The sequence below is a fragment of the Camelus ferus genome, chromosome 4 (genome assembly GCF_009834535.1).
Source record: "Camelus ferus isolate YT-003-E chromosome 4, BCGSAC_Cfer_1.0, whole genome shotgun sequence".
Taxonomy (NCBI): domain Eukaryota; kingdom Metazoa; phylum Chordata; class Mammalia; order Artiodactyla; family Camelidae; genus Camelus; species Camelus ferus.
In genome coordinates this window covers 42,617,213-42,681,798 of record NC_045699.1, presented here as the reverse complement: position 1 = coordinate 42,681,798, position 64,586 = coordinate 42,617,213, and the positions used below count along the sequence as shown (strand labels likewise).

Genomic DNA, 64,586 nt, shown 5'->3' with positions numbered 1-64,586 from the left:
AGTACTTTGCTAAGTTAAAAAAGATACTATATGCAGGTACATAATAACAATACTAACCTCTATAAAATTAAGCTTCCTCCAGGTTTTTAAAAAATAACAGTAGTGTCTGTATCATATTTTTACATATCAAGTGCTTAGCATAGTACCTAGCATATTTACCTAATAAGTGCTAAAAAGCACTACCCATTATCAGTACCGTAACAAGATCCATGTAACATATGCATTCTTACTGCTTCTACTTGATTGCTTTAGTATTCCTGTCTTTGGGTAAAGATGCATGCAGATGAATTCACTAATTCAGCAATATTTATCGAGTGACTACTATTTATCAGGCATTGTTCTTGGAGCTAGGGATACAGTGGTGAACAGAAAAGGAGTGCCTGCTCACACGAAGCTTATATTCTGGCAGGAGGGGGACGACTCACATTATCGTGGTGGAGGGGTTTACATCCTAGTGGGAGTTAGGCTGGGATAGACAGGCTAGAAGCATGACTAGGGTATATTTAGAATATGAATGGAAAAACTTCCTGAATTTTTACATAAAAATAGTGTCTTTTTTACTGCAGTAGTTTAAGTATGTATTTATTGATAAGCCATTCATTTTCATAAAAGTATTTAAATATATACTAGTATATTCTATTTTAAGAACAGATATACTTATGAATTTATAAAATAGTTAAAGAAAATGTTATTTTATTTATTATAATATAAATAATAATACCACTATACTGAAATTTTTTTAAATAGAAAAAATATCCATAATTTCATTACAATATTACTCCTTTTAAATTGCCTGCTTCAGTATGGGGAAAATGGACTCAGTTTTCTGACGTTTGAGCATGGCTTGGAGTTGGAGGCAGCTCAGTCAGATGGCAGGCTTGGGAGAGAATATCACATAAAGAAAGGCATTCTGAACGCCTAACTTAGCCCAGGGCCTGCCTTAAAGGGATGGCATAAAGGGAGAGGAATATTGGCCATGCTGAAAAAGAGCCAGTAAAGATGAGTAAACTGAATCAGGATTAAATCCCTGGGACATGCCAGGCTCCAGAAGACCAAAGAGAAGGTTCTGGAGGCAGAGAGGAGCCCCAGGGTCTCACTGTTGCCTTTTCAACCTCAGGTGACTTTTGGGGAATCAGATGATTTTTGCCCCTACTCTCACAACATACAGAGATACACTTCTCTTTCTGTTAGGGTATTAGGGCTATGGGCTGAAATGCAAGCCAGAGTCCCTGCCAAGATAACCTTGAAACAAGTTAATTTTGAGTTCTACAGGCTGTGAGTTTGGCCTCTTGCCCTCTTTTCCAGCTGCCACCAATGTCTTCTCAGTCTGGGTTCTTGCCTGGATACATCTAAATTGGGATACAGTTTCCCAATTTATTCCTCATTCTTCAGACACAGAAATGAGTTTATGAACATTGTGTAGATTTTTAAGTTTAGAATTAGAGTTATAAAATTGAAAAAGGTGTCAAAAAGTTCATCTGGGAAATTTCTCTCCATGTCCCCAACCCTGTCTGAGAAGTTTGTTGGTTTCTTTGTCCTGCTTTAAAATGTTAGTTTTCTGATAGCAGGGTTACATAAAATAAGACCAACAGTCACAGAATTACTAGAAATCTCTATGAATACCAGGAGCAAATGTCCCTGATCTTGATGGAAGTGTGTTGGGGGCTCTTCTGCCTTCTTCTAGGTCCCTTCCTGAGACACTCCCTTGATTATGCTCTGAATGTGAGCACTAGCCACAGAGCCCTTAAGCTTTCTTTATTCTGGACACTAAGCCCTCTGGATTCCTATTTCCTCCTTTAATGTTGAGGCCTCCATGCTGTGCCCCTCGGGGAAAATCCTGTAAGGGTAAAGTACAGAGATGTTAAATAATTTCAGGAGAAAACTCCTCTCTGATCTCAGGTTCCTTGTGTTTTACCAAAGGAAAAAGTCAGCCAGGTCACCCTCTGACATGAAGGGACTGAGGCATGAGTCCACAGCAGCACTTCAGTGCACCGAGAAACCTTCACAAATGGCTCATCTCAGGTGCTGAGAATTTAAACTTCAGGCTTGGATGAAGCCCCTAGACACATTAGGGAGACAACCAACAGTTTTTCTATTTCACATGAAATGTTAATTTCACTTTCAAAAGAGAAGTACTAAAATAGTATTATGATTTTAACAGTAGAAATGTAGGAGTATGGAATTTGTAATGTTATAGACAAATTAAGCATGAAATGCAAATACCACACTGGAGTGGGCTGGGTATCCAGATCTCAGCTGAAATTCTCTGAAGGGGTTACAATGGCTAGCTATTGCAGCTGGCTGAAGGGCCCCAGTGTGAGGAGATGGAGGAGGTGAAAATAGAGGATGCAGAGAGAGGAGGAGGCAGTCTTAGGTTTGTGACGTCTCCTTAGCTCTTCTTAGGAAGTTGTTCATAGATCTGAATATTTACAGTAATGAACTCTCCCATAGAAATATATATACTTGAGAGTTAATTTAGTAACTGTTGCTTGGGGTGATAATATAGATTGCTGCCTATGATGACGTGACAGCTTGAAGACTGTCTTAGTACGTTTGAGCTTCTATAACAATACCATAGACCAGGTGGCTTATAAACAACAGAAATTATTTCTCATGGCTCTAGAGGCTGGGAATTCCAAGATCAAGGTTCTAGTCAGTAGATTTAGTGTCTGGTGAGGACCTGCTTCCAGGTTAATAGATGGCCATCCTTTTTTTTTTTTTTTTTTGTAACCTCAGTTGGTGGAAAATAGAGAGGGGAAGCAAGCTCTACTGTGATCCTTATAAGGGCACAAATCCCATTCATGAGGACTCCACCCTCATGACCTCATCTAATCCTAATGACCTCCCAAAAGCCATACTTCCTGACACCATCACATTGGGGTTAGGGCTTCAACATATGAATTTGTGGGGGAACACAGACATTCAGTCCATACAAAGGCATTTGATAACCTGCAAATTTGATTGCTTCAAATCATCTGCTCAGAATCTACCAGTGGATCCCAGTGCCAGTAGCACAAATCACTCATTATTTATTGGCTTGCTTATATTATTTTTTCATTCTTTCCACAAATACTTATTGAGTAGCAGGATTTGTGCTGGGGCTGGAGATGTTGCAGTATAGAAGACAGACAAGGGAGACCACCCCTCTTGGAGCTTGTATCTAGTGGTAGACACAGATAATAAACAAATTTAAATGGAGGTGATATTTTGACAATACACTAACATGGATTTGTTTCATAGACATCCTAACCACAGTCATGTTTCCAAATCCAATTCTATTCCCTTGCACCCATTCCACCAATATGGTCCCCACCTAAAGAAGAAACATATGATAGAGGGGAAACTCCCTCCAGAGAAGCAGATAAAGTAAAAGGAAGCATTTTTGTTGAGAGTAGGGATGTGGAGGTGGGAGGATGTAACAGAAATATTCAGATAGAGAGGATGGTGGCCTGAGACCTTTTGAGCCTGGTGGGCAGGCACAAGCCTTAGAGAAGCTCTATGTTTGACATGGAGGTGGGGAAGGGAGAGTAGGCAATGAGGGAACATCTGTGAAGTCTAGTGTCTGTGTAGAACTCCGCAAATAATGCTGCTGGTTCCCAGTGGTCTGTATTTAGGATGCAGAGATTCAACAGTCCTGTGTGGCCCTAAAGTACTGTGAGGACAGCAAGACCAAGGGACTCCTGAGCCACTGAGATGATGGCAACAATGAAGGTTGGTGGCCCCGGAGTTTTGATGGTAGTGTTTGTTCATCCCAAGTGGATTCCGGAAGGACAGAAGCCACCAGTCAGGGGTGGATTAGAGATAAGTGGGGTGAAACAGCTCAGTTGAAGACCAGCAGAAAAAGAGCACAGAGATCAGCTGTATTTCCTGGTTTCCAGGGAAGAGTAGTAAACTCTCCCTTACCCTGGGACACCGCTTGAGAAGCAGGAGGGGGAAAGGCAGAACACTCCTATCAGGGCTGCACTTTGAATTGACTTAATACTTACCAGAAAGTGACTGTCTGATGAAAAGATCAAGGGGCAAAGGAGAGACTGAAAAGAAGCCTGACTGATAGGAAAAGTTTAGTTCACAAGAGTCATTTTTGCCACAAAACAGAAGTATAATATTTTAATCAATCGATGAATTTTTTAAAACGCAAATTTCATGATGTCACATCTCTACTTAAAATCCTTCAATAGCTTTCCATTCCATTTAGAATGAATCCTGAATCTTTAATAAAGCCTAAAAACCTCTATGATACTGTGGCCCTGCCTACCTCTTCAACATCTTGTAGCACTACTTCATTCTAATCTCACCACTCACAATAATAATAAGCTAATATTTATTAAACAATCACAATACCCCATCAGGTAGGTGTAAATGAGGAAACCAAGGTCCAGAGAGGTTATGTAACTTTTCCAAGGTCACAAAGCAAGTCAGGGCATAGCTGGGATTCAAACCCAGGCCATTTGACTTTGGAACCTGGGCGCTTCTCCAGCACACTGTAATGCCTGTTTCAGTTCCTCATAGTGCAGGCTCTTTCCCACTTCAGCACCCTTGTGTACATTATTCCCTCAAATAAACTCATTCTTTCAGTCTCAGCCTAAATATCACTTCCTCTGCAAAGCTTTCCCTGACAGCCATATCCCCAAGGTTAGACTATATTCCAGTCCTATACATAATCAGAATACTCTTTAACCTAAGTAGCACTTTTTGTGATCTTATGTTTATTTGTGTGATAATACAGTGCTGGTGGAAGGTCAGGTCAAAATTTTTAAACTTGAACACATATACCAAAAAAAGTAGCTTTAAAAAACAGCTGATCGAATCTTGCTTTTGAATCCCTGCCCCCTTGTTTGTATTTCTGACTTGTTTTAAACAGCATTGGGAAAGTTGTTATACATACAGATAAGTGGTTATAAAATGTAACAATTTATTTTTATGAACTGTCTTGCAATCTCAGGATTTTCTTTAGTTAGAGCCATTAAAGGAGAAATTTTTTTACAATTTTTGTGGAAATTCATAGTTTGTTAGTTTCCATTGTGTTAAAAATTAGTAGAGGGCCCAGTTAGAGAGTATGTGCTATTGTGTATTCATTTAAAAAAAATAGTTACTATGAGATGAAAATGTCACTTTATCTGTGTAATATTCCTCCCCAAACCCTATAATCCCAGTCTAATTATTAGGAAAACAATGGACAAATTCCAATAGAGGGACATCTTACAGTATACCAGACCCGTCATCCTCAAAACTGTCAAAGTCCTCAAAAACAGGGGAGGTCTTGTGACAGCCAAGAGGAGCCTAAGGAGACATGACAAGTAAATGTAACATGGTATCTTGGGTGGGATCCAGAAACAGAAAAGGAGCATTAGGTAAAAGCAATGAAAATTGAATACAATGTGGATTTTAATAATAATAATAATAATAATAATAATAATATAATTATTATTATTTAATATTGGTTAATTAATTATAACAAATATGCCACACTATTCTTATAATAATAATTAATGATAAGGGAAACTGACTAGGGGAGGGAAGGAAAGTAAATGGGAACTTTTAGCACTGTCTGCTCAATTTTTCAGTAAATCTAAAACTTCTAAAAAATAGTATATTAATTAACAAATAAACTACATTTAAAAAATGAAATTAAACCCAAACACTTTTGAAAGATTTGGAAGCCCTGAAACACTTTGCTGGAACCCAGGATTTTGCCTAGCACAACATGAAAACTACTGGTCTAATCAATAGAAATGATTCTTAAGGTAGTTCAGTTTCCAGCACAGGCAGTTCTTACTTTGCACGGTTGTGTGGCACCAAAAAAGGACTATGCAAGCTGAAACTGTGCAAAGCAATCTTAATAATCAATGGGAAAAATTATGATTGTTTAGTGACCTTTAAATTTTTTTGTCAAAACATTAAAAAAAATCTATTATTGTTAGTAGTAATGAATAAGGAAGTGAAAAAAGTAGTAAAACTAATATTTAGTACACTGTAATTAGAAATATTGAGACTAAGTTTTGTGTTTTTTTGTAAGAAAACTTACCAAGATACTACTCCTAAGACTTTTCCCTTCCTCTGTCTCTAAATTCTTAACTAAAATCTTGAGGCATACAGATTGACCTTTCCTACTTAAGAGATTTTTTGGAGGGTGTATTTTATATCTTTTTCCCCAACACTGTAGACTTTTGTAAGTGTGAATACTTCAATGAGTTCATTAAATTAACCCCCCCACTATGATTTTTGTTCATAAATGCTCTAGTATTCAAAAGCTTCTGAGTTTTAAAGTCAAACCACTCAGTGATATTTTCAAGTTTTCTAAGTTATGGGAGTAATTTATATAAGAAAGGATGTCTCTTTTTACAAGTTATTGTCCATATACATGGAAAGTTTGTGTTTCTCTTTGAAAAACTATTCTTTTAAGAAGGATGCTTGGTGTAACAGTGGAGATAATGCTCTCACACAGTCTCTGAACTGTCTTGCTAAGATATGATAAAACACTTTCTACCAAAAGAAAAAAAAATTGTCAAGAATGGTTTGAATAGCGCTTGCCTTCTTGTAACATAACTCAGGGTATGGAGTGAGCATCTCTTCTATGCCTTTGCAATTTATCATACTCCTTTCTAAGTCTGGATCAACTTCCAACATTTTGTCCTTTTCGTTTTCAACATTATGAAATATCTGAGAGTTACTTTAATAAGGTACTTCCTCTGGGACATGATCATCCTTCCCTCATTTTTGTTAAAAAGTTCACTGCTTTTCCTCTTTCTGCATTTCTAGGGTCTTTCAAACCGTGGCAGTGTCACCCATGGTCAGCTGTCTCTTCTATAACTTCATTTATGTTTGATTCAGATTTCATCTACAGCATTATCACTTTTTGTTTCTCTGTTGTACTTTCACCGTTGTTGGCTAATTCTCTCTTTTGAGTATCTGTTTTCGTAAAGAGCTGCATGGTTTGTCACCTGGAGATACGGAGATGACACATCTGTATTCTCTTTGTTGTCTGTGTGTGGACTGAATAACTCATGTACAGTGATTGATCACTGACAGACTTTGAAAGAAGTGATGCATTGGGCACTGACCATAATGCTCATCTGTTATTTATGTAGTGATTTGTGTACTACAAGGTTAGCAGTGAAGTTTGTACTTCATGCAGTTACTCACAGTTAATATACTATGGTAACTGAAATTTGTTTGTGAACTGTTATTATTTGTTCTTCCTTTTTAAATGGAGGTACTGGGGATTGAACCCAAGACCTCATGGATGCTAAGCGTGCACTCTACCACTGAGCTATACCCTCCCTTCCTGAACTGGTATTATTTAACTAAACTGTGGTAACTGTAATTTATGCATATTGGAACTATGCCAAGTGAGGACTGCCTATATCCTATATGTCTATGAAATTAGTCCTGATCCTTTTACTGTTTATAATTTGATTAGCTATTATAAAAATACTATGACTAATTGAGAGGATATATACTCATTTTGAAGGGATGCTGGAAAATGAGAGGGTTCACTTGGTGTCATACTTTTTTTTTTTGGTGTCATACTTGTATTCATTGCTAACACTTAAAAATTCAGAGCACAAGTACAGGACAGTGAAAGTTATCATCAAATAAATTTATCTTAAGAGCTAGCGCTACATGATGCTGTGGTGGACATAGAAGATGAAAGGTCAGGAAATGGAAACTTTTAGATCATAAGAGCTTGAACTGTGTGTAAACCAAGATGCCTCCCTGCACTTACCATACCATCTTCTGGTTCTTGTAGAGGCTGAACCCTGTTCAAAGAGGGACTGGGCTAAGTAACCTTTTGTAATTTGAGAGAATCCCTATTACTCTTAACTAGGAAAAAACTAGGGAAAAAAAAAGAATCTATTATTTTAACATGTAGGTCTAATATATTTAAGTTTTTTTCCTAGTTTGTGAGGTCCAAGCTGGTACAGTAAACAACCATTTCCTTCTCTCTGAAGCGTCAACTCTTTTTTCCCCCCTTTTTCAGTTTTATTAGGTAGAATTATTGCAGTTCGACTGCACATACACACTGAAGCATGAACTCTTAGCTAAGATTGTCACTGACAAGTTGGGCCCACACCCACTCACCTGTGTTGTAAGTGCTTTCACTTGTGTACATACAAAATCATGCAACTTGCCAAGAAAACCCAGTCACAAGGCAGGATACCCCTTCTGGCTGCAAAACCAGGTCCATTTGTAAATACTCCACCCCAGAGAATATTTTAGGTTAAGAGATGTTTGCCAGGCAGGGAGTTCACCCATAAAGGCTGCTCTGTTGCTGACTTAAGTGCAGAAAAGACAATTGTCAAATCTACTAATTGCTGGCTTCTTGGAGGGAGTGTAAAAAAGTTCTGAGAGTTTTTTTTTTTAATGTATTTTGGGTACAAGTCCTTTATCAAATATCTGATTTGGAAATATTTTCTCCCAATTTGTGGCTTGTCTTTTCATTCTCTTAACAATATTTCTCAAAGAGCAGAAGCTTAGAATGTTGATGAAGTACAGTTTATCAGTGTGTTCTTTTATACATCTTGCTTGAATGGTATATCCAAAAACTCTACCTAGCTCAAAGTCATAAAGATTTTCTTGTGTTTTCTTCTGAGTTGTAGTTTTATACTTTGCATTTAGATCTCTGACCAATCTTGAGTTAATTTGGAGTGTGTGGGATGTAAGTCAAGATTCAGGAAGTCAAGATTCTTTTTTTGGAGGTGCATGCAAATGGATGCTGAATTATTCTGGCTCCATTTATTAAAAAGATTATCATTTCTCCATTGATTTGACTTTTCACTTCAATCAAAAATCTCTTGGCCATTTATGTGTTGAGTCTGTTTCTGGACTCTTTATTTCAGGAGTTAACTCTTTTATTTTCTTTAAAGGGCCAAATATTAAATAGTTTAGATTTTGTAGGTCACATGGTCTCTGTACCAACTACTCAACTTAGCTTTTGTAGCATAAAAGTAGCCATAGACAATATGTAAACAAATGAGCATGACTCATGTTCCAAAAAACTTTACTTACAAAAATAGGCAGTGGGTCAGATTTGACCCACAGGCTTCAGTTGGCAACCCCTGCTCTATTGTGTTCCATTGAGTTTTGTGTCTCTCTCTTCTCCAGTACCACACTGTGTTGATTATTGTTGTAAGCCTTGAAATTGGGTAACATGAGTCCTCCACTTTACTCTTCTTTTCTTCAGTTGTTTTGGGCATTCTGCTTTCTTTGCCTTTCCATATAAACCTGCAAGAAATCCTGCTGGAAATAAGCAGACCAATTTGGAGAACATTGAAACATTAACTAAATTAATTTTTCCAGTCTTTGTACTTAATGTATCTCTTTGTTTATTCAGGTCTTCTATGATTTTGTTCATCAGCATTTTTTTTTTCATCAGCGGTTTTTTCATTGGCATTTTGTAATTTCCAAATATTGGGGGATTTTCCAGAAAAATGCCTAGTCATTAAGTTATGGCCTGTAGTTTAATTCTGTTATGATCAGACAATATACTTTGTACAATTTCAATTTTTTAAAAAAATTGTTGAGGTTTGTTTTATGGCCCAGAATATGGTCTGTCTTAATGAATATTCCATGTTGCACTTGAAATGAATGTGTATTCTGCTCTTGTTGGGTGGAATGCTCTATAAATGTCAATGTGATCAAGTTGGTTGATAGTATTGTTCAGGTCTTCTATATCCTTGCTAATTTTTTGTCTAACTATTACAGAGAGAGGGGTGTTGAAGTGTCCAGGTGTACTTGAGAATTTGTCTCTATCTCTCTCTTTTTTTTTAAATCAGTTTTTGCTTCATGTATTCTGGACCTCTGTTCTTAGGAGCATATACATTTAAAATTGTTATATCTTCTTGGGTAGTTGCTCCACCCATCACTATATAAATTTCCTCTTTACTGCTGGTAATTTTCCTTGTTCTGAAGTCTGGTTTTTCTGACATTGAAATAGCCAATCCAGCTTTTTTCTGATTAGCATTTGCATTATCTATCTATCTATCATCTATCTATCTATCTATCTATCTATCTATCTATCTATCTATCTTTAAAGAAGGTTTCTTGAAAGCAGCATATTGTTATATAGTTTGGTTTTTTAAAAATTGAATGTGAGAATTTCTGTGTTTTAATGGACCATTTGGATTTAGTTGTACATTATATTATTTTCCTGTTTGTCTTCTCTGTTTCTTATTCCTCTTTCTCTCTTACTGTCTTCTTTTGGAATTTTTGTGTATTTATTAATATTTCATTTTAACTTATATATTGGCTTTTGTCCATATAGCTTTGCATCATTTTTTAGTGGTTGCTCCAGTGATTATAATATACATACCTAGCTCTCACAGTCTATTTAGATTTAATATTTTATCATTTCAAGTGAAACACAGAAGACTTAGAACCACAAAGTTCTCTTTATCATCTCCTTTTATAAGTGTCTCATGTATTACATATATAAATGCAATGTTATAATTGTTGCTTTCAACATTCATACATATTTAAAAGTTCTTAAGAGTAGAAAAATAGTCTATTTATCCTGATGTTTACCCTTTCTGCTATTCTTCCTTAATTCCTGAAGTTCCATGTTTCCTTCTGGGATCATGTCCCTTCAGCCCAAAGAACTTCCTTTAGCATTTCTTTTAGTGCAGGTCTTCTGGTAACAAATTTTCTTAGTTATCTATCAAATGAGAGTATTTTTAGTTCATCTTTTTTCGCCTATTTTTTAATTGAGGTGTAATCGATGTACAATGTTGTATAAGTTACAGGTGTACAACAGCGATTTACAATTTTTTTAGAGTTATACTCCATTTATAGTTATTGTAAAATATTGGCTATATTCCCGGTGTTATACAATATATACTTGTAGCTTATTTAGTTTGTACATGATAGTTTTTACCTATTAATCCCCTATCCCTATCTTTTCCCTGCTCCCTTCCCTCTCCCCACTGGTAACCACTAGTTTGTTCTCTATATCGGTGAGTCTGTTTCCTTTTTGTTACATTCACTAGTTTATTTTTTATATTCCCATGTAAGTAACATCATACAGTATTTATCTTTTTCTGTCTGATTTATTTCACTTAGCATAAATACTCTCCAAATCCATCCATTTTGCAAATGGCAAAATTTCATTCTTCTTGTTTTTGTCCCAGCAGAGGCCAAAAACATTTATTATTTTTTTGTTGTTTAACCACTTTTATTGTGGTATAATTACTGTACAGTAGACTACACATATTTCAGATGTACAATTTGATGAATTTTGATAGATGTATACACCTATGGAATCACCACCACAATCAAGCTAACATTTCCATTACTCCCCAAGAGATGCAATTTTGATTTCCCAATTTATCCCATCCTACCCCCTTTACCGCCTGGTAACCATAAGTTTATTCTCTATGCTGTGAGTCTGTTTCTGTTTTGTAGAAAACTTCATTTGTGTCTTTTTTTTTTTAGATTCCGCATATAAGTGTTATCATATGGTACTTTTCTTTCTCTTTTTGGCTTACTTCACTTAGAATGACATTCTCCAGGTCCATCCATTTTGCTGCAAATGGCATTATTTTATTCTTTTTTATGGCTGAGCAGTGTTCCGTTGTATATGTGTGTGTGTGTGTTTGTGTGTGTGTGTATATATATATACACACACACATATATATATATGTATATATATATACCACATCTTCTGTATCCATTCATCTGTTGATGGACACTTAGGTTCCTTCCATATCTTGGCAATTATAAAATAATGCTCCTGTGAACCTTGTGCATGTTAGTTCATCTTCATTTTTGAAGGACTTTTTAGCTGGCCATAACATTGTGGATTTTTAACATTTTAAAGATGTTACACTGTTTTCTGGACTATAGGTTTTTGATGAGAAATCCACAGTGATTTTAACTGTAACATTGTATTTTTCTTTTGTTGTTTTCAAGATTTCTTTATTTTTGGTTTTAAGAAGCTTGGTTATGGTGTGTCTTGCAATTGTTTTCTTTTTAATTTTTGAGCATTTTGAATTTTTAAATTTATGATTTTCATTAAATTTGGGCAATTTCAAGTCATTATGTCCGAAATTATTACGAAATCGTTACAATTCTAGAACTCATAAGGATATATTAGCTAAAATTATATTTCTAGATCCTTAACTAACCTTGAGAGCTTAGTCATTAAACAAGTGATTAAGTTAATTAATAAAGCATCTTTGGATACCTGAATTATTTCTAAGAAACAGATGCAAAAGTACTGCTCACTAAACATAATTTTGATTTACCCCTATTTCTTAGAATAGCACTATATTAAAAAATGTGAAAAGTATGCAAATTCACTGGATAATTATTTGCTACCTCAATTTTCTTAAGATAATATGTAATGCCCATGAAAAAACTAGCTAAATCACTCTTGCTTTTCTGTCTTCTAATTTTCTCCTATGTCTGGAGAAAAGAAAAGCTGATTACTTTAGTTAAAGATGATCATTAATATAATCAGGTGACTATGCTAGGCATTTTTTCCTGTTTCTTCAGTAACTGGAACAGTACACCAAAGCACCCAATTAAAATTTGTTGAATTGACAGTGGCAGTGAAGAGAAAAGCCCAAGATTGGGCCTAAAATATCTTTACAACAAGAAGTACCACCTCTCCCAACTTAAAAAATTTGTTTTCTGCATTATGGGTAGGTTATGGTATTAGCTCCAAAAGTTAGAAGACAAAGGAAAAACTTTGTTACAGAAAGACAAAATTCTAATAAAGAAATGGGAGGAAAAGAAAAGAAGACACCAAAAGAAAAAAAAAAATCCAGAAAGAGGGTTAAATTGGATGAAAGGAAGGACAAGTGAAGAGAAAAGACATAGAATGTGACGGATAAAAGATAGCATTTTGAAACACTAGCCTTTTACCAATAAATGTTTTATTATTAGAAAAAGAACTTCTGAGGTCAGTGGGACAACCAATTGTCAAATACTTAAAATACTAACGATGTGTGGGAAGTTCACATTTGGCTTCAGACAGAGGTTTACCTCAACAGCTTCTCACTCCCATTCCCTTCATTCTTCTCCTCCTCACCTCTAATCCTTTCTCTCTCTCCTTCTCATTCCCTCAGGACTGCATGTGCGCACACCCACAAAGACCAAAAAATCTGTGGAGAAGTGCACCCACGCAGATGTTTATACCTGGAAACACATATGGTCAGATTCAGGAGACCCATCTCCACAGTGCATATCCATGTGATACAAAAAATATACCCTCAAGGAGATATCCACAACCTCAGTTTCCATATGAAGACATAATGAAATCTAAACCTCACTCACTTAGATTGAATATATACAAAATAAAATGTACCCAGAGTAAAATAAGTATTTCAAGAATCCTCCTGTTATTTCTGCATACCTTTACACAGAAGCACCAGCAGCTTTATGCATGCTGACTTCTGCATGTGGATCACTCTCTCTTCCAGTTCCACATGTTAAAATCCTTTCTCTGCTTTGAGCACCAGTTTAAATGCCATTTTCTACATAAAGCTTTCCCAGCTCTCTTCAACCAAAAATAATCTCTCTCTTTTTTACAGGAGATTTATATAGCAGTTTATCTGTACCAAGTACACTGAGTATTTTTGTATAACTCACTGTTAGTTCCTACTTTTAAGTTACCAGCATTCACTTCTAGATAACATTTGTCTCTCCCTAACCAAGTGCTTTATTCAATAAGTAGCCTTTAATAGATACTACTCTAAACTAATGGGAGAAAACTGAGGCACACAAGAGGAAAACAGCTTAGATTAAAAAATAGAGGTACTATTCTCCTCTATGAGGAGGCTGGAGATTGTGGTCATGGCAGGAGCCTGGTGTTTAGAATTGCCCTCCCTGCCTCTGCAAGCTGGTTAGGAGGGTGGAGACCAACTAGGAGAAACAGAAAGGAGGGAAAACTTGGAGTCTGTGTTCCTCAGCTTTATAGGTAGAAAGACTCCATCTTGTCAAGGTTCTCCGAGCCAATTAGTTTCTTTAGGAAACCAACTGTATTGTACTGAATTACCAACTGAAAAGAGTCTGAGGCATAAATCATCATGCTAATTTACTAATTTATACTAAGAAATATAATCCTAAGAGACCTGGCATACTCCCATCTGCTAGTTATGGCATTCTCTTTATATAGGTCTGTTTACATTGAAAGTTACATGCTTGATGAGTCTGTAATCAAGCCAAGAGTGTGAATGGGACAATCTCAGATGCTAATGTCTCTGGACTGTGACAGCCTGATGCCTGCTGCCCCTGGGGGACCTTCCTGATGAGAAGAAGTAGGTATGTACCTGGATGACGCTGGACACCTTTGGACCCAGCCTTGCTCTTTGGCTTATATTTTAGATTCCTTTTATTACTATGGCCCTTCTTTTAAAAAACAACTGGGCATGCAAGTACTCTGCAATTTCAGACATCTTATAATCATACAATGTGTGTATATCCTCTCAACTTGATTGAAATGGAGGTTTCAAGGCTTAGAAACAAACTTATCCATCATTAAGTTGCTGTGTGACATCATGCTACTTACTTTATTTGTAGGTGATTCAGTTTCCTCATATATAACATGGAATAAGGATACCTGGTTATGGTTGATAGATAAGGACTGATTGAGGTGATGGGTGTAAAAGGCCTGGCACATAGTAATTTTTCTCAGGGTTAATTCCCCGTTCTTCCTTGTGTTCCTGAATTCTTATCCTCCATTTATAGATCACTGTCTAAGTTAGGTCATTGCTGGAGATGGCCAAACTCACCTGCTGTGGGAGGGCTTTTCATATGTCATCCACAGAGAGTTGCTTTAAATTTTATGGCTCTTTTGCTGTCACCTCTGTTCACCATCCTCCCTTGAGAGCACTTTTCCTTTTCTTAACTGAAATCTGTCATAAATAGGAATTATATGTCAGAACATTTAGAAGCATTTCTTTAAATGGGAAAAAACGATGTAGATCCTGAAACATTTTTGACAACACGACTGAAATTTCATTTTTGCAGAAGTTTCTCTTAGATGAATTATTAAAGGCAGATGGAAATGTAATTATTTTTGTTGGTTGAATGGGTAACTTTCATTAATGTTTAATAGAATAATGCATTTTTAATAAGAATAAAAGTTCATTTTTGTAATCAGAGTAACATAACATATGCTGTTTGTAAGACATGAATAAACTAGTCATTTCAATAGAAAAGCTTTATAAGTATATAAATTCAAAAGCATTTTTACTTGTGTTTATGTTTATTTATTTACATATCTCCTTGTGACAGTTTTCAGTTGTTAGTAAGTTATTTTAAGACATTTTATTTTGGAAGATTCTGTTTTTAATTATCTTTTATTAAGAAAAATTTCAAATATATTTACAATTGTTGAAAGAATGACATTCCTTCATGTGTCTATCACCCCACTTCAACAGTTAACATTTATGGGGGATATGAGTTGTTTCTTCTGTACCCTCACACTATTCCAATCTCATTATTTTGAAGTAAACCCCAGACATCAGGCAGTTATTTCAGTTTGTATCTAAAAACACACAAACTTAGAAAACTACTGCACTACCATTATCAAACCTAGACGTTTACAATAATTTTTTTTTTTTAGTTGAAGTAAAGTCAGTTTACAATGTGTCAGTTTCTGACATACAACATAATGTTTTAGTCAGACATATGCATACATACATTTGTTTTCATATTCTTTTTTATTATGCAGTACTTTCTCAATATCATCAAATATCCAATCAGTGTTTAAATTCCCTTCGTTGACTCATAAGTGTTATTTTTATTTTTCAGTTTACTTGTTGGAATTAGAATACAAATACAATTCCATAAATGGCAATTTATTGAAATGTCCCTTAAGCCTCTTTCAGTACATAGATTGTGCCTCATTGCTCTCACTTTTTTTCCTTATAATTTTTTGGTTGAAGAAATTAGATCAATTTACTATAGTCTTGATTCTGGTGATTGTATCCCTACGGTTTAGCATGTTTCTTTGTCCTCTATATTTCCTCTTAATTGGTAGTTAGATTCAGAGTTTTGATCAAATTTAAGTTCCATTGTTTTAGGCAAGAACACTTCATAAGTGGTGTTGTGAACTTCCTTTAGAAAACACATAATATTTGGTTACCTGCTTATGCTGTCAGTAGTGTTTGATGATTAATGACTAGAACCATTAATTCATTAGAGTTTTTAAAATGTTGATTGTGAAGCTTTTAGTTTTGATGAAGACCAATTTGTCAACTTACTCTTTTATAGATCATATGTTCGATGTAATATCTGAGAAATCTTTGCCTAACCCGAGGTTACAAAGAGTTTCTCATATATTTTCTTCTGGATGATTTAATAGATTTAGGTTTTATTTTAGTTCTTTAATTCTTTAAAAAAATTTTTTTTGCAAACACTTATTTGAAGGGCTGCATCCAATTGAATTTTCTATTCTGACAAAATGCTAATTTACCTCTGTTAATACAACATCTCAGCAAATGCAAATGGCATTATATGAATAATTCTATAAAAAATTGGAACTAAACTAAATGTTTCAATTCTAAGTGACATTTGCAGAGACCCCTTCATTCATATATTTAATCTTGATTTTTTAAAAGAGTATATCCTGTATTTCCTAACGAAAAACTGTGTAGATTCTAAAAAAACAATGAAGATAATATTAAAAATGAATTGTAAATACTGTCTCTTATTCTGCTATACTGTGCAAGTAAGTCTTAGCACAAGAATAGCCACAAATCATGTATATTTGTAAAGACTTTTTCCACCATCAAATGCCTTCTTTTAATTATGGTAAAATATGCATAACACAAAACTTATCATTTTAATCATTTTAAGTGTACAGTTCAATGGTATTAAGTACATTCATATTGTTGTGTCCCTAATCGATTTAAAATTAATGTTTCTTTGTGTTCAGAGTAATGGACTGAAATGAATTACTTTTGCATATTGATATCAATTGTTCCAAAATCATTTGTTGAAAAAACTGTTCTTTCCCCACTGAGTTGCTTTTGTACCTTTATCAAAAATCACTTGTCCACATATGTATGGGTATATTTATGGCCTCTGTTCTGTTCCACTGATTTATTTATCAATGTTTATTTATGCCAGTACCACATTGTGTTGATTACTATAGCTTTATAATAAAAGAAGTCTTCAAATCAGGTAGTGTTAGCCTTCTGTATTAGTCAAGGTTCTCCAGAAAAAAGAACTAATCATGGATATATATAAAAGAGACTATAAGAAATTGCCTCTTGTGATAATGAGGGCTGAGAAGTCCCACAACCTGCTGTCTACAAGCTGGAGACCCAGGAGAGCAGGTGGTGTTGTTCCAGTCTCAGTGCAGGAGAAGACTGATTTCCCAGCTCAAAAGTGATCTGGAAGAGAGCAAATTCACCCTCACCTCACCTTTTATTTCTATTCAGGCCTCGAACAGATTGGATGAGGCTCGCCCATAATGGGGAGGGCAATCTGCTTTACTCAGTCTACCAATTCAAATGTTAATCTTACCAGAAACACTCTCATAAACATACCCAGAATAACATTTAACCAATTATTTCGGGCACACCATGTCCTAGTCAAGTTAACACATAAAATTAACAGTCACACCTTCTAAACTGTATTCTTTATCAAAGTTGATTTTCTAATCAAGGGCCTCTGTACTACTATATAAATTTTGGAGTCAGATTATCAGTTTCCACAAAAGAGCCCACCAGGATGGCATTGAATTTGTAGATTAATTTGGGGAGAAATGACATCTTAACAATATTAAGCCTTCTGACCCATGAAAGAAGCATCTCTCTCTGTTTATGGGCTCTCTAAATTGTCTCAGAAGTATTTTGTAGTTTAAAGTGTATGTCTCTTACATCTTCTGATTGACTTATTCCTAAATTTATTAGATTTTTTGGTATTTAAAATTTTTTCAATTTCTGATTGTTGCAAGTACATAAAAATCCAGTTGAGTTTTGTACATTGATCTTGTATCTGTCAGCCTTGCTTAACTCGCTTATTAGTTCTAGTAGCTTTTAAAATAGATTCCATAACATTTTCTAAATAAACAATCATGCTATTTGCAAATTGGGGCAGTTTCATGTCTTCCTTTTCAGTACGGATGATTTTATTTTCTGTCTTTCCTTATGAAACTGGCAAGAACCTCCAGTGCAATGTTGAAAAGAATTATTGAGAGCAAGCCTCTTTGTCTTGTTCCTGATCTTGAAGTGGAAAGCATTCAATCTTTCACCATTAGCTATATATATATTTTTGTAGATGCTCTTTATCAGTCTCTGGAATTTTGCTTCTGTTTAAAGCTTGCTAACAGTTTTTATGAGGAATGGATGTTGGATTTTGTCAGATACTTTTTCTGCATTGATTGAGCTAATCATGTGGTTTTTCGTTTTTAGTTTGTTAACATGGAGAATGTCAGTGATCAATTTTTGAGTTTTAAACCAACCCTGCATTCCTGGGATCAAGTCCCCTGGTCATGACGTATTATACATTTTATATATTGTTGGATTCAATTTGCTAAAATATTGATAAGAATTTTGACACATGTTCACGAAAAATATTGATCTGTAGTTTTCTATTCTTATAATAATGTCTTTGGATTTGATATCAAGGCGATTTGGCGTCAATGAATTGAAAAGTATTCCCTTCTCTTCACATTTTTGGAAGAATTTGTATATAATTTCTATTATTTCTTCCTTAAATACTTGGTAGAATTCACCAATGAAGAAATATGGGCTTGGAGTTTTCTTTGTGACAAGAGTTATTTGTGGTAAAATTGTAACCACAAATCCTCTTTAAATATATATAAGTCTATTCAGGTTATCTATTTCTTATTGAGTAGATTTTGATAGCGTGTGTCTTTCAAAGAATTTGTCTATTTTATCTGAGTTGTCAATTTGTAGACATTAAATTTTTCATATACTAATTTATTATCCTTTTAATATCTGTAGAATTCATATTGAATCACTTCTATCATTCATAATATTGGTAATTTTTATCATCTCTTGTTTTCCCTTATTTTCCTATAACTTCTCAGAGTATGGAGGACTCTGACGTTGTTGGAGACCCCCAACTCTGAACTATGGTCTTTGGCTTGACACAAACCACAGCCAAGTTTCTTAACCAGTCTCCTTGGGATCCACAGAGTGTCCATAAATGAAGTTCATAAATCCTGAAACTTTATCAAATTTTGAGTGTAAGAAAAGGGGCATAGTTTCATCAGAGTCTCACCAAGTTCTATTAGAATATAAGAACAATTGCTCTGGGATAAAAACAGACACACATAGATCAATGGAACAGAATAAAAAGTGCAGACATAAACCCATGCATATACGATCAATTAATTTATGATGGAGGAGCCAAGAATATACAATAGGGAAAGAATAGTCTCTTTAATAAATGGTATTGGGAAAACTGGACAATGACATGCAAAAGGAAACTGGAACCCTATCTTACACGAAATACAAAAATCAACTCAAAATGGATTAAAGACTTGAATGTAAGACCTGAAACCATGAAAATCCTAGAAGAAAACATAGTGGGTAAGCTTCTTGATATCAATCGTGGTAATGAATTTTTTGCATTTGATACCTGAAGCAAAGGAAACAAAAGCAAAAATAAACAAGAAGGACTATATAAAAGTACAAAGGCTTCTGCATAGCAAAGGAAACCATTAACAAGATGAAAAGGCAACGAGAGAAAAGTATTTGTAAATCATATATCTGATAAGGTGTTAATATCCAAAAGTATTTAAAGAACTCATATAACTAAATAGCAAAACCAAACAACTCAATTGAAAAATGGGCAGATGACCTGAATAGGTATTTTTCCAAAGAAGACATACAAATATACAAATGACTAACAGGTATATGAAAGGTGCTCAACATCACCAATCACTGGAGAACGCAAATCAAACCCACGATGAGACAGCAGCTCAAGCCTGTTGGAATGGCTTTCATCAAAAAGACAAGAGGTAACAAATGCTCATGAGGATACGGGCAAAAGGGAGCCCTTGTGCCCTGTTGGGGATGTAAATTGATGCAGCCACTATGGAAAACAGTATGGAGGCTCCTCAAAAAGTTAAAAATAGAACTCCTGTATGATCCAGCAATCCCATTTCTGGGTATTTATCTGAAGGAAATGAAATCATTGTCTCCAAGAGATACCTATACACCGATGTTCACTGCAGCATTATTTATAATAGCCAAAACATGGAAACAACCTAAGCATCCATTGACAGATGAATGGATATAGAAGATGATATGGGATATTTTTCAGCCTTTAAAGAGAAGGAAATAGTGCCATTTGCAACATGGATGGACCTTGACAGCATTATGCTAAGTGAAATAGAGAAAGACAAATACTATGTGGTCTCACTTATACATGGAAAATGGAAAAAAATACAAATGCATACAGAGAACAGATCGCTGGTTGCCAGTGGCAGAGGGTGGGGATGGGGGAAATTGGTGAAGGTGGTCAAAAGGGACAAAATTTCAGTTATAAGGTTAGTAAGTTCTATATAGCATGTGACTATAGTTAACAATATTGTATACTTGAAAGCTGCTAAGAGAGTAGTTCTTTTTTAGCCACTGTTTTCTTTCCACAACTTAACTGTTCATTTTATTTATTTATTCTTTGTTTAGAGGGAGGTAATTAGGTTTATTTATTTATTTTTTGATGGAGGTACTGGGGATTGAACCCAGGACCTTGTGCATGCTAGGCAGGCACTCTACCAGTGAGCTGCACCCTCCCCACCAAGAGAGTAGATCTTAAAAGTTCTTTTTACAAGAAAAAAATTATGACTATGTGAGGTGATAGATGTTAACGAAACTTATTGTGGTAATCATTTCACAATATCTACATACATTAGATTATTATGTTGTTCACCTTAAACTAATACAGTTATATGCCAGTTATATCTCAATACAAATGGGGTTTGAGGGAAAGAACTGTTGCTCTTTGGAGGCCACTTGTTCCCAAACACACACCCAGATCCCAGTGCTCTATTGCTTGAAAATTATTTTTGACATTTATTTAATATATGGATTGCAAGACCCTGCCCCTGGAGATTCTGATTCATCAAGCCTGGGGTGAGGCCAGGAAATCTGTATTTTTACAATCCTCCTGATGATTCTGATGTAAGGCCAGGATTGAGAGCCACTGGAACAGATGGCCCTTTGACGTTCCTGTTGCTAAGTCCTCGAGACTCATTGGGTGGGCATGTGCTGCCCTCTAGCGCCTCTGGCTGCTTGCTACAGTTCTGCATCGTGTAGTGACCTGCTGGGTGAGCACTGGTGGTCTTGCTGCCTGACACTAGCCTGGGCTTCCTGCCCAACTCCCTGTCCAACTCTCGGACCTTAATAAAAATGCTCGTGTATAAAAACGTTACTTCTGAATGACAGCAGCTGTACCGCTGTGTCCCCAGCACCTGAGACATCTTAGGGTATTCACTAGTGTTTCCTGAGAATGAGACACAGCAAAACTCCTTTGTGAGGCCACTGCTGTAATATTGTCCCTCCAAAGGACAAAATCCTCACAGGATTTTTCTTTATAGGGTTATGATACGACTCATGGTACATATGAATTGGTAACTGTGAACAATTATCGGAAGAAATTCTACTATTACAACAGTTGCAGTGCTGTAGCATTATCATGGAAGCAGGGTCCGGCTTTAGCAAGTTTTCTGAAAACAGATGAATCTGAATCTTTTATCCTTTTGTGTAGTCCTCCAGAGTCCACGGAGGCCTTTGATGTCCTTCATCTCCCTTGTTTGCTGTTCACTGTAAACCATGAGGCAGGAAGGGCAAATGTGAAGGTCCATGCCCATATCATTAAAATGACTATGTGTTCATTATGTGAAGGTGACCTTGTTTAAGAAGATGCTGATCCCACTGTCCTATCCACACAAGTACCCTCCGTCAGTGGGTACCAAATCAATAAATAAGCCTGTACTAAAAGCCTACTCTGCACAAAGGTGTAAGATTGTCTTTGACTCTTAACTCCAGCTCTGAGACAGAGGAGCAAGGGCTTGGGAAATTGCTGTAGTGGAGTTTGCAGCAGATGGTTTTTTATGGCTTAGTGGGATGACAGTGGCTGTGGATTACCTGTAAGGAAATAGTATTCTGGTTGAAGCTGGTGCCTAGTTTGCCAAATTTGATGATTTTGTCTGGGGCAAGAGGTCAGGCTAGTAGGAGCCTGAGAACTGTTGCAGCAGCAGCTACAGGAAGCAGGAGCTGGTTGGGTAGGAATAATAACAGTAATAAAAGATTCAAGCCACTTTTTAGGTATCTTGACCTGCTGCTAAAAAGCTGATGCAAGCTGCTTTTTACTTGATTATTGTTAACCTGTCATTCAGTGCTCTTTAGTTGGAAAAGTCTTCTCATTCCTGTATTATGGAACTTAAAAGTTCAGGAAGGATGTTGAAATGGCTCAAATTCATCCCATCATCAGCGTGAGACTCTTCAGTTATTTTAAATGTAAGGATCTGTTTTGTTTTTATTTTGTTTTATTAAAAAAGGACATTTAAGAAAAACATTTATTAATCCATTTCTTTGCAAAATCATTTTCTGAATATTATTCCTCATAGATGGTAAAAAAAAAAACCTCATGCTAATGATTGGTGTGTTTTTTTGCCTTTTGTTTTTTAAGTTGTGGTAAGATATACTCAACATAAACTTTACTATTTTAACCAGTTTTAAGTGTCCATATCAGTGACATTAAGTACGTTCACAGTGTTGTGCAACCATCACCACTATCCATTTTCAGAACTTTTTCATCATTTCATACAGAAACTTTGTACCCATTAAATAACTCCCTACACCTCTCTTTCCCAGCTTCTAGTAAGGCTGGTTCTGGATTCAATTTTTAATAAGGTGGATTCTTGATTGTGAATCAATCTTGTCTTTAAAACTAGATTTTTAAGTGTCTTGAGAACAGGCAGGTTACAAAAACACAAAACAACTCAAATGTTTTTGTACCTTTGACACTGTCCAGCTTAGGGATGAGCACAGATCGTTGGCTCACCACACCTGTTCATTGGTGGACTGGATGCTGGAGGAAGGTTCAAATAGCCTCTTCGGAGGTTTTTAGCTGAAGAATTTGGGGACTGTGGGACCACTCTCATCAGGCAAGAACTTCTTAAGAGATTCAGAAATCTTGGAGTTTTGGTGGCATATCATAGTGTCAACAGGGACCATGAAATTAACATTAATACGTGAATCAGTGGACATAAGGGTGGTTGGTACTGAGGTTGAACAGGAAAAAGCTTGCCCTACCTGAAGGTGTTCAAACAGATTTCCGTAAACATTTCATCTAAACACTGGTGGATTCAACCAAAGAGCCCCAAGTTTGTGGCCCTTAATCGAAAGTCTTGCCAAGTCGGGGAGGGTATAGCTGAAACCTAATTTTCTCCCCTCTTCCCACCTCAGAAAAAGTCTTGCCAATAATTCATCTCCATGAATAGGCAGGATGCTAATAAGAGCTGTAAAGTCCTTTCTGGAAACTCTTAACTCCAGAAGTGAGCCTCTTTCACATGCCTTCATGGATGGCACTACTTACAGTTTCTTCTCATCTATCTTAAGTGAAACCACAAAGACTGGGAAGACTCCTTTAACTGTTAGAAAGTTATTTAAAAGACTAGAAGCTATGTTCTTTCCTTGCCACATTAGACATGATCTTTTTTCTGAACCTCTTGATACTGATCACCTATTGCTTATGACATCAGCACCATCATTTTCTAACACTTAACAAGACAATGTATGCCCTGTCCTCTTGTGTGTTTTCTAGTTGTCTTCCCATTACAGGTGGTATAGTTCATGGAGCTCCCCTGACCTAGCCACTCTCCCTCTTTTAGGGCGTGCAGTGTACACAGAGACTCAGTTATCTGGGGATAGATGCCAGACTGTTATCGAAAAGAGGAAGGCTGAGTCATCAGGGTACAGAGAATAGAGAGAGCCTGAAAGACTGTATGCATTCTGTGACCGTGGCACCTTTAGGCTCAGACTCTACGACCATACAGACTACCAGACACCCTCATCTGAATACCATGTCACGTGTCCAGCTTCTCCTGGACAAATGAAGGTCTGTGATGCTATCCATGACTTGGGAAACAGTAGGGCTTTGTGATGCAGTCTAGTGGTCTGGTTCTGTCCTCTATGAGGCAGAGATGACAGGTCTAGAATTTGTAGGCATTAAGTTCTAAGACCCTGAAAGCCTAGGAAGCCTAGGAAGAGTGATGGCTCGTGAGGTTTAGATTATGTTGAACCCTACCTTTATTCTGTGGGATGTTGGATATCCCTTGTACACTTATGGCTCCATTATCATTATTGCATTAATTATTTGGCAAGTGAGAAAGACTCACCAAGATTTAAGGTTGGGACCTAACAGGAGCTGCTGCCGGGTAGGGAAACACTATGACCACGACTGAACCGGTTAAGCCTCAAACAAGAAGGTTTTATCCCCTCACTTTCTCTTGTTATCCTTACCCCTGCTTTTTTTTTTTTTAATGGAAGAAATTTCCTCAGTGGATCCCATAACAGCTTTGAATTTGGGTGATTCTTCTGGTTGGTAGATATTTAGGGCCTTGGATGACTGAAGCCCTTTGGCTACTAGACCACCCATCCTTCATTCTGTTCCTGTTTTCTCCTGTCTCTTTCTGGTCTCCATACTTCATCAGGGCATGGGGGTGGAGGTATGGAGTAAGGAAGAGCCTTGAAATGAATCAGAAATAAGAAGAGAAAGGAAATGGGGTGAAAAAGGTAGAGTAGGGAAAAGAAAGGCAGAAGAATATAAAATTGGAATGCATAAAAAGATTGGGAAGTATTTGCAGGTTTTGTCTCAGTTTAGATATGAAAAGAGAAGCGTGCCTCAGCTTCACACTCTAAATCTTTTGTCTTTAAGCGTCACCGGAAAGTCAAACAAAAGGCGAAAGATAAAACATCAAGAGGTAAAGTCCCAGGCTGTGCTCTGACTTCCCTCCACAGTGGGCCAGGTTCCCATGGACCCTGAAGTTCCTTTATGACCCCTGGTGCCAGGAGCCAGGTGCTCTAACCACTGGAGGCTCCAATTCCCCAGGTTGACAAGTTCTCCCAGAAGATGTGTGTGGGTGGGAAATCAGAACCTGGGAATATTCCAAAATTCTCCACCTTACCCCTGGGAGTGAAGAATGAGGAAGTAGGGGAGAAGTCCTTAACTGTGTCATTTACTAGTTGTCTGACCCTGTTGAAGTCACTTTATCTCTCAGTCTTGCTACCATGAGATGGGCATCTGATGATCCTGCCTCACTCGCAGTGTGGTTGTGAAGGTCAAATGAGATCAGGCCCAGGAGAGCACATCATGCCTGGCTAAGCTGTACACAGGCGTGCCTTAGAGCACTACGGTGGGGTTTGCAATCTTCTCTCCTTCAAAGGCCTTGAGCTTCCTGTAGGATGTGCCTGAATCCTCTCCCGTTCCATGTAACACTGTCTCCTGGTCTCTCAGCGAGGAAACTTTCCTGGAAAGAAGCTGAGAAGCCGTGGGAGCTGCTCTCTGTCATGAGAAGGTGATCTCTTGCTCTTTTCAGTCTCCTAAGTTCGGGCCTGGCCTGTGCTGATTTCTCTCCTTGGCCTGGGGCAGAGTTGGGGAGAAGGACAAGGGCCTGGAGCACTGGTTGAGAGGGTGGCCAGAGGAGAGGGTGGGGTTAGATGGCTCAGGAGAGTGGAGTCTTGCAGTTCTGCTGGAAGGTTTTGTCTCAGCTTAGATATGAAAAGAATATTTCTCTAGGCTCACAGTGGTCCTAGAATTCAGGATTTTAAAAAAATTAATAGACTTTAATTTTTAGAGTAGTTTCAGGTTCACAGCAGAATTTAGCAGAAAATACAGAGTTTGCACATAGCCCTCCCCATCCACACATATATACTCCCCTACCCTGAATATCCCTCATCAGTGTGGCATATTTGGTACAATCGATGAACCAACATGGACACATTATTATCAACCAAAGTCCAAGTTTACATTAGGGTTCACTCTTGATGTTGTACATTCTGTGGGTTTTGACAAATGCATAATGACACGTAGCCACCACTATAGTATCATACAGAATAATTTCATTGCCCTAAAAATCCCTTGTGCTCCATCTATTCATCTCTCCCTCCCTCCCTCCCTCTCCCCAAACCCCTGGAAACCATGATCTTTTTATTGTTTCTGTAGCGGTGCCTTTTCCAGAATGTCATTTGGTTGGAATCGTACAGTTTGTAGCCTTTTCAGACTTGCTTCTTTCATTTAGTAATATGTCTTTTAAGTTTCTTCCATGTCTTTCATGGCTTGATAGCTCATTTCTTTTTTTTTTTGCTGCACATATATTTTAAAATTTACATATATGTACTATTCATTGTTTCTAAGAATGTTTAGAGCTTTAGCTTTTTAAATTTACATAGTTATCAAAGGAATAAAACCAACCACAAAATAAGAATTAATTCAAAAATATACATACACCCTGCTATTAGCATCAACATTATTTACAATTGCCAAGATATGGAAGCATCCTAAGTGCATGTCAATAGTTGAATGGATAAAGAAGATGCAGCATATATATATATGAATACAAGTCACCCGTAAGAAAATGGCATATTTTGTCATTTGTGGCCCTTCATGCACTTTTTTTTTCACTTCAAAAACCAGAATTTTGTAACTGGCATAAACATTTCCATTGCATCTAAAACAACAAAACACCTAGAAATAAACTTAACCAAGGAGGTTACCTATATTCTGAAAACCGAAACGACACAAAGAAATAGAGAGATTTCTTGTGCTCTTGGACTGGAAGAATCAACACTATCAAAATGGCCACACTACCCAAAGCAATCCACAGACCCAGTACCAACCACGTCAAAATACTCTCAACATTCCTCACAGAACTAGAACAAACAATTCCAAAATATATAAGGAACCACAAAAGACCTCGAACCGCCAAAGCAATCTTTTGTAGGTCTTTTTTTTTTCTTTCTTCTTTTTGTTCTCTTTTCTTATGGTTTGATGACTAAAGAAGGTCCTTTAAGATCTGCTGTAAAGCTGGTCTGGTGGTGCTGAAATCTTTTAGCTTTTGTTTATCTGTGAAGCTTTTGATTTCTCCCTCAAGTCTGAACGAAAGTCTTGCTGGATAGAGTATTCTTGGTTGTAGGTTTCCCACTTTCATCACTTTAAATACGTCATGCCACTGCCTCTGGCCTGTAGAGTTTCTCCTGAAAAATCAGCTGATAACCTTATGGGAGTTCCCGTGTGCATTACTTGTTGCTTTTCTCTTGCTAATTTTAATATTTTCTCTTTATCCTTTATTTTTGTCAATTTGATGACTATGTGCCTTGGTGTGTTCCTCTTTGGGTTGATCCTGTGTTCTATTCTATGCGCTTTCTGGACTTGGGTGACTGTTTCCTTTCCCAAGTTGGGGAAGTTTTTGGTGATTATCTCTCCTAAAATTTTCTCAGGTCCTTTCTCTCTCTCTTCTCTTTCTGGGACCCCTGTAATGTGAATATTAGTGCACTTACTGTTGTCCCAGAGTTCTCTAAAATTATCCTCATTTCTTTTCATTCTTTTTTGTTTTTTTCTGTTCTGCAGTAGTGATTTCCACTAATCTGTCTTCTAGCTCACTGATCTGTTCTTCTGCCTCATTTAGTCTATTCTTGGTTCCTTCTAGTGTGTTATTCACTTCAGTAATTTTATTCTTCAACTCTGTCTGGGTATTCTTTATATTTTCCAACTCTTTGCTAAAAACTTCGCTCTGTGCATTTGTACTCCTCTTGAATTCTCTGAACATCTTGGCCATAATTACTTTCAACTCTTTCTCAGATGAATTGCCTATCTCCTTATCACTTATTTCTTCTTCTAGGATTTTATCTTGTGCCTTGGCCTGGGAGATATTCCTTTGCCGCCTCATATGTCTATCTTTCTATTTTTATTCTTAGGTAGATTACTTAAGTTTCTTGACCTTGGAGAAGTGGCCCTCTGTGGGAGATGTCCTATGCGTCCCAGCAGTACACTCCTATCTTGTCACCCAAGGGTCAAGGTCCAGCCAGTCCCAGTGTAGAGTCTGGCCTGTGTTTGTGGATTCCTTCCATAGGCTTTGGGATTCTTGTTTTCTTATTTCTAGTATCTGCCCCCTGGTGGGTGAGGCTGGACTAGAGGCTTATGCAGGTTTCCTGGCAGGAGGAGCAGGTGCCTGCCCACTGCTGGGTGAAGCTTGGTCCTGGACCTCTGGTGGGTAGGGCTGTGTCTAGAGGCCTTTGGCTTAGGAAGTCCGCTGATGGGTGGGGCTGTGTTCCCACCCTGTATGTTGTTTGGCCTGAGGCTTCCCTACAGGCTGTTGGGTGGGGCTACTTCTTGGTGCTAATGATCCAATCAAGATGTCAGCCTCCAGGAAATCTCATGTAGATGAACACTCCTGGAATGTCCTCCACCAGCTTTTATGTCCTCTGGATGAGCCACAGCTGCCCCCTATGTCCCCAGGAGATCCTCTGGCCTGGCCCATGTTCCTATGAAATCACTGTCTCTGCCCTTGGACCTGGCGCACGGGAGTTTCCGTGTACGCTTCCCAAGTGAATGAAATCTCCATTTCCCCCAGTCCTGTGGGGCTCCCGGAGCCAAGCCCTGTTGGCCTTCAAAACCAAATGTCCTGGGGTCTCCTTCTCCTCCCAATGCCGAGACCCGAGCTGGGGAGCCTGATGTGGAGCTTAGAGCTCTCTCTCCTGTGGGACAGCCTCTGTGGCTTAACTATTCTTCAGCTTGTGGGTCGCCCACCTGGGGTGTATGGGGCCCAATTGTATCGCGAGCACACCCCCTCCTACCATCCTGCTGTGGTTCCCTCTTGGTGTTTCCAGTTGTGGAAGATCTTTTTGCTAGGTTTCAGTCTTTTTTTAAAATCAATGGTTGTTTAGCATTCAGTTGCAGTTTTGTTGTAGTCATGAGGAGAGGTCCTAGAATTCAGGGTTTGACTAGTGCAGGATATAACTACATGGGTTTGCACTCAACCACAAGACAAGTTATCCAGTCAGAAGAATGGATAATGAAGTGCATAAATAAGTCATCATTTTCATATTCTCTTTACAACTCTACCCTTTCAAGGGCAGACCCCTGGACCCTGCTGACATTACCTCCTCTGGTTCTGTCTTCAGGGAGGCCAGTTCCTGGGACAGTCCTCAGGCAGGAGCTTGTCATATCATCCCCTTCTTAAGATCTCTAGAGAATGGGCATGGGCTCCCAAGAGACACTGTGCACACTCTGTAATCCCCAGAACACAGAGTTCCCACAAGGATCTCCTTTTCCACAGTTTGGGAAAACTGAATACCAGGCTGTGGCCTTCTTAGCACCTAGCAAGACTGACTCCAGGTTCTCCCTGGTGATGTTCCTGGTGCTGCCCCCTCAGATAACCATTGGCTTTTCCATCTGCCTGGTTGCCTTCTCCTAGTTCAGCTTCTCAGCACAGGACAGCAGAGAACTTACTCACCTCCCAGGCTCTCAAGGCCCTGTGTTCCCATTAGTTGTCTGAGACCTTGCCCAGCAAGCCCCAGGCCCTCAGCCTGGTGCATCATAACTTGCTGATGGCGTTTCCCAGGGAAGAAAAGGTGATGAGTAAACACCCAGGAGGTGCAGCCCCAGGGCTTACAGGACTAGGGGAAGTGGGCAGGGCCAGTCTCCAGGCCACACACTTGCAGAGAGGCGGATGTCACTCCATCAGTAACAAATGGTTGCCCTGTTTCCCTTCCCAGCCAGGGCTGGCTTCCTCAGGAGGGGAGTGTGCGGCGGCTCCTATGTGCAGATCCATGCTGCCACATCTGCAATGCTGTGGCTCTGGAGATTCAGCAGTTGCTATCGGGTGAGACCACCCACACCACCCCAGCTTCATCAGGGCCATCTCAGGGATCCTCTTGCCTAGAGATTATGTCCATGTCTAGTCTCTCTTTTGATCAGAGTCAGGATTCTGTGCACTCCAAAGAGCTTTCACTTCCACCAGCAACCTGCACAGTGTCACAGCTAACACATCAGAAATCCTTAACCCAGTCAGTTGCCAAGACAGCTGCCAAGTCAGCCAGTGCAGTCAGCATCCATGATTACTGGGCTGACCACCGGCAACTAAGGCAGGGATTTCAAGGGCCAGAGGTGTCCTGGGATGCCGGAGTTCTGTCTTCTTCAAGCCTTGAAGAGCGTAGGATTCCTGTGAACCAGCAAGACAAGAAGAAGAGGAATTCTGAATGTGTCCCAGAGAAACAAGGTCAGCAGCTCTTGAATATCTGATTCCTTTTCTATCCCTGAACCCAAAGCTCACAAACCGAAAATACCCAGTGGCCTTTCATTCCCTTTATCTGATATTCCTGTGTCCCCAGATCCCTGAGGTATCTTTAAGTACTCGTATATAAATGTCTCAACCCAACCAGAGAGAACAACTTCTCTGCTAATGTTCCAGTAGGGGCACTTCTAGGTAGAACCCCCAGAGCCCCTGAGTTCCCAAATGTGTCTCCAGGATCTTTCTCAGCTAAAATTTTACTTTGGCCAGGGTGGTTGCCTTGAGTGAGTAGGGACTAGCAAGGATCTGTCTGGATCTTTAGAGCCACCATCTCCATCCTCTTAGCTTAGTGTCCCTTGTCAGTTACTTTACCAGCTTCTCCCTTACCTTGAGTTCCTAGAGCATCCTCCAGGATTCCTTGAGGGCAAAAGGACCAGATAAGAACGGTCTGTCAGGCTGTTAGAGCAAGTTGAATGACCTCACCCAAACAAGGATTCCTGAGAGTGCCGTATCTGGAGTGTCCAGAGCTTAAAGGGCAAGACCTTACAGGACCAACTTGCTGGGCCACATTTTACAAGTCCAGCATTTGAAGGAGCCACATTTTTTAGATTCAAACTTTGCAGAGCCAAAATTTGTAGGGCCACACTTTCCAGGGCCTCCAAGAGCTGCAGGGTCTGGTAAAGACAGCGCATACTCACAAGAGCCCTGCCCTTCCAGAAGCTGCAGAAGCTGGCTTGGGAGACAAGACGAAGCACTTTACACACCGGATTCGCCCGAAGGTGAAAGTTCAAGGGCATAAGGAATCCGCTCACCTCTCTAAGGATGAGAAAGTGGCCAAAACCAAGACAGAAAAGGTTGAGAAGAGTCCACCACCCACCAAACACCCTGTGAAGGGAGCTAAGTCGGAGAAGACAACAGAGGAGGAGGGCATGACCTTCTTTGATGCCCTCCAGTGCCTTGACAATGAGTTCCAGCAACGCTCCGTTCAGTCCAGCCATTCCTGGACCCTGTGCCTTTCCCGCAACAGCTCAAAGCACTGTCCTCAGCTGACTTGTTCTACACATTCAAAAAACCCACCCCATGTCTCAACTCTCACCTCAGCAGAAGCCACTTGTCTACACAAGGAGAATACCCAGTCCAGGAAAAAGGAGTTCACAGGTTCCCAAACTTCTGCATCCTCCTGAAAAAGGCTGTCATCATCATTTCCATTAATATATAGGTGAGGCAGGACCCTCTCCAAATATACTCAGTACCTCTAAGCAAAGAACCACCTGTCTGTGCCTCTCATTTTCAATGTGGTGTGTGAGGGAGAGAGTAGAGGAGGTAGATTGTATTTCCCATATGGTAGGGAATCTTAAGCCCATATTTTAGATAGGTCAGCATTCTACATAACTCTTTCGGTTCCACCCTGGACTGTGGATAAAGGGATTTGAGCAGAGAAGGAAGACCCTCATCTAAGGTTCATTGAAGGTAAAGATCAGACCTGACTTCCATGGCTTTGTATGTTGTCTTTGGGCCCCAGAGGAGCAAAGTGTTCATGTTGATAGTACAAAGAAGTGATGGCTGGGAATCTAGTGCATTTTTGACCCAGGGCACAATTCATCAGTAACTTCTATATGTGCCCACAATCTGGAGGGAAGATTTTTAGAGGAGTGTTACATTGCTCTCTCCTTGAGGAGGTACTTTCTGTGTATCAAAAGCCTGTAGCTAATATGACCAGACGTTAAAAGCAAATGATAGAATCTCCTCTCTCTGCACCCTGTTGTGTTATTGATTAGATTTTAAGGGGTAAATCATCTGGGAGCTTGCTGTAGCCCTGTTGCCCATCTGACCCCCACTGCCTTTCAGCTGCATGGAATAAATGCCTCCTAGAATGAAGATCAGTTGATGAGAATGTCCCCAAAAGAGTCACAATAAAAGTGACTTTGAGGGCATCCTGCATTCAACAATGAACATATTTGAGTACTTACTGTGTGTCAGGAACTATGCCAGACACAACAGTAACCTAGACACAGGCCTTGCCTCCACAGGAAGCATGAAAGGAGAGCAGTTGGTGATAGTGAGTGCAATCAATTCAAGGAGGTTTGTTTCACAGAAGTGCGGAAAAGTGGGGATAGAGCTGTAGGAGGAAGTGGGCCCCAGAGAGTTTGTTTTTTTTAAAAAAGAGAGAGACATAACATGTTGGATGTTGACAGAAATGATGCAGTTGAGGAGGGATAAGTGATGATGCGGGAGAGAATGCTGGTGGTGGTAAATGGTGAGGGAGTGGGAACAAATGTCCAAGGCCATCATGGCCTTGGAAAAAGCACAGACACTTTGCTGGTGGTTAATAGAGAGAAGGAAGTATTAATGAGGTAAGACTCTGTGTATCAGGAGACAAAAGATTGCTCTCATACGTAAGAGAGTTTGGGCAAAGACTCAAAAGGGTAAGTGAATTTCTGGGAAGATACCAGGGCTGGGGGTGGAGGGAGTGGTATGGAGAAGCAAAGTTGAAAGCAGAGGTGGAGATGGATTCTGGAAGTTACCATGGCAAGTTCCTATTAGGGCCTAAGTTGTTGGTGGCCAACAGAGCCCAGGTGGGTGTAAAAAGGTGGTCAAATGTCCTCTTGGAACACTGGAGCAGCAAGAAAGATCACAGAGAAACTCTGGACACACAGAACATGAAGGAAAGAATGGGGCTAGGGACAGAGAAAGGGGGCAGGTATGGCACCCTGGTGTTTAGCCAGGGATGAGGGAGTTTTGGGGATGGGAGGACAGAGCTGGGAAGCAGAAAGACAGAGAGGCTGCCCTGAGTGGATGGGAGGAACCTCCGTTCTGGACACCTCATTTCTCCCAGAAGGTGGCACCTCTGCATTCCCACCTTCTGACCTACCACAGAGGAGCTGAGAGCTGCAGTAAGGGCAGGAAGTGCTGTGGCTTCTTCATGATGTGGTGTGGGGGCCTGTGGGATGCCCCCGCCTCCCTGTTTCCTGAGGAAACCCAGGATGACTCCACTTACCATCAAACCAGGAGGTTGGGGCAGGAATCTCTTCCTCTGATAGGAACCAGCACTTAGCACAAAGTGTCCACTGCTAGCAGGATGCAGAGAAGCCCAGGTGAGAGGAAGCATGAATGTGTCCCTCCTCTGAATGTTGATTCTGTGCCTAAGGGGTGGGGGCCCAGCCCCTGTTGTGGTCTCCAGGGCGAGGAGGCATGAGGCCTAGGTGTGCTGAGCCACCCCCTCCAGGTGTTTTCCTAAAGCATCCCCAAAGGTCATAGGAGGTCTTGGAGCAGGCACATCTTCCCTGTCTGGTGGGAGCTGGGCCAAGAGCCACAGAGCAAGATGAGAAGGAGGTCCAGAATGAAGGGAATTGACTCAGAAGGGTCACAGCAGCGTCAGGTGGGAAGCCGAGGTTAATGTGTGCATATCCTGGCTTAGGTGGAGCAGTTCCTTCCCGTGGCCCCCCACAGGCTTCCACCTGCTCCACATTTCTATTACAGAAATTTCAGACAACTGACCATCATGGTTGCTTGTCTTGTACCTGCTCACTGCACCCTAGCAGGAAGGTCGTAGAATATGCTGAGCTAAGAAGTGAGTTGTGAGACTTTATCTCCTTGCTCTTGCTCAATCCTGTCACGCCAGCCTCTTGCCAGCAGGGCACTGAGACTCCATGAGCAGGAACCAAAACTCGATGCCCTGCTAGAGTTCCCAGCCTGTTGGAGATGCTCAGACTCAAGGGCTCAGTTATCTCTGCTTGTCCACTCAAATTCTCGTCCCTCTCCTTTGTGGGTCTTTGAGTAAAACATCCCCTGCCCCTAAATTCCCATGTCTTCTGACTCGCATCCTCCTTCCACAGCCTCATCTCTATCCTGACTGACTTTCCCATCGTCACCCTGTGCATGTCCCTGCCTGTCCAGGCTGTCCCTGGAAAGATGTTAATAATGTATGAACATAGTAGTGGAAAAAAGCAACTTACTAACATATTTATGTTACACTTTAATTTAAAAATAATGTTACTAGAATATTTTAAAGAGCTGTTTTAGGTTTGCAGAAATATTAAGCAGTAAGTACAGAGTTTTCATATACTTTCTCATCCTTGGTCACATACACAGTTTCCCCTGTTACTAACATCTTGCATTTAGCATGGTACATTTGTTGAAACTGATAAGACAGTACCATTAAGTTATTATTAACTAGTGTTCATAGTTTACATTAGGGTTCACTATTTGTGTTATACATGCTATGAGTTTTGACCAGTGTATAATGACACATACCCACCATTATAGTATCAGAAGAGTTTCATTGCCCTAAACATCCTCCCCCCCACACCTAGTCATCCCTTTCTCCCTTACCCCAAACACCTGGAAACCACTGAACTTTAAAAAAAAATTGTGGTAAAATACATATACCATTTTAACCATTTTAAAGTGTACAATTCAGCAACATTACGTACATTCACAATGTTGTAAATAACCATTACCACTATCTATTTTCAAAACTTTTTCATCAACTCAAGCAGAAACTCTGTACCATTAAACAGTAAGTCCCCATTTCCTTCACCCTACCCCAGAACCTGCTAACCTCTATTCTACTTTCTGTGTCTTATCACTTTCCTTATTTTAGATACTTCGTATAAGTGGAGTCATAAAATATTTGTCCTTTTGTGTCTGGCTTATTTCACTTAGCATAATGCATTCAACATTCATCCATGTTGTAGCATGTATCGGAATTCAATTACTCTTTATGGCTAAATAATATTCCATTGCATGTATATATTGGATTTTGTTTATCCATTTATCTCTTGATGGACATTTGAGTTGTTCCCACCTTTTGGCTATTGCAAAAAATGCTGCTATTGAACTTTGGTGTGCAAGTGTCTGTTTGAGGCCCTGCTTTCAATTCCTTTGGGTATATACCTAGGAGAGGAATTGCTGGATCATATGGTAATTTTATGTGTAACTTTCAGAGGAACCACTGCTAAATTGTTTTCCACAGCAGCTGTACCACTAGCAATGCACAAAGTTCCAGTTTTTCCACATCCTCACCAACACTTGTTTTGTTTTTGTTTTTTTAAATAATAGCTCATGGGTTTGGAATGGTAGCTCATTGTGGTTTTGATTTTCATTTCTCTAATGATTGATGTTGAGCATCTTCTCATGTGCTTAATAGTGATTTGCATATCTTCTTCAGAGAAATGTCTGTTCAAGTCCATTACTCATTTTTGATTTGGAGTTTTTGTTTGTAATTTGTTGACCACTGATCTTTTTTATTGTTTCTGTAGTTTTGTGTTTTCCAGAAAATTGTATAGTTGGAATCATATAGTATGTCACCTTTTCAGTTTTGCTTCTTTCACTTAGCAATATGTATTTCCTCCATGTCTTAAATGGCTTGATAGCTCATTTCTTTTTAATGCTAAATAATAATCCATTGTATAGATTTACCACAGTTTGATTATCCATTCACCTATTGAAGGATATACTTGTTGCTTCTAAGTTTTGCAATTATGAATAAAGCTATTATAAAAATTTGTGTGCAGGTTTTTTCATGCACATAAATTTTCAATTAATTTGGGTAAATAGCAAGAAATAGAATTGCTGGATCATATAGTAAGAGTATGTTTAGTTTTGCAAGAAACTACCAAACTGTCTTTTAAACTGGCAGTACCATTTTGCATTCCTACCAGCAATGAATGAGAGTTCCTGTTGCTTCACGTCCTTACCAGCATTTGGTGTTGTCAGTGTTCTGGAATTTGAATATTCTAATAGGTATATAGTGGTATCTCATAGTTGTTTTAATTTTCAGTTCTCTATGACATATGATGTTGAGTATTTTTTGATATGCTTACTTGCCAGCGTATATCTTCTTTGGTGAGGTGTTCGGGTCTTGCCTGTTTTAAAATTGGGTAGTTCATTTTCTTAATGTTGAGCATTAAGAGTTCTTTGTATATTTTGGATACCAGTTCTTTATCAGATATGTGTTTTGCAGAGTTTCTCCACCTGTGGTGTATCTTTTCATTCTCTTAACAGTGGCTTTTAGAGCGCAAAATGTTTTAATTTTAACCAAGTCCAACTTAATTTTTTTTCATGGATTGTGCTTTTGGTGATGTATCTAAAAAGTAATCATCAGACCCAAAGTCATACAGATTTTCTCATAATCTCATTATTGAAAAAAAAGTATATATGTTTGTGTTTTTAATTTTTTCACTAATCTGTACTTTCTACTTTTCCTACATTGCAAATTAATGACATACTTCATTATATAATTTTTGTAAATCCCAGGGTTGGCAACATGGTAGCTTCTTTAATTTTACAAATAACATTCTGTGACCCAGATGACATAGCTTTACTGCTCTAGGTTCAGTTTCCCTGGTTTCCCTGTCTATCAGTGAGTATTGGAACAGAGAGTCACCGAGTTCCCTTTCTGTCATAAACACATAGAATGATAATGTTTATTTTCAAATTCTTTTAAAAGTTCAAGGACTTAATTGCAACATCTAGCCATGGGGCATCCAGCCATGGGGCAGGGGAGGAGTATGTGTGTATGTATAAATTTTCTTTAGACCATTCACCTAGGAATTTCTTGAAGTGCAAGGCTAGGCCTTAGTCTGCAGACACTGCCCACATGCCTTGTGCACACTGGCTGTGCTCTACACTTTGGTAGGTGAGAAAGCAAGTCCCCAACTTACAGAGAGAGGAACAGTCACACCACACCACGAAGGAGAATGCAAAACTGACACCCAGCCCCTCACTGCAGACCTTCCTCATGGTTAGTTACCATTTCCAAGGCCATGGTGTTTTCCTCAGAAACCTTCTGTGGTATGTTTTGCACATTTTTAAACTGTGGCCCATAGTAAGAAATGTAGTTTATGATGTGACCCTGTACACACATAGTTATAAACATGTATTCATAGATCTATAATTAAACCCAAAGTTTTGTGAAACAATCCTAATTTTACCACATGTGGTGCTCCCTGATATTTTCTATCCTCTCTGTCCTACTTCATTAAAGCAGTCCTAATAGTGACTCTCTGAAATGACTTCCTGGCTTCCTAATGGGTTAGGGTTAGCACTTGTAATTTGAAAAACATAGCCTTAGAATCATTATACATTTTTGATTAGGGAACTACACTTTTGTCTTTTGATTAAAAGATGGTTACCTCTAAAAGACAAGGACAACATTGTGGGGTGTAAGGTAAGCTTTCCCCTTGACTGGAGTGATGCAGGAACAGAATTCTCAAGCTTGTCTTAAGAGTCTGTGTGGTTAGAAGTTCTAGCAGATCTGGACTGCTGCTAATATACCTCTGACTGAAGAAAACCCTGCTGTATACTAGAGGCCGATCATCTATAAAGAGGCACATTTGTAAAGAAGTAATTATTTGTGCATTGTTTATAATAACATGGACAGGAAGTGTAGAGCAGTGATTCTTAAATGATGAACTGGCTGGATCCTAGGTAGATGGGAAGTGTATGTAAGAAACGCTGGAAAGTGCTGGGGGATGAGTGGATTGAAGAAGCATACCCATTACAGTATATGTATTTATGTTTGGAAAACAAATATTAAAAAGCTATTTTTTTTTGGTAACATAGACTACAGAACAGCAAAAGATTACAGTATCTTCTTGGCTTTTGGGGATGCATAGAAGGTACTAGCTCTCTAGTTTTGGAAAGCCTCCTCCCAGAAGTTGTATCAAAAGTTTTAGGGAGCAGCTGTAGGATTTTTATGTTAAAAAATTTAGAAACACTGTTCAAAGGCCTGGAATAAATATACTTGAAAAATTAATTTTTTCAAGAATGATTCCTTGGAGGAAAATCAATGATACATATTTGGTTCTTATTGACTTTTTCAGACAACACAATAAGAGTTATTGAACAAGAGCCAACCAATTAGTAGGGTTACTGTATAAGTGAAATGACTCATTAACAGTATATCAGCAAACTAACCACAGGCACCTCCTAATACACTGTAGTCTTGCTACCATGATTGTTCTCTAAGGATAACAAAAATCGCTATTAAACCACTCAATTGTTAATCATGTCATTGCAGTGGTTTTGGAGTCTGTCTTTAGAGGACTTTAATGAACTAAAGCTGACATCCACCAGTAAACCAAACAAACCACCCTTAAACACACCCAGATGAAAACACCGTAACACTTCCCAGCCCTAACCACAAACTCTAAGAGCACTTCTGTTCCTTTTACCTGAGGCGGCTCCATTTTCTTGGCCAATTTTTTTTCCCTCTAAAGACAGAAAATGTAAAGTACAACCTTAAAAAGAGTACATCACAATCCAAACAAGAATCCCAAGTCATTTTAAATTGATGTGGCTTTGATTCTGAGAGTAAACTGTGAGGCACAACAGAAATAGGCTTAATGAATGAGGCCAAAACCTTTAATGGTTAGTGGAGGAGACAAACCTGTGTACAAAAGACACCTTGATTAAAAGTGAGCATTCCTAGATATCACTGAGCATCAAGTGTTTGAGAAATTAACAGAGTCAGCTCTGATTTCCAGAGAAATAAGGGGTAGTAGTTAGTAAAAGGTAAAAACGAGTGTTTGGGAAGTCCAAACTAATATAATGAGACATAAAAAAGGAAATAAAAGGTATAAAAACTGGGAAGGAAGATATCAAACTGTTTTTGTTCACAGGTGACATGTCTGTCTATGTAGAAAATCCAAAAGAATTAACAAAACTGGAACCAGTAAGCGATTATAACAAGGTTGCAGGATACAGGGTTAACATACACAGTTTTATTGCTTTGCTATATAACAGTAATGAACAAGTGGCATTTGAAATGAAAAACAATCCCATTTGCATTAGCATCTCTAAAAGTTACTAGGTATAAATATGACAGAATATATATAAGATATATAGGAGGAAAATGACAAAACTCTTACGAACGATATCAAAGAAATACCAAATAAATGGAGAAATAGTCCATATTCAAGGAAAGGAAGGCTTATTATTATCAAGATGTCACTTCTTGCCAATTGATCTATAGATTCAATGCAGTCCCAATCAAAATTTCAGCAAATTATTTTGTAGATATCAACAAACTGAGCCTAAAGTTTATGTAAAGAAAACAAAAGACCCAGACTAGCTAACTCAAGTTTGAAGGAGAAGAACAAGTCAGAGAGACAAAAAGTGGGACAAAAAGTTATATCTAATATAGCCATCTGGCTCTCTGAACTAGAGGAAATCAGATGATAGCATGAATCTTTCCCAGGTACTGCTGCAGCCAAAAAGGCTGTCTAGATGTGTCTGTAAGGTAGTAAGATACATGTGGTAAGTTGGGTTGTGTGTGTATGTATGCACAAAGCATATATTCTCTGCAGAGAACTTCTTTATAAGAGCAAAGCTGTGTGTGTGTGTGTGTGTATGCTCTGCAGCAGGGGAAGGGAAAGGGAATCAGAAGGCTGTTTCGGAACCTCTCTCTGCAGGGAAAAGCTGCTGAGAAAGTCTGAGGAGCAGCCTCCTATCAGCAGCGACCAGAGGTGTCTCGTCCTGCTACGTTAAATGCAGGTGTAAAAGACGAGCTTTTGCTTTCAGTTGATTCTTGACGTGAGAGTGACAGCTGTTTGGAAAAGACTCAAAAGTAAGTAACAGTCATCTCCTGAAAAGTGAGAAGGCTTCATTAGGCAAAAACAAAGCAAAAGATACCTCTGAAAAGGAGGACGGGTGGAAGCAACCAAAGAGAGTTCCAAAGGTGGGCAAGGAAGCCCCAGCCTTTCTCTGAGATCAGGAGACAGAGGAAAATAAACCTAGATGGCTCTCGCTGCCCTCCATGGAGCACGTGTTGTGTATACCTTTGTGGAATGAATGTTGCATCAATGACTTGGCAACAAGAAAGTTTGAGATCATGGTGTCAGTACCTTTTCTTTTCCTCAGAATGGACCAGAAAGACTGAGCAGACCAAATCTTCAAAACTCAGTTCTAGAAAATAACGCAGTCATCAGCTCAACACGTCCATTTTGCTTCCCCAGAGGTAGAGCCTGAATGGTGAGTCAGGACTAGGAGAGAAGGGGCAACACATAGAGTAGCTACAGATGATTTCTCTGACCACAGAGGAGACTACAAAATTTTGGAATTTAGCCAGTTTCCGCAACCACAATGATAAGAAAAGACCAAAGTTACTGAAGTCAAAAGTCCCCTGCATTTATCCTACATTCTGGGGCACTGTGGCCTGGCCCACAGGAGGGTAGCTGCCCTACAGGCATGTTCAGGAAACTTAAAAATGCATCTCCTCTGTCCTGGTTTTGAGCTGGGGAAATTCAGCATGAGCAGCATCTGCACATAAGGGTGAAAATTTTCAGAGTGTTTGATAATTGGCTCCTGGAAACATGTGCCTGGAAGATTGTTTGAGAGCCCCTAGGAAAGCCACATACTAATGTAGAAAGTGGAAAACCAGCAGAACCAGGGCCTGTAAAAAAACGCAGAATGCACATCCCAACACCAGTGCACATCTGGGTGTTATCAACCCAGATGAGACTCTGAGCATAACCAAAATAACAAGAAAAGGTCTTTTTACCCACTCCACGAGACTCTTGTTCTTTGAGGAAATCTAAGCCCTAAGTGATCTGGCTGATCTCCAGTGACTGACTGTTGCTTTAGGAATCGAGTGCCTCACCACAGTGCTTTTGGAGCAGAATCATTTTTAGCCAGAGTCATTTGGCAGTAGCCTGTATGCTCCTTTTAGTTTCCACCTCTGTAGATACAGTGTCCCTCTGTTCACCCCTGTTTATACAGTACAGCAGCACTGGCTTCAGTCAGCCCAGGAAAACTTGGCCATCCTAAATTAACTGAATTATTTTGCGGTTTCCAAGGACTGAAACCAAGTCTTCCTGGACTCAGTTCAAGAGAATGAGGTGTGAGGGAGGTGCTACTGTTGTTTAATATTAACTGAAATTTCCCAAAGCTCTAATAAACCTGAGGACAAAATTATGGCATGATCTTTAGCCCCTGGAGGACTGGGATGAGTCTTCATGAAAAGCTACATGGCTGGCTTCCCACAGACTCAGAGCAGCAGTTAAGGAGTAGCACACCGTCAGCGCTTGGCTGGTGTGACCACACTTAGCCTGCAGAGCTTTTCAGCAAGATGGAGAGACACTCCCTGTTCTCCATTCTGGGCCCCTGAAGCGCAGATTCATCCCTATTTATGCACTCATTACACCCTATTTATCACCATTCACTTGTTCGTTGATTCTACAGATATTTGTTGAGTGCACTAGTTTGTGACAGGCACAGATTAGCCTCTCAATAAATGTTGGTAAATGAATAAATGGAACCTTACTCACCCTATAGAATGCAGTGTGTTTATGTATGTTTAGGAGGCAATATTGGAGGATTTTTAAAAAAGGTATTGCATAAGTTAAATCCTATAAGATGATTAAGAGTTTTCAATATGGTAAAGGAAGAAGAGTTATTCCAGAAGGAGATAAAAGTACACACAAAGGCAGGTGCGTAGATCTACAGGGACCCTACTGTGACTTAGACAAAGTGAAAACAGACTGGATGCTAGGTAGAAATAGGCAAGGAAACCTGCTTTCATATAGGATTATCAGTACAAAGAATTGATTTGAAACAGTATGCTTAAAGTGATTAGAAGGAAATATGTCCTTGGATTTCAGGAATTAAAAATAAACCGACCTAGAGAACTGCATTTTCTGAGACCCGTGAGGTGGGCAGCCTCTGAGATGGCTCCCATCAAGCTCTGCCTCCTGACACTCGTGGCATCCTATAACCTCCTCCCCTTCGGTACCTTGCTTTTGGCCAATAGATTACAGCAGCATTGAGAAGTATCGCTTTCCATGATTAGGTTACTTCTATCTTGTTAACAACCCTATTGCCTTCTTGGTGTGCACACTTTTTATGAAGTAAACTGCCACATTGGAGAGGTCCACATGGCAAGGCACTGAAGGTGGCCTGTGACAAACAACCAGTGAGGAAAAGAAGGTCTTAGTCCAGAAAAGCCTGGGGAACTGATTTATGCCAACAACTACTAAGTGAGCTTGGAAGCAGATCCCCAGTTGAAACTTTGGATATCAGACCCTGGGCTGATACTTTGATTTTGGCCTTACAAGAGACTACGCGGTGGAGGATCCAGAATCCAAAAATCCATGTCTGGATTCTTGACCCACAGATGCCATGAGATAATAAATATGTGCTGTTATAAATGCCTAAGTTTTGGGGTAGTTTGTCATGCAGCAGTAGTAATAGAGACAGGAAGTGGGGAAGCTCTGATAAATTCCAGGGCTCTCGATGTATGCACTGAAGTTATGGCAAAGGCCTTGGACGCAACATTCCTGTGCCTCACCAGCTCTGTGGGGAAGGATGTGTTCAAATCCTTTACTCTTTTTAAAAATGGGTTGTTTGCTTTCTTATTGCTGAGTCTTAAGAGTTCTTTATATATTCTGGATATGAGTCCTTTCCCAGATGTATGATATACAAATATTTTCTCCCGCTATGTGACTTATATTCTCATTCTCTTAACATTGTCTTTCAGAGGGCAGATGTTTAAAATTTTTTATGAAGTACAACTTACCAATTTATGGATCATACTTTTGGAGTTATATCTAAGAACTCTTTGCCTAACTTGTGTTCATGGGATTTCTTCTATAAATTTATTTTAACTTTCTTTTTTAAAAAATTTATTTATATTTATTTATTTACTTTTTAGCTGAAGTACAGTCAGTTACAATGTGTCAGTTTCCGGTGTACAGCAGTGTCCCAGTTATGCATATACATACATATATTCATTTTCAGATTCTTTTTCATTAAAGGTTATTACAAGATATTGAACATAGTTGCCTGTGCTATACAGAAGAAAATTTTTTTAAATCTATTTTTTATATATAGTGGCTAACATTTGCAAATCTCAAACTCCCAAATTTATCCCTTCCCACCCCCTTTCCCCAGTAACCATAAGATTGTTTACTATGTCTGTGAGTCTGTTTCTGTTTTGTAGATGAGTTTATAGTGTCCTTTTTCTTCTTTTTTTTTAGATTCCACATATGAGTGATATCATATGATAGTTTTCTTTCTCTTTCTGGCTTCACTTAGAATGATGATCTTTAGGTCCATACACGTTGCTGCATATGGTATTATTTTATTCTTTTTATGGCTGAGTAGTATTCCATTGTGTAAATATACCACAACTCCTTTATACAGTCATCTGTCGATGGACATTTAGGTCGCTTCCATGTCTTGGCTATTGTAAATAGTGCTGCTCTGAACATTGGAGTGCATGTATCTTTTCAAATTAGAGTTCCCTCTAGATATATACCCAGGAGTGCGATTGCTGGATCATATGGTAAGTCTATTTTTAGTTTTTTGAGACATCTCCATATTGTTTTTCATAATGGATTCACCAAACTACATTCCCACCAGCAGTGTAGGAGGGTTCCCTTTTCTATAAACCCTTTCCAGCATTTATCATTCATGGACTTTTGAATGATGGCCATTCTGACTGGTGTGAGGTGATACCTCATTATAGTTTTGATTTACATTTCTCTGATAATTAGTGATATTGAGCATTTTTTTTCATATGTCTATTGGCCATTTGTATGTCTTCATTAGAGAACTGCTTGTTTAGGTTTTCTGTCCATTTTTGGATTGGGTTGGGTTTTTTTTGTTATTAAGTTGTGTGAGCTGTTTATATATTCTGGAAATTAAGCCTTTGTCAGTCGCATCATTTGCAAATATTTTCTCCCATTCCGTAGGTTGTCGTTTTGTTTTGCTTATGTTTTCCTTTTTCTGTGCAAAAGCTTATAAGTTTAATTAGGTCCTATATATATGTGTGTATATGTGTGTGTGTGTGTGTGTGTGTGTATAAATTTTATACTTTTAGGCTTTACATTCAATCTGTGATCCATTTTGAATATATTTTTGTATGTATTGTGAAAAAGGATTGCAATTCATTTTCTTGGATATTGATAAACAATTATTCCAGCACCATTTGTTGAAATGATTTTGCTCCTTTGCTGAAAACCATCTGTCTGTACATGAATGGGTCTATGTCTAGATTCTCTGTTCTGTTTCATTGATATATTTAAGCCAATACCACACTGTCTTGATTGCTGTTGCTTTATAGTAAGTCACTTAGTATATAATACTCACTTAGTATTACTCCTCAAACTTTATTCTTTTGTAAAGTTTTTTTTGCTATTTTGGATCCTGTGTATTTCCACATGAATTTTAGAATGAGCCTGTTGATTTCTTAAAAAAAACTTGCTGTGATTTTTTATTGGGATTGACTTTAATGTGTAAATCAATTAGGGAGAGGTGACATAATAATATTGGGTCTTCTCACTCATGGACATAGTATATCTCTCTATTTTTAAAGATCTTTTAAAATTTCTATCAGTAATGTTTTAAAGATGCAGTGGATTATTCTTACATTTTTGCTATATTTATCCTTAACTATTTCATGTTTATGCTATTTTCAATGGTATTGATTTTTTAAAAATATAATTTCCATCTGTTAATTATCAGTATACAGAAGTACAAGTGAATCTGTATATCAGCTTTATATCTTACAACCTTGCTAAATTCACTTATAGTTCTAATAGCATTTTCCCCGAAATTCCACAGGATTTTGTACATAGGCAATCATGTTGTTTGTGAATAAGGGCAATTTTTCTTCTTTTTTTCCAACCTGGATGCCTTTCATTTCTTTCCCTTACTTCATAGCCCTTGCTGGGCCCTCTAGAACAATGTTGAATACAAGTTCTAAAAATAGATATCCTTGTATTGTTACTACTCTTAGAAGACTTTAAGCATCCAGTATCTCACCATTAAGTATGATCTTAGCATTGGGGTTTTCATAGGTCAGGTGGAAGAATTCCTTTCCTAGTTTGCTGAGATTTGAAAAACTAGGAAAGCATGTTGGATTTTGTCAAATGTTTTTTCTACATCTGTTGAAATGATCATGTTTTTCTTTTTTAGTTTGTTTATGATTAATGACATCACTATGATGATTTTCAAATGTTAAACCAAATTTGCTTTCCTGTGATAACCCCACTCGGTCATGATGTATTATCTTTTTTTTTTGGTTTCAATTTGCTGAAATTTTGCTTAGAAGTTTTGCATCTATACTCATGAGGGATATTTGTACCTTTTTTTTTCTTGTAATTTCTTTTTCTGGTTTTGGCATCAAGGTAGTGCTGGCCTTATGGAACAAATATTTCCTTCTCTTCAATTTTATGAAATAGTTTGTGGAGAATCGGTATTCTTTCTTCTTTAACTGTTTGGTAGAAATAATCAATAAAGATCAATAAAGATACCTGGGTCTGGAGTTTTCTTTGTGGGAAAGTCTTTGACTAAAAATTCAATTTCTTTTTTAGACATAGGGCTACTAAGTTGTTTATTTCTTCTTGAATGAGCCTTAATAGTTTCTATTTTTCAAGGAATTTGTCATTTTCATCTAAGTTGTTGAATTTATTGGTATAAAGTTGTTCATCAATCTTTTGTTATTATTTTATTATCTCTAGGGTTGGTGGAGATATCATCTCTTTCATTCCTTGCATTGGTAATTTCAATTCTATTTTTTCCCTGGTCATCCTGGCTGGAGTTTATCAATTTTAGATAATCTCAAAGAAACAGCTTTTGAAATTCTCAATTTTCTCTATTGTATTTCTGTTTTCTCTTTCATATATTTCTTTTCTCTTATTTATTATTTCCTTTTTTCTCCTTACTTTGAATTTTACTTGATCTTTTTCTCTTGCTTCTTAAGGTAGAAACTGAAATTGTTCATTTGAGATTTTTCCTTTTGAATATACCTGATTAGTGTTATATATATCTCTCTCCCTGCACCCCACAAATTTTATTCTAACTTTCATTCAAAATATATTTAGAAACTCAGTTTAAAATACTTCTGTCTTTGATTTTCCTTTAACTGGTGATTTGTTTAGAAGTGTATTATTTGGTTTCCAAATATTTGGTGATTTCCAGATGTATTTCGTAGTTGATTTCTAATTTAATTCCACTGTGATCAGAGGACATATTTTGTGTAACTTGAATTATTTTAAATTCATTGAGATTTGTATTATGATTCAGAATTTTTAAAATCTTGGTAAATGTCCCATGTGCTCTTGAAAAAAAATGTATATTCTGCTGTTATTAGGTAGAACATTCCTATAAATGTCATTTATATAAAGTTTATTAGTAGTATTGTTCAAGTCTTTTATATTTTACTGATTTTCTTTTATTTGGTCTATCAGTTATTGAGAAAGCATATTTAAATCTCTGAATATAGCAGTGGATTTATTTCCCCTTCTGTCCTATAAGCTTTCCTTTTATTTATTTTAAAGCTGTGTTATTAGGAACATTTAGGACTTTTATGCCCTCTTGATTAATTGACCCAGTTATTATTATGAAGTTATAATAATAATAATCCTTATTGCTGGTCATACTTTTTGCTCTGAAATCTTTGTGTAATGTTAATATGGCCACTGCAGCTCTTTTTTAAATTAGAATTAGCGTGGGATATATTTTTCTGTTCATTTAACCAGTTAGTGTCTTTACATTTAAAGTGTGTTTTTTATAGTCAGCCAACAGTTGGGTCTTGCTTTTCCAATCAGACAACTTCTGCCTTTTTATTGAGATGTTTAAACCACTTACATTTAATGTTGTTATTGATATGGTTGGGTTTATGTCTGTCATCTTACTATTCATTTTCTGTGTCCTTTGTACCATTTTACTCTTTTTCTGCCTTCTTTTGGATTGTTTCCTATGATTCCATCTTATCTCATTTGTTGCATTTTCTGTAAATACTTGTTTTGTTATTTTGATGGTTGTGTTACTGTTTATAGTTTAACTCTTTAACTTATTACTGACTACCTTCAAGTGATACTATACCTGTTCATGTATAGTAGACCTTAACAGTAGTATATTTTTATTTCTCCATTCTGTGCCTTTGTGGTATTGTCATACATTTTGCTTATCCATATATTTAAAAACAATGTGTTACTGTTATTTCTCTTAAAACAGTCAGTTATCTTCAAAGGATATAAAAAATAGGGAAATACATGTTTACTTATGTTCTTACCATTTGTAGTTCATTCCTTTTTATAATTCTTATTCTCATCTGGTATCATCTTCCTTCTGCCTAAATGATTTTCTTTAAATTTTTTTGTGATCCTTGATGATGAATTCTTTCAGCTTTTGTAAGTGTAAAGTCTTTACTTCACATGAAAAAGTAACTTTATTGAGATATACTTCATATACCATACAATTCACCCATTTAAAGTTTATAATTCAATACTTTTTAGTATATTCAGAATTGTGTAACATCACAATATCGATTTCAGAATTTTGTTATTACTCCAATAAGAAACCATCAGCATACCCCATCCCTGTTTCCTGCTTCCCCTCACTGCCTCTAGGCTTAGGAAACTAATATACTGTTTATGTATATTTGCCTTTTCTGGACATTTCATATAAATAGAATAATGCAATATGTGGCCTTTTGCAACTGGCTTCTTTCACTTTATATAATTTTTTCATGGTTCATCCATGTCGTAGCATATATCAATACTCCATTTCTTTTTATTGCCAAATATTCCATCTTATGGATATGGCATATTTTTTTTATCCATTCATCAATTGATGGACAGCTGGATTGTTTCCATTTTTGGCTATTATGACTTTCAGTTCAATGGCTAAACTCTTTCGTTATCCTACACCTTTATCATATGCTCACCTTCCTTCCTAGCCAGCCTAAAGTCCATGACCTAGCACTGAAAATGGTCTTTTTGAAAATACCTAAACCCCCTTACTCTTCTTTTTTGTCCATAATTCTTGCTAACTAAAACTCACACTCTGGCTAAACTAAATCATCTGTTTAGTTCACACAGCTGCTGAACCTTGCAGGAGAAAATTACTTAACAGTGCTGACTGGACTCATATTTATTACCATAAGTCTTAAATGGGCACTTGTACTAACAGATACTTTTTTACTTCCAAGCCAGCCATTTCACACTCCCATTTTATTTACATCTGCACCATCCAGCCCCCAACACTCAGGTAAGGAACAAATACAATTTTATATAGAAAATAAATACAATTGGAAAAGAAATGTTCTCATTTTTCCATCACAAATTCTGCCAATATTTCTCCTTCTGTATTCTCTGAACTAAACTGCATCAAATATTCCTCTTTCTGTCAGCTTCTTCCTATCTAGATCACTCTTGTCAACATAAAAATGTGGTAGTACTACCAAATCTAGCACACACACACTGCATAGAAACACAACCTTGAGCCTATATTCTTTCTAGTTACCAAACAAATCTTTTGTTTTTCTTCACAGCAAAATTTCTTGAAAGTGTTGTCTATCTATATTCATTTGCCCTACTTTTTCACTTCCCATTGTTTGATGAACCTTCTCTATAAACAGGCTTTTTCTCCCACACCTCTACTGGAATGAACTTTGTCAGGGTCCTCAAATGACTCATATCTCACCAAAGCCAACAGTTATTTTCTATCTTCACCTTAATAGACCTTTCATTAGCATTTGGCACAGTTGACCATTTCCTTTTTCTTGAAACATGTACTTCTTGAAGCTTTTAGAACACCACACTCTCCTTTTTCTTCAAACTCACCATCCATCCCTTCTGATTTTCTTTGCTGGCTCCTACTCCTCTACCAAACCTTTAAGTGTTAAAGTAACCCTGGATTCTGTCTTTGGCCAGCTTAATTTATACTCCCTGTAATTATATTCCCTCAAAGGTTTTATCTGTCTACATAGCTTCAATTATGTCTAGCTAGTAACTCTCAAGTTTATATTTCTAGCTGAGATCTACACTCTGACTTCTAGGCCTGTACATCCAGATCCTTACATGATATTTCTGCTTGAAAGTGTAATAAGTACCTCAAACATAATATAGCCAAATATGAAATATTCACCTCCTACCTCCCCAAATCCATATTCCTCAGGTCTTCACCCTGTCATTAAATAGTACCATCCATCCTATTCCTCAGGCCAATAATAAACTTGGGATTTTCCTTAATTCTTTATTTTACATCCACACCCAACATTTAATCCACCAGTACATGTGTTTACAAATATAACCTAAATTGTACAAATTCTTAACAAATCCACTATTAAAAATTCAATCTAAGCCCCAATTATGTCTAGCTTGAGCTGGGTATAGCATCCTAATGCTCTTGGGCTAGACAGTGTCATCCTAATGGTCTCTTTTCTATTTTTGCTCCTATAAGTTGGCTGCTGTGTCCTTTTGATATGTCTTCATTATTTTTTGAGAACTTCTATGCTTTATGGCAAAAGATATTCTAGGCTAATCTTATACTTTCTTTGCCTTAGTCTCACAGTTACAGAATATTGAGATTTGTTCTGGCAGACAGTTAACTTACTAGCAGATCAGTAAATCTTTTTTCAAGGATTTTTCTAACCTTTGTTTGGGTGGGATGAGTGTGGCTCTTTTCAAAGTCTAGAGTAGTTTACCCTACAGTGTGGACTTTTTGGAAGGACATCTGAATGCCCATGGTGTTCAGTAAGTTCTCTCCACTTTGGTCCATTGGATTCCTAAGTCTACCAGTACTGAGAAGCCTCCACAAATTCCATTCAGCTCACAGCTCTTGCAGCTGTCCTAAGCTAGATCTTACAGGGTCTCACGTGCAGATTATCATTTGGCCAGAGACTTAATGGGCACACTATACATATTTCCATTGCTCCTTTTTTGCACAGCTGCAAAATGGCTCAATCACCAGAAATGTTGATCCATACTTCAGGAGCACAGCAATATAGCTATTCTCTGCTTGGGCCTCACATTCCTGCACTACAGCTTGCAAAGTGCCCTAGGCAGAAAGCTGGGGCAATTGTGTAGCTTTTTCACATGTTTCTCCTGTGTAAAGAATCACAGTCCATTGTTGCTTACTGTCCAAACAATTTGTGCATGTATTTTGCCTAATTTTGTATTTCTTTATAATAGGAGGGCTAATGCAGTCCAGTTACTCCTTTATTATCTGAAGTGGATTCAGCATCTATTCTTTGTAGAAACTGTGTATGAAATAGAATCCTTAACATGATAATACATACACATACACACATACCCAAAACATAACACACATACATATGCATACACATAATTTTTAAAAATCTTATTGCAAAAGTCAGCAATAGATACATTCTCATTAAAGTCAGGAGTTTGTAAATGCTATAGTAGCCAATACAATTAGACACAAGAAAAAAGAATAAAAATTAGAAGAAAAGATATAAAAAATGAATATGTGAAAATGATGGAAACCAAAAGAAATAAACTGAAGAATTTAATCCTGTTTATGAAGTTAATAAACAGAATTGATCAACATTTATTTTCAATAGCAAAAAATAAAATACATAGGAATAAACCCTAATTAAAATAAAATGGGAACTATAAAAAGAAAACTTTACAACTCTGTTGTGTCTCCCACATTCAGTCATGATGGAGTAACAGGGTCCACATTTACCCACTATCTGTAACAACCATAGAGCTAGACAAAATATGCATTGACTTTTAAGATATTAGACATCAAATAACAAATGACAGTGATCACTGAGAGATGGGAAATCAATGCAGTGAGTCCTACAATACTGTCAGCCTACGCTATTTACAGCCTAGACAAAGTTCCCAGGCCACAGTTTAAGGAGGAGGAACCCAGGTAGAATTTAGCAATCTGTGAGTTGAGACGATGGGACTAGGAGTCAGAGAAGGCCAAGGCAGCTAGAATTCCGAGGGCAGATTATCTGAGAAGAGAGGGCTGAATACAGAGAGAACTCTTGAGATCTGAAGAGGGTCCCTCTTTATTGTTCAGCAGAGCACTGGTTGGTGCATGCATCTGAGAAAAGTATCAGAGGTGGGATTAAAAAAGATACCTGAAAAGATATAAGGTCATAATACCCAGATATCACACACATAGGCAGATAGAGTGCCTATTCCAACAGTCAAAGTAGAAAACCTCATAATAAATGGGACATTTGATAGAGTACCAATAAAGGCTTTGTTTCAATAGTAAGTAAAAATTAATCCTGGACTAAATGTTGATGGGTTCTGCCTAATAAGGCTTTTAAGGAATACCTGAAATGATTAAACTGTTTCTAAGTAACTTAACTGAATTGCAAAGCAAAGCTAAAGAATATTTATAGAGAAAAATGGTGGACTAGGAAACTCCAAGCCCTTGTTCTTCTATGGAAACACCGAAAAATAACCAGAAACTGACAACTACAATAACCTTATAAAATCTCTGGAAAAGAGTCAAAGGTCTATAGCAACCAAGTGAATATTCAATTAAGAAAAAGTCACATTCAAAACAGTAGACTATTTCATGATGTTTTTACTCACTACTGCCCCACCCCCTCCCCAGTGTGCTGTAGTTTTGGTCTAGAGGAAGTAGCAGCCCAATCCCCAGTTCCCTCCCTTGAAACAAAGGGAGCAGAGCAGACCTTATTTGAAAGTTATAACCAGCTTGGGGCTGCCTAAGGACGGGTCTCTGTATCCCCTAATTCAGACCTTAGGCAGAGAGAAGTGGTGGATGCTGCCCATGAAAGTTACAAGGGATCTATAGACCTCCTGAGTCTATAGATCATGTCTATAGACCTCCTGGGTCTATAGATCATGGGTAGAGACATAAAATAGACCATTGAAGGCCCCAAGGAGAGTCTGAGATGAGATTCTTTGGGAGGCTGAGGCATTCAAAAGCAGCCATGTGTATGGGAGAATTGAAAAAGCCATAAACAGGCCTAGCCAAGACACCTGTTTAAAAGAAACCTGAGAAGACCTTAAACTTCTCCCTTGAGCTGATTCCTAGGCTCAGAGCATGCTCAACTAATTGGAGGACTGCCCCAGCATAGAGCCAGTCTGCAAAGACTGAGTGAGATGATTGCTTTTACAAATACCCAATCTTCTAAAAAAATCACAAGGGATATAAAGAAACAGGAGATCATGGCCCATTTAAAGGAAGAAAATAAACCCTCAGAAACTGTCCCTGAGGAAGAATAGGCATTAGACTTACTAAACAAAGACATTAGACCAACTCTGCGAAATATGTTCCAATAACCAAAGGAAAACAGACAAAGAACTAAATAAAATAAGAAACATCATGTATGAACAAAATGAGAATGTCAACAAAGAAATAGAAATTATAAAAAGCAACTGAATAGAAATTCTGGGAAATACATAAGTGAATGGAAAGATTACTAGAAGGAGATTTGTGTAAGCAGAAGAAATAACCAGCAGGCTTAAAGATAGGACATTTGAAATGATCAAGTCTGAGGAGTAAAAGAGAAAAGGACTACTTTCCCCCTAAGATCATTAACAAGGCAGATATGTCTGCTCTCACCATTTCTATTCAACATTATACTATATGTTCTAGTCAGTGCAATAAGGTAACAAAGAGAAATAAAAGGCATTCAGATTGGAAAGAAGATGTGAAATTGTCAGATAACATGTCAGACAACATTATCATTAATTTGGAAAATACTAAAGAATTTACAAAAAAACAGCTACAACCAACAAGTGAAGTTAGCAAGATTGCAGCATATAAGATAAATATTCAAATAATTTCTCTTTCTATATACTAGCAACAAACATTAGAAATTAAAATTAAAAAGCAATATCATTTAGAATAGCATCATAAAATTTGAAATAGGGATTTATTCACAAAATATGTACAAAACTTGCACAAAAAAACTATCGAACATTTCTGAGAAAAATTAGACACACCCTAAAAATGGAGAGATGTACCATATCCATGGACCAAAAGACAATATTGTTATGTTGGAGAGGATGTGGAGAAAAGTGAACCCTCCTATTCTATTGGTGGGAATGTAAATTGGTGCAGCCACTGTGGATAGCAGTATGGAGATTTCTCAGAAAACTAAAAATGGAACCTACCATGTGACCCAGCAATTCCACTTTGGAATATCTATCCGAAATAAACAGAAACACTAATTTGAAAAGATACATATAACCCCAGTGTTCATAGCAGTGTTATTTATAATTGCTAAGGTAAGGAAACGGTCTAAGTATCCATCACCAGATGAATGGATATAGAAGATGAAATACTACTCAGTCATAAAAAGAATGAAAATTTGCCATTTGCAGCAACATGGATGGACTTGGAGGGCATTATGCTAAGTGAAATAAGTCAGATAGAGAGCGACAAATACTGTATGATATAACTTATATGTAGAGTCTAAAAAATACAACAGACTAGTGAATAAAACAAAAAAGCAGACTCAGAGATGTAGAGAACAAATTAGTGGTTACTGGTGTGGCAGGTGGCGGGGGAGGGTCAATATAGGAGTAGAGGATTCTCAAAAAGGTTATTATGGGATTATAGGAAGTCATGTGTGAAACTCTGGAAAATTGTAAAGCACTATAGAATTTAAAGAATCTTACATTCAATAAAAAAAGTAAAAAAACTCAAAAGACAGTATTGTTAAGATGTCAAGTCACTCATAGGAATTTTCCCTACATATATATGTGTATATGTGTATAAAGATTTATATATATAAGGTTTTATTCAGAGCAGAAGACTATACATAACTGAGTATCCTTGAATAGAGAATTGAAGATGAGTTGTGTTATAGTCACAGCCATTTTTAAAAATGGTATGCACAAGATTTATTCAATTACTAATGAAATAAGAGAGAAAACTGCCTATACTGTACATCCATTTGTAAAGAAAAACATAAAAATCCATTTGTTTTTGGCTCAATTAGACTAGTTTGGAAAGATACACAGGAATCTGATAGAAATGACTTTCTCAAGGAAATAAAAATGGGAGATGAAAGACAGGTTGAGGAGACATATTTACTACATACATTATTCTGCCTATTGAATTTTGTACCATGTATGTATGCCTACTTAAAAAAATAATTTTGGTGATTGAAATCAATTAAGTGCATCAGTCCTTCATCAAGCAGCCTACTTCTGTGCCTCCAATCTTTCCCCAGAAGTCCTCCCCAATCTACTTGCCTACACCTCTGTTAGAGATGGATGACATTTCTTACTGATAAATGCACTTGTGGCCCATTCCTCAGTGTTCTGCATTTGTTGGTTAATCTCTCTCCCACCTGGAACATACTCCTTTCTCCCACAGCCTGCACTTACAGACCCAAGTCCAGTGTCACTCTACCCAGGAGCCCTCTCTCACCACCTTGATCCTCACTATGCTTTCTTTCCTCTGAAATGGGATGTTTGTGACCTAAGCCTCACAAATGAATATAGGATTGCATTTGTTTTGGATGGTTGGTTCTTGTTTTGTGTGAATTCGTCTTATCTTGGAAACTGGATTGTCTTGAGAACAGAAAGGCAACATGACTCAAATGTCTTTGTACTCTTGACATTGCCTGGGTTAAGACTGAGCATAGATTGAGGGTCACCATGCCAGATGAGTGGAAGACTGGATGCTGTAGGAAGGACCAAGGATTTTGAGCTTAAGGATTTTTGGCTGTGAGACCACTGTCACCAGGGAAAGGCTTTTCTCAAGGAAATTCAGAAATCTTAGAGTGTTAGAGAAAGGTGACAATATCCACAGAGGTCAGGCAGGTAACATAAATGTTTAAATAAATGGGCAGAGTATAGGAGCCCTGGTGATAAATTAGAAAACAACTGGCTTGCTTAAACTTTTTTAAAAAATCCAAGTTAATAAAAACAATAAAACAAGCAAATTAAAAAACTTCCTTTTTTCCAAACAGCAAACATCCAGAGTAGATGAGTAGATGTAACCACAATCAGCAACTACTTTATGACCTTAAGTTAGAAGTGCCCACTAACCCATCTCTGCAGGTACTCATCTCCATGAGCAGACAGAATTCTGTAACGTGGTAAAAACAGCTCTAGAAAACCACCTCTTAAAAGAGCTCCATACAAAAGTCTCATTAGTGTGTCTTGGTGGAAGGCAGTGTTTATAATCTCTTTTCACCCATCTGCAAGCTTAAGGTCACATGGTCTGTGAGGCATTCCTTCCTGACTCCCATAGTGTCATTTAAAGATGCTACCACCTTAGACTCCTTAAAAAACTAAAAATAGACTTACCATATGATCCAACAGTGCCACTCCTGGGCTTATATCCAGAGGGAACTCTAACTCAAAAAGATGCATGTACCCCAGTGTTCACGCAGCACTATTCACAATAGCCAAGACATAGAAATAACCTAAATGTCCATTAACAGATGATTGGATAAAGGAGTTGTGGTATATTTATACAATGGAATACTACTCAGCCATAAAAAGGAATAAAACAATGCCATTTGCAGCAATATGAACTGGAGATCAAAATTCTAAGTGAAGTTAGAAAGAAAAGTACTATATCACTTATGTGTGGAATCTAAAAAAAAACACACAAATGAACTTATTTACAGAACAGAAACAAACTCACAGACACAGAAAACAAAATTATGGTTACCAGAGGGGAAGGGGAGGAAGGGATAAATTGGGAGTTCAAGATTTTCAGATAGTAACTACTATATATAAAACTGATTAACAATAAGCTTATACTGTATAGCACAGGGAACTATAGTCAATATCTTATAGTAACCTATAATGAAAAAGAATATGAAAAGGAATATATGTATGTGTATGTATGACTGAAACACTATGCTATACACCAGAAATGATGCAACACTGTGAACTGACTACAATAAAAAAAAAAGATGATACCACCTTGGCCTTTCCATGCCACATCAGCCACGGCCCCCTTTATGCACCTCTGATTTCCCATCACCCATTGCCTGTAATATTGAAGCACTCCATTCTCAAGCCATAACCAGACTCTGCCATCCCTAAACTTGTGTGTGCTTCTCGAATATATATTCCAGGTGGGGGAGTTGATAGAGGTTCCTCTGTCCCAGCCATTCTTCCTAAAAAGGTACCCTGTGTCCCTAAACACTCAGTTTTCTGGGGATGAGTGAGTAGAGATAGCTGTTGTGAAGAGCCAAGCCATCAGGCTGGTGGAGGGTGTGGAGAGTGAAGACAAAGTGGGAGCACAGACACTCCCTGTTAGTGGCACCTTCAGTCTTTACAGACAACCAGACATCCTCATCTACAGACTGGATCACCACATGAGTTTCCCTAGACAGATGGAGGTCTTTGACACCACCTCTTATGAAACAGGAGGGCTTTGTGATGCAGTCTGCTGGCCTGGTTCCGTCATCTGTGAGGCGGAGACAACAAGCATTGGGAGTCATTAGGCACCAGAACCTTGAATGCCTACATAGAGGGATGGTTGGTCTCCTTGTGCTAATAAGGTTTAGACCATGCTGAGTCCAACTTTTGTTCTGTGGGATTTGGAATATTCCTTATATACCTATGGCTCCATCTTCATTATTATCCTAATTATCTGGCTAGTGAAAAAGAATTACCATGGATTAACATTGGAACCTAAAAGGAGCTGCTGTCAGGTAGGGAAATACTATGACCACGACTCAACTAATTAAGCCTCAGGTCTCTACTTTTATCCTTCCCCTCCCCTTCTCTCTCTCTCTCTCTCTCTAAATATATGTGTATATGTATATATATATATTTTTTTCTTTTTTTAAACCACCCATTAGTTACTCTTACATGGTATTTCTCTTCTCAGAGCCTAGAAAAAGTTCTTACTGGATCATCTTTGCAGTGTATTCTAATTGAAAAATCAAGAACATCTCTTTCTGGCTTGGGTTGAGACCTAGATCACTGGATCTCAGACCTTCCATCATGTGTTATTTTTCTGGTTTGTGATCCATTAAGGCATTTGTAAGAAGAACTCCTTTGGTTATTAGAACTACCCACCTTTTATTCTGTTTTACTCTTTCTCTTGTTTCATAAGCTTAATGTGGAACTTCTCTTAGGAAATAAATGGGAGGTATAGAAAGTTAGGAAAGTGAAAACAAAAATACAGATAAATATAAAGGAATGGGGAAATTTATATTAGCCTTGTCTCATTTTGGACATGAAAAAAAAAATGGTGTCCCAGCTTGATATTCTAACTCTTTTATCTTTAAGCGTCACCGGAAAGTCAGACAAAGGGCTAAAGATGCAGCATCAAAAGGTAAAGTCCCAGGCTGTGCTCTGACTTCCCTCCACAGTGGGCCAGGTTCCCATGGACCCTGAAGTTCCTTTATGACCCCTGGTGCCAGGAGCCAGGTGCTCTAACCACTGGAGGCTCCAATTCCCCAAGTTGACAAATTCTCCCAGAAGATGTGTGTGGGTGGGAAATCAGAACCTGGGAATATTCCAAAATTCTTCACCTTACCCCTGGGAGTGAAGAATGAGGAATTAGGGGAGAAGTCCTTAACTGTGTCATTTACTAGTTGTCTGACCCTGTTGAAGTCACTTTATCTCTCAGTCTTGCTACCATGAGATGGGCATCTGATGATCCTGCCTCACTCGCAGTGTGGTTGTGAAGGTCAAATGAGATCAGGCCCAGGAGAGCACATCATGCCTGGCTAAGCTGTACACAGGCGTGCCTTAGAGCACTACGGTGGGGTTTGCAATCTTCTCTCCTTCAAAGGCCTTGAGCTTCCTGTAGGATGTGCCTGAATCCTCTCCCGTTCCATGTAACACTGTCTCCTGGTCTCTCAGCAAGGAGACTTTCCTGGAAAGAAGCTGAGAAGCCGTGGGAGCTGCTCTCTGTCATGAGAAGGTGATCTCTTGCTCTTTTCAGTCTCCTATGTTCGGGCCTGGCCTGTGCTGATTTGTCTCCTTGGCCTGGGGCAGGTCTGGGGAGAAGGATAATGGCTGCGAGGTGAGCCTGGAGCACTGGTTGAGAGGGTGGCCAGAGGGGAAGTTGGGGTTAGATGGCTCAGGAGAGAGGAGTCTTCCATTTCTTATCTGAGCTAGGCTCACAGTGGTCCTAGAAGTCAAGATTTGACTAGTGCAGGATATAACTACATGGGTTTGCACTCAACCACAAGACAAGTTATCCAGTCAGAAGAATGGATAATGAAGTGCATAAATAAGTCATCATTTTCATATTCTCTTTACAACTCTACCCTTTCAAGGGCAGACCCCTGGACCCTGCTGACATTACCTCCTCTGGTTCTGTCTTCAGGGAGGCCAGTTCCTGGGACAGTCCTCAGGCAGGAGCTTGTCATATCATCCCCTTCTTAAGATCTCTAGAGAATGGGCATGGGCTCCCAAGAGACACTGTGCACACTCTGTAATCCCCAGAACACAGAGTTCCCACAAGGATCTCCTTTTCCACAGTTTGGGAAAACTGAATACCAGGCTGTGGCCTTCTTAGCACCTAGCAAGACTGACTCCAGGTTCTCCCTGGTGATGTTCCTGGTGCTGCCCCCTCAGATAACCATTGGCTTTTCCATCTGCCTGGTTGCCTTCTCCTAGTTCAGCTTCTCAGCACAGGACAGCAGAGAACTTACTCACCTCCCAGGCTCTCAAGGCCCTGTGTTCCCATTAGTTGTCTGAGACCTTGCCCAGCAAGCCCCAGGCCCTCAGCCTGGTGCATCATAACTTGCTGATGGCGTTTCCCAGGGAAGAAAAGGTGATGAGTAAACACCCAGGAGGTGCAGCCCCAGGGCTTACAGGACTAGGGGAAGTGGGCAGGGCCAGTCTCCAGGCCACACACTTGCAGAGAGGCGGATGTCACTCCATCAGTAACAAATGGTTGCCCTGTTTCCCTTCCCAGCCAGGGCTGGCTTCCTCAGGAGGGGAGTGTGCGGCAGCTCCTGTGTGCAGATCCCTACTGCCAAACCTGCAATGCCATGGCTCTGGAGATTCAGCAGTTGGTGGTGGGTGAGAACACCTTGGTCTCTCCCACTTCAACCCGGCCATCGCAGGGCTCTTCTTGTCTAGAGATTTTGTCCACATCTAATGTGTCTTTTGAGCAGAGTCTGGAGCATTGTTCCCCACACTTCGAAGGCCTTTCCCTTCCATCTGCAACCCTCACAGTGTCACAGAAATCCTTAACCCAGTCAGCTGCCCAGTCAGCTGGTGTGGTCAGCATCCATGATTACTCGGCTGAACACCTCAAGCTAAGGCAGGGTTTTCAAGGGCCAGAGGTACCCAGGGGCCCAGAGACTATGTTTTCATCAAGGATTGAGGAACCTGTGGTTTCCGTGAACCTGCAGGAGATGATGCAGAACAACCCCGGCCTTGTCTGTGGAAACCAAGGCCAACAGCCTGTGAATTCTCAGGTCTCTCTGCTGACCCTGAACCAAGAAATCACTACCCTGACACATCCTATGGCCTTGCAAATGGTAACTGTCCTTGCTGCCCACCTGCCATTCCTCAGTCCTGAAGTCTTGAGGCTTCTTGAGGTACATGTTAAAAAATGGATGCATTTCCAGAGGTGGGGGCTCCCCAGACGTGTGGAAGAGTCCCTGAGGCAGTTTATGCCAAATCCGCCATTATCTTACCAACCTGTACATAATCAACCAGTTTCTCAGTTCTCTGTTGAGACGTTTGGAAACATTTCATACCAGAACTGGGGTTCATGTATGGCAGGCCAACCTACTCAGGCCTTCTGGGTTTCTGAATGGTCCATTATAGACCCAGAACAAAGACACTACTACCAGCAAGCCCCGAACCATATGGCTCTAGCCTTGTCCTCTCCAGCCCTTAAAGAATTAAGTGGCCTCTATCTAATGCCTGGGAAACAGTCTAATGATTCAGTGGCCCATGTGCAGCAGGAATACAGCCAGCTATTCTGTGGCCTCCCTTCACTGCACAGCGAGTCCTTGGTTAACACCTTCTTGGGTTCTCAAGGCCTCTCCATGAATGACAGCATGTCCAAACCCCCTTTGAATGATCCTTTTCTCTTCAAGGATCTCTCCTTCCTCCCTCTGCTGCCTAAAAATCCACCCCAATCAGCTCCGCCCTCTACTCTGACTTCCCAAAATTGGATTGCTCCATCTGACCACCAGAAGGCTCAGATCAATGTCCCGTTCCTGACTCTGGACGAGTGTGAGGCCTTGGAGTGGCACCTGCTGCAGAGGCAGCTCCAGCTTCAGTGGGGCTCGCCAGGTGGTTTCCAGAGAGATCAGCATGCCCAGAGCCCTGTGCAGTATAAGACCTGTGACAATGCCCAGCCTTCTGAGACTGTGAAGACTTCTTGGCCAGGGCAGCCCGTCTCAGTCTTCACAAGGGAACTACTCTTCCCACAGCATGCCAGGAGGCTGCTGGATTTCCACCTCCAGAGGCAGTTGATTCACCATCGCTGGGGCCTGCCCCAGAAGATCCAGCAGTCCATCCAGTTGCTCCTGTCCCCCGCTGACCAGCAGACTATGTCCTGGAGCAGCACAGCACTGGACAGTGTGAATATCCCCCAACTTACAGCTCTAGAGGCCACTGGGGCTGAAGATCCATTCTCACCCCCTGTGGACCCAGTGTCAGTCCCTAGGCCACACATGTTTGACCAGGCCAAGGCAATACTGCAGAGCCACATCGACTCCAAATGTGGGCAGATTCACCAGTGCAATGTCCCTGCCTATGTATGTAACTCTTGGGAGTGCATAATTCCTGGGGGCCTGGAAGTGGCTCCCTTCACCTGCATCCCAGAAAGCAAGCCCCTGGAACTGCCAGCAGCCGCTGACCCGGACCTACAACAGAAAGTTATGCCCTTGATGCCAGCAGCCCTTGATCAGCAGCAACAGGCCTCACCTGTTGTCATTGAACATTCTAAGCTGCCCCGAAAGCTGTCCGAGGGAGCCATTGAGAAACTGGAGACAACTTTACGGCACAAGTATCTGGCCTTCTTGTCAGGGCTGCCCACTCTTTATTATGTGGCTCTCTCCAGGGCCATGGCCCCAGCAATCACTTGCCAAGCTATGATCACAGAGACGGTGCCTGGGCCTGTCCAATTCCCAACAGAACCTCTAACTCAGATGACCTCACCTGAAGAGCAGAGTCTAAGTCCTAGGCCAGGCTTTCAAGATGCCAATGAGGCTTGTGCAGACATTGCAGATGAATTCCAGGCTGACATGCAGGTGGAAGGATTAATCGAGATAGTGCCACCAGAAAGCCAGACAGAGCCTGCGAGGCCCTACTTATTCAGGGAACCTGTCTTGGCCAAACTAAATTTCCATCTGAGAAAGAAGATCCTCGAGATACAACTGGGAATTCCCTTAAAGGCAAGGGAGTCCAGGGAACAAATGGTAGCAATCCCGGAGAACATATGCACACAGGAGTCTCCTGGGAGTCTGAACCACCAAGGAGAAGCACTGCTCCAGGAACTCCCGATCCCACCAGATACACCATGTGCCCCAGATCCAGAATGGCTCCGCTTCAAAGAACAGCTGGCCACTGAGTTGAAGGCAGTGCATCAGAAACAGAAGCAACTTGGTTCCAGTACAGTACCCCATGGTTCTGTCCACTGGGCCTCCAAAATCTCCCAACCCAGTGGGAACATGACAGAGGCCCAGGTGCTTTGTGTTCAGCTGGAGGCCAGTCTGAACAACCCCAGCCTGGAGGAGCCCTGTAGCCCCAAGCCCCAAAGCCCTGACAAGAGCAAGGACTCAGCCCAAGTACCCACACTGGCAGAAAAGAAAGAGAAGCCAAGCAAACCCAAATCGGCCGGGGACCATGGAGAAGGGGATGCCGGGCTTGCGTTCTCCTCCACAAGAGAAAAAAGCTGCTCTGCTGAAGCCCAGAGACCAGAAGGGGTGCTTCTGAACAGGACACCCCGCAGCCCCTGGCAACGGAGACATCGCTTTCACCTTGGTGCTCCCTGTCAACACAGTCCCCAGCATCGCCCCCAGCCTAAACTCCCAGAACTATCTCCTGGAGTCCCCCGGGGGAAAGACTCTGAGAAGAATGACCTGAAAGACAGCCAAGCCAAGGGCAAAGTCATCCGCAAGCCAGCAAGGGTTCCTGAGAACGCCCAGCCCGTGGTGACCCACAGGTCACGGGGCCAGCCTTTCCTGGGCCAACTCACTCCAGGGAAGCCATTGCAAGGACAAACTTTACAAGGTTGGGTTTTGCAGGGGCAGGTGATGCCAGGCCCTACTCACAAGAGGCCCAGCCTTCCAGAATCTGGCCTGAGAAATAAGATGAAATCTTTTCTGCACTGTTTTAACCCCAAGACAAAAGGCAAAGGGCATAAAGAATCCATGTCCTCCACATCTGAGAAAGTGGCCAACATGAGAAAAGAAAATGTAGAAAAGAGCCTGGCTCCAGGCAAAAGTCCCAAGGGACGAACTAAGACAGAGAAGATGAGAGGAGACCCCAAGGCACAATTCTCCCCTGCTGATAAGCAGGTGGGCCTGGCCTTCTTGGATGTTCCCCATTCCCCAGACAGTAAGCTCCGGCACCGCTCCCATTCCCATCAGCCCCACTCTGCCTCAGTCCTGGGCACTCCTCGCCACTGCCCTCGACACTGTCCTCGAGTGGCTTGTGTCACCCAACCAGGGAACCCACCCTAACTCTCAACTCTCAGCTCGTAGGGAAGCACTGGTCTGTTCAAGAAGACCCAGTGCAATCAAGACTTTGTAGTCTTCCCAATGTTGGCATCCCTTGTGGAGGATGCTATGGCCATTTTCATTACTGTACAGGTGGGCAGAGCGCCACCCAAAATACACTCTATATCTCTCAGCAGAGAGTTGTCTGTCTTCTTCTCTTCATTGTGATGTGTTCAGGGAAGGCATAAGGGAGGCATAAATGTCCTTCCAATCTAGGGAAGAAGCTTTAACCCACACTTAAGCTGGGTCAGCATTCCACACAACACACACACACACACTCACTCACTCACTCACTCACTCACTCACTCACTGAACTGTGAATAAAGGGACTTGAGCAGAGAAGGAAGGCCCTTGTCTAAGGTGCACTGAAGGTAAAAGTTAGGCTTGAATTCTGTTATGATGTCCTTGGGCCCAGGGGAGCAATGTGGACATGAGGATAGTACTGCCAAGAAGGAGTGGCCAGGAATCCCACAGGCAAAATTCACTGGTGACATCTATATATGCCCACAATTTGGAGGGGAGGTTTTTAGGGGAGTGCCAACCTTGAGAAGGTGCTTTGTGTCTATCAACAGCATATAGCTAATATGACAAATGTCAAAGCAAATGATGGAATCTCCTCTCTCAGCTCTCTGTTGGCTATTGGTTAGATCTTTCTGGACAACACACCTGGGAGGCTGCTGTAGCTTTTTTGCCTATATGCCACCTCCACTGCCCATCAGCTGCTGCATGGAATGAATGACACCTAGAATGAAGATCAAAGTAGACAGTAGACATGGAGAGGAGCTGGTCCCCCACCCCCAAGGGTAGGCAGGGAGAGAAGCAGGGAGGGAGAGCATGTAGATGGGGGTCTGAGTACCAGGGATAGAAGCTGATGTGTCCCTGAAGAGGGCATGATAAGAGAAAAGGCTGGTTTGTTATGTACTCAAAAGAATCTTGAGCCAGGAAGCCGCACAATACCCAAGTGCTTTCAGGGAGTGGAGGTGAATAAACTGAGTTTCAATCTGTTACCTATACTGTGATGAGGAGTGGTGACTTGAGCCTCCTTTTGTCCAAAGGCAATGCAAATTAATTCAAAATTCCTGAACACTCACCCTCCACCCCACAAAACTGTTTCCTAATGTCATGGATTGGTATAACTATAAATCCATGGTTTTGCTCAGCCCAAACATGAAGTTAGGCACTGTGTTCTAATCTTGATATATCTCAACTTTGCCCCCCGCTTTTATGTTTACTGCCTCTGCTTGTTAGGTTACTCATCCATTCTTTGCCTGACGATACAATAGTGTCTCATATTCCAGGGCTTAGCATAGTGGCTGGTACATAATAATACCTTAATAGCACTGAATCCAAATTCTGGGCTGGGGAGGCAGACAAATCATTACATTAGTATGATGAGTGCTGTGGAATAGGGAATCCTGTCATGGGATTACTGAAGCACTCAGCTGATGAGGACCCCAGAAAGATTACAATGAAAATAACTTTGATTCTGCCATACACTTTAAACTTACACAGTACTGTATGTCAATTATATCTCAAAACTAGAAGAAAAAAAGAAACTTTAAAAAACCCCTTACATTTAATTAAAATATTTGCTTACTTACTATAGAAAACACAATAAAGACACAGGATTTGTACAATGGAGCTCATGATTTCATGGGACAGTCTCACATGCCCAAATTGGTCTACTCAACATATATACTTGAATGTCCAGTATTCACCTCAAACTATAGAACAGTGAAATCCTGATTCCCTGCACCCAACTGTCATCTAATTACACTTAAAAACATTGCTCCAATCACATTATTCACATCATTAGTTAATGGAAACTCCATCTTTCCAGTTTAGGACAAAAAATTTGGTGTCATCCTTGACACTTTTTCCCTAACTGTCCACATCCAATACATCCTGTTGTCTCTGCCTTCTGAAATGAATTCAGAACATGACCACTTCTCTAGCACTCTGCTGCTATGATTACTGCAGTGGCATCATAACTAATCT

At 39.3% G+C, this 64,586-nt stretch overlaps 2 protein-coding genes across 2 annotated transcripts in view; both read left to right on the top strand.

Annotated features, from left to right (window-relative positions):
• Positions 1-24,091: 24,091 nt before the first annotated feature.
• FAM205C (family with sequence similarity 205 member C) lies at positions 24,092-31,452 on the top strand. Its single transcript, XM_006187872.2, has 5 exons — positions 24,092-24,367; positions 24,868-24,913; positions 25,447-25,507; positions 29,706-30,208; positions 30,938-31,452. The coding sequence occupies exons 1-5, from the start codon at positions 24,224-24,226 to the stop codon at positions 31,402-31,404; spliced, it is 1,221 nt and encodes a 406-aa protein (XP_006187934.2). The 5' UTR covers positions 24,092-24,223; the 3' UTR covers positions 31,405-31,452.
• Positions 31,453-55,787: 24,335 nt separating this feature from the next.
• Positions 55,788-64,586, top strand: part of LOC102508210 (protein FAM205A) — an 11,325-nt gene continuing 2,526 nt past the window's right edge. The window contains exons 1-4 of the mRNA XM_006187895.3: positions 55,788-56,594; positions 57,178-57,223; positions 57,757-57,817; positions 58,820-64,586. The exon at positions 58,820-64,586 is cut by the window's right edge and continues 2,526 nt beyond it. Of these exons, the coding sequence (XP_006187957.2) occupies positions 56,451-56,594; positions 57,178-57,223; positions 57,757-57,817; positions 58,820-62,552 (3,984 nt within the window). The 5' untranslated portion in view covers positions 55,788-56,450 and the 3' untranslated portion in view covers positions 62,553-64,586. The remainder of the gene's footprint in view (positions 56,595-57,177; positions 57,224-57,756; positions 57,818-58,819) is intronic.

Coding starts and splice junctions, on each gene's coding strand:
- FAM205C (XM_006187872.2), top strand. CDS start 24,224: ATGTTGAACCCTACCTTTATTCTGTGGGATGTTGGATATCCCTTGTAC. Junction 24,368..24,867: donor CTAACAGGAGCTGCTGCCGG/GTAGGGAAACAC, acceptor TTTGTCTTTAAG/CGTCACCGGAAAGTCAAACA. Junction 30,209..30,937: donor ATGTGTCCCAGAGAAACAAG/GTCAGCAGCTCT, acceptor CTGCCCTTCCAG/AAGCTGCAGAAGCTGGCTTG.